We start from the raw sequence: 72,089 nt of genomic DNA on the forward strand, positions 1-72,089 counted from the left end.
ACTTCAGTAGACACACATGAACCAAGTAGATCACTTGAGATTGAAAAGAAAGGGTTTTAAATATGTATTCTCCTCTTCCGTTAAGTCCAAACACAAGACGGGTGTGGCTACACTTATCTCTGGTACACTTAACTATGAACATATCTAAGAACTCTGTGACGAGGAAGGCAGATTTGTTACAATAACAGAAAGGATAGAGGGGTCTGAAATCACAATTTTAAATGTTTATGCTCTCCCCGGGAGCGATTGGCTATTCTATAGGAATATGTTTGATTTAATGGTGGATTTTCAGGGGATAGTTGTCTTTGGGGGGGATTTTAACTTTAGACTTGACCCTAAACTAGACTCCTCCACCCCGACCAACTAGGTAACAGCACTTACTAGAAAAGTCAATTCCTATATGGTAGAGATGGGGATAATAGATGTATGGAGGGACCGCTAGGCATCTACCATAGATTTCACTCATTACTCTGGTTCATTTAAAGTGTATGCAAGGCTGGACTAGTTTTTCATGTTTAAAGTTTAAAGTAGGGTCAGGGACTGTGACATATTAACAAGAGATCTATCTGACCACAGTCTTATCTCTATCTTTGCAGGTGGCTAGGAAAAAACGTACCACATTGTGGAAATTTAACCTTAATGATCCTGCCATAGTTTCCAAATTAAAGGTAGACATTAAAGAATATCTAGATGTTAATGACACAGGGGAGGTATCTCCAACTATTCTTTGGGATACGCTCAAAGCGGTAATGAGAGGTAAATTAATTTCTATCGCCTCCCACTTAACCCTCTGGGGTCGCCGGGCGTGTCAAAATCCCATGACCAATTTAAGAGGACACAGCTACAAGATGCAGCGATTCAGAGTCTCTATTTCAACTTGGGTCGAAAGCAGTGTTGGGGAGTAACGGAATACATGTACCGCCGTTACGTATTTAAAATACAAAATATGAGTAACTGTATTCCGTTACAGTTACCGTTTAAAAAGGTGGTATTCAGAATACAGTTACTTTGTTGAAATAAATGGATTACACTGCGGTACTTTCCTGTTTCATATTGTCGCGGGTCAGGACTGTTTGGGTTTTGTTTGACAGCTACGTTCTGTTGTTCCAGGCAGCAGCGCTACGGTTGCCATGGTTACAGGGCGACGCTCTCTCTCTCTCTCTGCGACTGTGTGTTTCCTGGGTGAGAGAGCGCCTTTTCGTTGTTGTTGTTGTTGTTGTTGTTGTTGTGCTAAGCTAACAGGCAGAATGCTACAAGCATAGCTCTAAAGAATGAAGCATCATGTTCAGTGTAGTCCGTGTTGCAGAGAGAATGGACTGCCATACACGTTATGGGTCTGTGAGCGCGAGGAGGGAGAAAAAGGGGAGTGGAAAGGTACGAGTTGTCATCGAGGAAAAACGGGAGCTGGAAGCATGTAAATATAATAATAACCACTGCAGCCAAGAAGAGAGCCTGACGAGCCCAGTTGTAAGTAAGCTATTAAGACTCGACTGTACACCGTGTTCGTGTTTTCCTCCGAAAACAATAAGTTCTGTTGGAGCAGCCTTTCAACGCCTCTCTCTGTCTCTCGCAAGAAAAGTTGACCCACACAACAAAGTAAAGCTATTTTTCGGCTACGAGCCGACAGGGACCCCGCCGTATTAGTCAGAGGTCCCTTTACTACAGTTCGGAGTCGCGGACCTTCAGTAATAGTAATAAATCACACAGCAATAGTACATTCACGTTGTTGTAAAAAGCATGATGATATATTAAGTAATCCAAAGTATTCAGAATACGTTACTGTCATTGAGTAACGTAACGGAATACGTTACAGAATACATTTTGGGGCATGTATTCTGTATTCTGTAATGGAATACATTTTAAAAGTAACCTTCCCAACACTGGTCGAAAGTGTGGACTTCAAACTATATACCAGTTTTTGAATTGTGTCGATGGGCCACGTAAAACCAGAGTTAGGATAAAAACTACACACGATGTTTTTTTCTGAACAAAACAGTGGCGTTTACAGCGGGAAGTCTGTAGAAGTTTTCTACAGACTAGCAAACACTCTCCCTTTGCGAGTGAAAAAAGAAAGAGAAAAAAAAAACTTCCCTATTGGTGTTAGAGTTTACCATGTCAGCCAATCAAAAAAAATGATAAGGTAACATGTGACATTTGGTTGTTTAGGGAGAAGGGGAAGTTTTTAGGGGTGACACCCGCAACGGAAAGCGGGCGAGCGAAAGAGACATTAGTGATGTTTAGCGTGTTTGGAGGCTGTACTTAGTGTGTTGTGTAGGTATTGTTTTGTATTGTGTGTCAGTTATACTGCTGAATTCATATTTGCTCTAAAAAAGCCGTCAAAGGCAGATTCCAGTGTAAACGCTGTTCCCACATGGAAAACTGGACTGATTTCTGTATAAGGTTCTGGGGAAGTTTGGCTTTCAAGACAAGTTTATTAGAGTAATCCAAGGTCTGTATGCTCAACCCTCAGCCTGTATTAAGGTGAATGGTGATCTCTCCAAGCCCTTTGCTCTGGAACGTGGCTGTAGGCAGGGTTGTGCAATCTCGCCACTTCTCTTTGATTTATTCATAGAAACATTAGTCCAAGCGATTAGACAAAATCATAACATTAGGGGTATTGCATTGTCAGGAGTTGAACATAAAGTGGTAATGTTTGCCAATGATGTACCGGTCTACCTGCGGGAGCCGGAGAGGTCTTTTAGTGAGTTAATGTCTACTTTAAGTGATTTGGGGAAGTTATCTGGTTATAAGGTCAATATTTCAAAAACACAGGTGATGACTTTAAATTATACAGCTTCTGCAGCTTTACGTAGGAAATTTAAAGTAAATTGGGATAATTACAAAATTAAGTACCTGGGAATATATTTGACTGCGGACCTCTTGGGGCTCTTTCAGGCAAACTACGAGCCAATATCTGCAAGTATAAAAGCTGATTTGCACAGATGGAATCTGGTCCCCTTTTTGAGTCTCAGCTCCCAGGTAACCACAATCAAGATGAACACGCTCCCCAGACTGCTTTATCTTTTTAGAAACTTGCCAATAGAAGTGAACGATTACCAATTTATTGAGTGGGACAAATGGATCTCCAGATTTATCTGGCAGGGCCGAAAGCCAAGGATTAAATATGCTACCCTCCAGCTCTCCAAGGAAAAGGGAGGATTGGGTCTCCCCTGCTTCAGGAATTACTATTATGGCACTCAGTCCAGCCTGTTGGACCGATTCCCCCTACAAGCTGTAATGGCAGGTAAGGGTCTAATGTGCCGGCTGGAAAAGCTGGGGAACCCCTGGTTAACCCACACCCTACAAGTTTGGCAGAAGGTAATCAACATCTGTGGGATACACAAAATGCTAAAAATTTTCAGGTGGTTTGCTTTTGTAACGGAGCGAAGGTGATGTTTTTTTTCCACAGAGTTTTTAAAGGAGGGAAACCTTCCTCCAAACGGACAGAGCAGTGGAGCCGCCAAGGGAAAGCACACGAATTAAAAACTGTATAATTAAAATATAATTTATTATATTTAAATAGTTAAAAATGTAAAATGAATTAAAACAACCCTGGTCAGGGGACAACACAATAAAAATCAATAAAACACAACATTAAAAGTCCAGTGGCGTCCGCCACGGTATAAGAATTAAAAATCCAGTGAGGCGGTGCAGGAGGGAAACCCGGCGGCGTCCTCGCCTTCCTCTCCGCGTTCTGCGCCCTCGGTGCACTAAAGAAAGGGAGGCAGCGGGAGTCACTACTCTTTTAGGCAGCTTTCATTCACTAAAAGGGGACAAGTCAAAAGACTTACCCCGGGTGGGCAGAGCTCTTAACTCTGCCTGCCGCTTCTTCTTTTTTTTCTTTTTTTTTTTTTATTGAACTTTTAATTGCAAAGCAGGAAAACAGCAGTCACCAGCATATACATACACAGGACAAAGATGCATCTACATGTATAGCAGGACGTGGGAGGCAGAAAGAAAAAGCCAATAGTAATAAACAATGAAAAAGGTTAACAATCGTCCCTTTGTTGCCAGGCTAAATCCCGTAAGCCCAATTTCAACCTCTGAGCAGAGGGAGTGCCCAGATGGCCCAAAAAAGGGTCCCATATGCGATAGAAAAGGAAAGGTTTGTCCTTAAGTGCTGTAGAGAAGGCTTCCATTGGCACAATACATATCACAGACTGTAGCCACTGGTTGACAGATGGAGCCTTATCAGAAATCCACAGTACCATAATGCACTTTCGAGCGTAGTGTAGCAGTATGTGAAGGAGATCTTTGCTGCGAAAGCCGGCAGGTAGCTCATCATTTAGTCCTAACAAGCAAGTCCTTGGACCCAGATGCAGTCGGCAATTAAATATAGTACATAGCTTATCTATGAGTGATCTCCAAAACTGTAGAATAACAGGGCAGCTCCACAGACAATGAAAAAAGGAACCAACAGCAGACTGACATTTGTTACAGAGATTAGGCAAAGCTGGAAACATCATGTGTCTCTTCTCAGGTGTAATATAAAGCCTATTTATAAGTTTAAACTGCCTTTCCCAAATAGAATTAGATGCCAAGGCTTTAAAAGGACGACAACACAACTCATCCCAAGCTTCAGCATCTATAGCGCCTACGTCTGATTCCCATTGGCCCTTGATTTTGTTAGAATTATCCATTCTAAGATCAGACAGAATGTTATAAATCTTTTTAGTGATACATTTTACCTGGGTAGTTTTTACCATGAGTGATTCTATAGGAGAAAGACCAAACCCTCCATTAAAATCCTTCGATTTAGAAGTAATATAGTGCTTTACCTGAAAGCACTTCAAAAAATCCTTATTGGTCAGACCAAACTTGCTTTTCAGTTGATTAAAAGTAAGAAGAGAGTTCTCATGAACAAGATCACCCACTGTATTAATCCCTTTTTGAGACCAGTCCGCAAAACCAGCCCGAAGACCAGGTAAGAAGTCAGGGTTTTCATGAATAGGAGTAAGAAGGGAGAAACAATTATAATATCCTTCCAGGCGCCTGACTTTGCGCCAAATAACGAGCATATTCTTTAGCACCATATTATCTTGTGTTAGAACTGTGGCTTTATCTGAGGAAATATATAGCAGGTTCCGCAACGGATACCCTTTAAAGAAGTGGACTCAGCGCTGAGGTAAATGGAATCCGGATCGTCCATAAACCATTCTGTAAGAAATTTAAACTGTGCAGCCAAGAGGTATTGTGGGAAGGAGGGAGCGGCAAGACCACCTTTCTGAACAGGCAAACACAGAAAACTGTATCTCAGCCTACACTCAAAAAAATGAATGAGGTGGATTGTTCAGTGTATATTAATTATTTATTTTCATTTTACTTAAAATATATGTTTTTGTTAAGTTAACATATGTTTTTCTAATCAAGTCTACGTAATTGTGTCTATTATTCAACGTACATAATACTAATGTGTTACTTGATCGCATAACATTTAAGTTAAGTCAATTAGGATCGATATACCTTGTATATCCACAAGGTGGCAGTAATGCAAAAACAGTTGTAATGAAACCGCGCAGAACAAGAAGGTTTCACGGCTTGTGCCTGCTCATGCGCAAGACTTCAAATTTAACTGAAAAAGGCTGTTTTGGCGCCAAGCTACTGTTTCTTTGAGAGGTAAGACCACTTTTTTTCTTTGACTATGTTGTGTAGTATCTATATGTCCAGCATGGTTATATTTTGCGTTTGTCTTACAAGACATGTTATATCATTTGCGTGCGCTTGTTTTACATTAGTTTTACTGGGTCCTGGACATGCTTATTTTGTGGACTGTGTAAGAAACATTTTTATTGTTTTTTGTTTTATTAAGGGATTAGCTACAGGGGTTCATGGGGTTATTCTTTCAAGGGGTTATTTTTCCATTTGCTTTCTTGGGATTCCTTTTCTGTAATCCGAGAGTCGGAAATATCGAATAGGATAGCAAGGATAGCATAAAGTGACATTTAAAATCCAAAAAGTCAAGGGCGAAAGCCACTGTGACACCATTGTTCTGCTCTATCAGTAATCTGTATTATGTAAAAATGGTCTGTAAATACAGCATGTTTCCTAGCGGAGTTATACATATCAATGTAGTTATAAATTACAGTTTGTGAAAGTACACACTTAATTTTTTTAATAAAATTATTCAAGACATATGAGTGGACAGACAATGGAGGTCGACAGACCTGGTGATAATTGCTTCTATAGAAAGTTAGCACATGGCAGTGTCAATCTCTTGCTTTTCTTCTGAGTAGTATTTTATTTAGTTGTAATTCAAACAATAATTTGCTTCTTGAAATTAAGTAATGAATTTCTTGTTTTACTTTATAAATCTCAGATCCTGCCTTTACCTGCTCCCTCCTATACTGATGTGGTGTATGTGGTATTGCTGAGCTTGTATGTGGTATGTGAACTGTTATACTTTTAAAAACAAAACTGTTTTATAAGTTAAGTTTTCTTTTGTGACCCATCCCATGCCCCTGTTATTTCTTCTCCACATCTGAACCATGGTAAAGGTTGCAGTTCAAGGGCCTGAGGCATGAAATTCTTTTCAGATCAGCTGTGATCAATATTTTTTGGAACTTGATAAATAACAATAAAAGCTGTAATGGCTCCATTAGCATTTTGTGTAAATGTTTGTGTTAAAATTATAGCTTTAATGAGGTCTTACTACATTAGTTTTAGTTTGTATATGTGTACATATAGTATGTATATTTACAGTACAGTATGTTGTGTTTGTTGACATATTTTCAGGTGGAAGCAGAATATGTGAGGATTACTACTGCTGCACATGTTCCAAGGCTTTTTACACAACTTGACCAATACACTGACCAGCTCATAAAAGTCTTCAAGAAAAAAGGAGGCGTTGCAGGGAAGAAAATTAGACAAACTTTGGCCCCAGCCACACAGGTGCGTTATTCTGTTGGTAGCAAAATATTATGGCTAATAAGATCATTTTCAAATTTAAACAGCTAGTGTATGGTAGCTGCACAGTGCACTTACATTTATATTAAGCAAGACAAAGTTTGGTACTCAAAACGTTGGAAAATTTAAATTACCTAAACATATGTAAAATCTGATCCCTTGATTTAGGTTAAACCAGAAGTGAATGTTTTTATGTTATGTTTTGAATGCAAAAAAGATGATGTATTAGTTTGTCTTTACCTCCATTATGGACATATATAATGTGGTGGAAACCCTGCCCAACAGGTTAACTATTCATGTCCATGTGATGATTAGTTGGTCTTGTGTACATGTCTATCTGTGCAGTGGCTATGTCATTCATTTTGCGTATAATATGAGTTTCTGTCATCCTAAAGTATATCTGTTTTCTCTTCCTGTATCTCTGCCACTCTCTACAGAAGGAAAGTATTGAAAAGGGGAGGGAGTGTGTCCTCAGGGCACTACCTTTTTACCTGAATGAAGACCCAAGCATCCTCTTCAAAGAATAATTGGTTGGTAATTTTAGTTTAGTTTTTTATCTGTATTAAACCAAATTTTGAATAACTAATGTTGTTGCATGTTGTAATGTTGTTGTTGTTGTAATTTGCATGGAACCTGTTTAAATGTTTTGGGAAATCTTCTTGTATACCCAAACTATTTATATTTATCGTTGAATCTGTAGTCTGAAATAGTGGCACACTGGGGTGCATGTTCCTAATATTGTGTTTACGTCATTAAAGGGTAGCTTTGGCCCTTTTTCTTTCTTTTTTTAAAACTGGATGCCATTTTTCTATGTTTTTGTGTCTAAGCTACAGCTGTTCAGAGGGAGCTGGAACAAATTACCCTTGCTATCTTTACCATCGAAAGAGCTGATGCCAGCACTCCTCCAGCCGATGTGGGTATAACCATCTAGTGTGTCCTGCATGACCTGGAAGACCTGGCCTCTGCATGTGCACTCTTAATGGGTGGGATATATGCACTGAATCTCAGTTAACCTCAAGACTGAAAGCTTTCTTTGAAGTACTTCAGAAGCTCTTCCTTCATCTGTATGTCAGCAGACTCTTGACCAAGGTACAGTTGCTCAAGAATACACTGAATGAATAAGCCAACCTTTAATTTGGATGATGAATGTTCTGTCAGATGGACAGAAGTTTTTCGGAGGCTGAATGGGAATAAAATGGTAATTTGTAAATGACAGATAACGGGAAAATTACATTTAAGAGAAATTTAGAACATTTTGAAAAGTTTGTAAACTACTACAATTTGAGAGATTTTACTGTTGTGGGGGGCTAGTAAGAGACAATCAAAAGTATTGAGATTTAAAGGATTTAATTGAGAGATGATACTGCACCAGAAATGTTGAAGGGTGGTGTGTATATTAGCGTTCAAGGCATATTGTTATGAGGTGGAAATATGTTCATATTCAGTTTGTGTTACATTGTGTGCATTGTAAAGGTAATTGCAATACATACTAAAAATAAGGGTAAGTTAGGAGGTTGATCTGATATCCTCGTGTTGGTGTTGTTCCCAGATCATCATACTAAATGTTGTTCCAGGATCAACATTGCAAGTGACCAATCAGAATGTTGTGACGTCATACTTTTGCGACTTCGGGAAAAACCGGCGTAAAACAAAAAACTGTACTTAAGCTGCGTGAAACCGCCTCTGTCCGCCGATCAACTGACCCTAACCCTAACCGTAACCCTTTAATAAACAGTAAGCAGAATTGATATTGTCCTTGCAACATTGGAATTTCATAAATGCACGAATGGCTTGGCGCGCAAAAGAATAACGTCACAACAATGTGACAACATTTTCATGATGGTCTGGGAACAACACCAACACGAGGATATCAGATCATCCAAGTTGGGAATGCAGGATGAATGTATATTTTGTGGACTTTTAAAGACGAACAATTGTTTCCATGTTAAAATGTTTACATCTGAAGTTTTTTGCCCAAACACTAGTAAAATAAATGTTGACAGTGGCAAGTATTAAATGGTTACTGCTGTGCTGTTGCAAAAAAACTGAACGCTGACAAGCTGTTTTATTGTTAGACCATAATGTTGGCATGTTTTGTTAAAGTTTTATTTGGGATGGTGATGTAATTTTCTTTGATTGCTAATATCAGTGGACTATTTATTATTATTATTATTATTATTATTATTATTATTATTGTTATTGTTGTTGTTACATAAATTTTTTTTAAATTGTGGCTGTTGAGGTGGACACTTCACTTTGCATTGTTAAAGGCAAGCACTTCATTGGCATTGTGTTACTGGACTGACCCTAAGCAATCATTGCAAATAGCAACTTTGCTATCCATTTTAGACACTAAAAGAAAAAAACACTCACAGACCTTACTAGCATCACATGTGCATAACTCAAGTGTCATCTTATCAATGTGTTATGTGATCTTCAATGCGTTTTTTTTTCTTCTTCTATTTCTGGTAGATACAGACATTTAATTTAAAGTCTTGATGTTGCATCTGTCTACATACTGTTAATTACTAACCCTAATGAGCTGTTGTGTTTTATTTTGGACTGGGTTTACACAAATGCTCACTGAATGTGTTGGCAATAAAAGAAATTTTAAAAAATAAGTTGGATGTACTTAATTCATTTGTGTGGAACCTGTTGACAAAATAGATTTATGTAAAACTAATTAATAAAGCACAAGGTGGCTGAAAATATAATATTTGAATTAATCTAACTTAAATTTAACATTTTACTGCCACAAATAAGAAATGTGTTGAAGTAACTAATCTAAACTATCTAACCTGAAAATATATCATCTTTGTTCATACAACATAACTTGATTTAGTTAGTCTTAAATATGTCTTGTTAATCTTAAGTAGTTTTTTTAAATTAGATGAACTAAAGATTTTTGCTTTAAACTAACATAATTCAATTTCGTGGAACCTGTTGACAAAATAATTTTAATTAAAGTCAACGTTTCATTTTTTTGAGTGTAGGTCTTTTCTTACGCCATATAAAAGAAATAATTGAACCATTTAATTTTGACAAAACCTTTTTGACAGAGCAAGCGGTAACATCTGGAATAAATACAAGAGGCGAGGGAGGATATTCATCTTGACCAGATGAATACGACCTAAGAGAGACAGAGGGAGGCTGCACCACCTACCCAAATCGCGATTGATGGTCTGAATTAAAGGGGTGTAGTTCAGACTATACATTTCTTTTAGATTCGGTGAAATCTTTACCCCTAAATAAGTGAAACCGGAGGGAGACCAAGGAAAAGGCTGAGAAATGTTTGGATCAACCTCATTTAGAACAGAGAGGGGCATAGCCTCACTTTTAGAAAAATTGATCTTGTAGCCTGAGAAGGAGCCGTATTGGGAAATTAACGCAACTAATCTAGTAATTGAGTGAGCAGGAGAATTTAGAAAAATTAAGACGTCATCTGCATAAAGTGAAATCTTATGTTGAGAATTGTTCAAACAGAGTCCTTCAATAGCAGCATCCGTCCTAATGGCTGTGGCAAGGGGTTCCATAGCCAGGGAGAATAACAAAGGGCTCAGCGGACAGCCCTGCCGACTGCCACGTTCGATACTGAAATTGTCCGACCTATAACCATTGGTAATCACTGCCGAAAGAGGGGAAGTGAAGGAAACTGTTTCCAGGGCCTACTCCGTGGATCGGCTTCCTCCGAGGCGTGGACGTCTATCAGCAGAGAATGTACCTTCACCTATCAGCAGAGAATGTCCCTTAGTCTGTAACACAGTCAAATATATTCTCAAGTAATATTCAAGCATGCCATTCAGCGTGTTAGTACGAGCAGCTCGGGAGCAGCTTGGGAGAACAAGAAAACAGAGACTGCTTTAGATTGTCTTCCCAAAGTGACTCAACTTTATTCACAAGTACAACAGTTTATATAGAGGGTAAAATTCATGAGACAGCAGATTATCAGTTTAAACCAGTACAGACCAAGATAAGGCAGCGTCTTCCTGCCCTTGGGTGAAGAAGCATCCTTTGTGTAGTTTATTAGTTCAGCTACAATTGTGATTATCTCAGCGACATATTTTCAAGGCACAAAACGAAGAGTTCTTACATTAGTGAAATCTGAAACAAACCATTTGGCCTTCAACAGGCGTCTAAAAGATTAAGAAACTAATGTAGCTGAGGGAGTGATCTCTGTGGTATTTCAACCTTGTACCAGCCTGTGATTCTCACACATCAATTCTTGGGTCAAAGAGAAAAATAACTAAAACAAAGGGGCCTTATTGAATGACAGAGTTTTCCTGCATAATGTCACTATAAAACAATATCCAGTAAATGCTACCATGGTACTAAAATACCTAACAGGAAGTATAAAGGATCTGGATCCATTTAACGAAGTTGTCACCTAAACCAAATTCTTGAAGTGTGAAAAGAAGAAACGGCCATTCCAGACGGTCAAAGGCCTTTTCAGCGTCAAGTGAGATGACTAGAGCTTCAGGGTTAAACAAAGACGAGTGCTGAATAATGTTAAGTAGGCGCCTGATGCTATGTGTGGAATACCGCCCCCGTATAAAACCAGTTGGATCATTCTCAACGATCGAAGGTAGTATTGGCTCAAGGCGTACAGCCAGGACTTTAGCAAGTATCTTCAAATCGAGATTTAAAACAGATATAGGCCTATAGGAGGCGCATTCTTCAGGAGGTTTCCCCTTCTTCAAAATTAGCGAAATATTAGCCTCCATTAAGGAGGGGGGAGAGTGCCTGCCTCAAAAGAGGGCAGAAGCATCTTATACAGTGGGGAAGTCAGAATCGTACTAAATTTCTTAAAAAATTCCCCCGTGAACCCGTCTGGACCCGGGGCTTTGTTATTTGTAAGCATCTGAATAACTTTCAAAATTTCACTTTGCGTTATAGGTTTACATAAATCATCCCTTTGGATTTCAGTAACTTTAGGTAAATTTAGTCCTAAGAAGAAGTGATGCATACCTTGTTCCAATGTTGATTTAAACTGGGAGGTATATAACTGCTTATAAAAAGTTTTAAAAGTATCATTAATAATTAAATATTTAGGTAAACCAGATGAGTCTCTAACACATGGGATATTACAACCAGCACCCTTATTATGAAGAAGATTGGCCAGATAGCGGTTAGGTTTATTAGCAAACTCATAACCTCTGCCTCATGAAGAAAAGAGATTTCTCAGCCTTTCTTGTCAATAGTGCCTCCAAAGCTGTTTTAACCACCTGAATTTCATTCCTTAATTGCTCTGAAGGTGATTCATTATGTTTATCTTGCAGTTCGTGCAATTCCATTTCTAATTTCCGTTGTTCCATCTGATTTTTCTGTTTCAGGCCTGCTGAATATGATATAATCAGTCCACGGGTGTAAGCCTTCAGGGTGTCCCAAAGCAGGCCTGGAGAAACTTCAGGGGTTGCATTAATCTTTAAAAAAATGTTCAAGCTGATCATTTAAAAATATTTCTTTTTTTTTTTTCTTCTTTTTTTTGGCCTGTCCCGTTTGGCTCTTTTGCCATCAGAATTGTTGTCTAAAGGCAAACAAAGATGCCCAACAGATTTACTTTACCAAATTGACCATCCCAGCCTTGCCGTAATGGTCCATTTGATTCACCTTTTATTGTTTATTTTATTTTCACTTGCTGAATACGGGACAGACTTGACTGGGGGAAAGAAGGGGAGAAAGAAAGAGGGAAAGAGAAACAGCTGAGAAGAGGGACGGGGGAGAAGGGCAAAAAACAAAAACCAACAGAACGGGCAGAGAAAAAAAAATGCATATATCAATCACCTGGATCACCTGCTGAGAAAGAAAAAAGAAAACAAGCAGAAGAGAACAAGAGTAATAGTTTTACTGCCTTACTTTCAGTTAATGTATTTTGTTTTGCACTATGCATATTTTATATGCCATTAGGTCATTTATTGTGAAAATTCTCATGTAGGAACTATTGTACTGCATTTTGGTTCCACTGGTGCACCTGAGGGAGATGCACGCCCATGTTGATGTGTGAGCATGGCAAGTTGAAGCAAGAGAAGCCAATTTAATTCAGAGAAAGTTGTTTCTTAAAAGTATCTGTAAAGTGCTCATTTCTGCCTCAAAGCATGGGTCAGCCAGCGAGGTATGTTTGTATGTTATATAGATCATTTTATGTCTTTACTTCACTCGTCTTACTATCTCATTGGATTTTATGTTATGTTTTAGTTCGACGGTGGCGTAGTTTGTGATCAAGGTGAAGCTGTGACAACCCCAAGATCTTACAACTAACATTAAAGCCAACTTCATGCCATCAGTAAAAGAACTCTTTATTGACTTTAAGAAGAGGTAGAAGTGATAGTCGAACTCGGACCTGCATGATTCCCGGCCCCCTGGTGGCAACATCGTGCCAGTGCACCAAGGACCAAGCTGCTGCAAATGTTAATGGACACACAAGTTCACAGTTGCTTCTTCATAAAGATGTCCAGAAGCCAGACATTAAAGTTTATGTTTGGAAAGATGACACAAGGAAGGAGAAACAATAAGGAACTGTGTTAAGCCTGACAACAACAGCATCACAAGTTAGCAAGAAGGGAATTAATGCACCCAAGTTCACAATTCATTACTCAAGTCAAGTTAAAGGGAGATTTTGCATCAACAAATAAGTGCATTACAAGAAAAACAAAATGTCAGACACAAATGAGACAGAAATTGAAGCTCCCAGTGCAGAACAAGCTGCAAGGCAAGTGGATGAAACCTCTTTAGAGCAAACAGTGCAAATAGAGCAACGTAGAAGTGAAAGGTCTCGCATGCTCACAGAAAAAGGAAAAGAATTCCATAATCAAAGGTTACAAGGGTTGCAACGTCGCTTTGACAGTATTTATGACAGATGGAAAGCATTAATCAAGGTGGCAAAAAAATCTGTTATAAAAGGAGATCCACCTGACATTCTTGAAGGTCACATGAACGTTGTACAAAGAGAAGCAGCCGAGCTTAATGATATTTATGATGAATACAGAGCAATGGATGGACCACCTCATGATATGCGTTCCAAGCTAGACAAATGCACATCAGTGACTACAGTAGTTTTGCAAAAGATCAAATGTCACATTAAAGGAGAAACTCAAGAGGAGATTGTATGGCCTGATGCAGGCTCTATATTTACATCCTCTAGCTCTGTTAGTGTCTCAGTTCATAGTCCATTTAAAGCCAATACAGTTCTTTCTAATGGTTCCTCCTCCAAAAGACAAGAAGCTGCAGCAGAGTATGAAGCCACAAAGGCTGTGCTTCAGATAATGACAGAACAAGAGAAGTACAGAGAAAGAATGCAAATGCTTGAAGAAGAAGACAAACGCATATCCGCAGAGCAAGCAGCTGCTGCAATGTCACAACGTCTCCTGGAGGAAAAGGAGGAAACTGAGCGCAAGTTACAAAGAGAAAGGGAGAAAGTGGCTGTGATAAAGAGACAACAAGAGGAAAGTGCTGCAAGGAGAAAGTCAGTTGAGGACTTAAGAAGAGAAATTGAAAGATTGGAAAATCTGAAAGGACTCAAGGCAGCACAGGCAAAACTACAAGTTTATGAGGAAGACTACGTTTCAGTAAAGCAAGAAAGAGTCAAAGTCAAAGTCAAAGTCAACTTTATTTGTCGATTCTGCCACATGTACAGGACATACGGAGAATAGAAATTGCGTTACTCTTCAATCCCTAGATAAATAGCAAATGAACATTTAAATATATTTAAATATAAAAGTGATTAAAAATGCAAGTAAAATAATTAAAAAGTAAAAATTTAAATAAATACAATTTTACATATAACAAGAAAGCTGTATAATATACAATATAATGGGTAAGTGACATTGAGTGTAAACCAGGCAGAGTAGTGCAAATAGGCAAATAGTGCAAATGGAGATTTAGTAGTGTACGGTAAGAGAAAGTGTAACAACAAAGTCTTATGAGGTAATGGCAGTCCAATGCTCCACAAAGTGACTGGTAACTGGTGCAGGCCAGTGAGTGAGTCAGAGAGTGTGCGTGTTTGTGTGTGTGTGACAGAGTTCAGTGAGACCGTGGAGGAGAGAGGGGAGAGGGGGCAGAATCGGGAGGGAGTTAAGCTTCCTGACAGCCTGATGGATGAAGCTGTCCTTCAGCCTGCTGGTCCTGGCCTGGAGACTCCGCAGTCTCCTCCCCGACGGCAGCAGCTTGAAGAAGCTTTGCATTGGGTGTGTGGGATCAGCCGCTATGCAAAGGGCTTTTTTAGTGAGACGGGTGCTGTAAATGTCCTGGAGGGAGGGGAGAGAGACACCAATGATCCTCTCTGCAGCTCTCACTATGCGTTGGAGGGTTCTATGACAGGACGCATTGCAGGCTCCAAACCACACAGTGATGCAGCTCGACAGGATGCTCTCGATGGTGCCTCTGTAGAAAGTGTACATGATGGGGGCTGGTGCTCCTGCTCTTCTTAGTTTGCGGAGAAAGAAGAGACGCTGCTGTGATTTCTTGGCCAGTGCTGTGGTGTTGTACGTCCAGGAGAGATCCTCTGTGATGTGCACACCCAAGAACTTGGTGCTGCTCACTCTCTCCACAGACGCTCCGTCAATGGTCAGAGGAGCATGTTGGGTGTGCATTCTCCTGAAGTCCACAACAATCTCCTTCGTCTTCTCCACGTTCAGAGAGAGATTGTTGTCAGCACACCACGTGGCCAGGCGTCTCACCTCACTTCTGTAGTCGGTCTCATCCCTGTTGCTAATGAGACCCACCACCGTTGTGTCGTCCGCAAACTTGATGAAGAGGTTGGAGCTGTATGATGGAGTGCAGTCATGGGTCAGCAGAGTGAAGAGGAGGGGGCTCAGCACACATCCCTGCGGGGCCCCCGTGTTTAAAATGATGGTGCTGGATGTATTACTGCCAACCCGTACTGCTTGAGGTCTTCCGGTGAGGAAATCCAACAGCCAGTTGCACAGTGAGGTGTTGAGCCCCAGCTGGACCAGTTTTTGAATGAGCTGTTGGGGGATTATGGTGTTGAATGCTGAACTGAAATCTATGAACAGCATTCGAACATATGAGTCATTTTTGTCCAGGTGTGTGAGTGCCGAGTGGAGTGCAGTGGAGATGGCATCATCGGTTGAGCGGTTGGGCCGATAGGCAAACTGGAAGGGATCCAGGGAGGGGGGCAGGACAGTCTTGATGTGTTGCATGACTAGTCGTTCGAAGCACTTCATCAGGATGGGAGTAAGTGCAACAGGACGGTAGTCATTAAAGCAGGAGGGAGATGACTTTTTTGGAACCGGAATGATTGTGGTGGCTTTAAAACATGTGGGGACGACAGCCTGGATGAGTGATATGTTGAAGATGTCTGTGAAGACATCAGTGAGTTCCACTGCACAGTCTCTCAGTACACGACCAGGAATGTTGTCAGGACCCGGAGCTTTACGTGCATTGATCCTGCTGAGGGATCTCCTCACGCTGTCCGGTGACAGAGTCATCACCTGGTCACCAGGAGGGGGTGGGGTCTTCTGTGCAGTGGTGCTGTTTTGGACTTCAAAGCGAGCAAAGAAAGTGTTCAGCTCGTTCAGCAGGGGGATAGTGCTATCACAGGTCTGTGGTGGGGGCTTGTAATCTGTGATGGTCTGAATGCCCCGCCACAGGCTCCGTGAGTCTCTGCTGTCTTTGAAGTGATGAGATATTTTCCTGGAGTACTGTCTCTTAGCCTCTCTGATGCCACGGGAAAGGTTGGCCCTAGCTGTCCTCAGGCTTGCCTCGTCTCCAACTCTGAAGGCAACATTCCGAGCTTTCAGCAGCCTGTAGACCTCTCCTGTCATCCATGGTTTTTGATTGGCCCGGACAGTTATGGTTTTCGTGACTGTTACATCCTCAATACACTTGTTGATGTAGGCAGTAACAGTCTCTGCGTACTCCTGGAGGTCAGTGGTGTTGTTGTAGGTGGCAGCCTGCTTAAACATGTTCCAGTCTGTAGTATTAAAGCAGTCCTGTAGAGCCTCTGAAGACCCCTCTGGCCACACTTGTATCCGCTTACGAACCGGTTTGGTCACTTTAACGAGCGGTCTGTAAGCAGGCATTAGCATGACAGTGATATGGTCTGAGGCGCCGAGGTGGGGGAGGGGAAAAGCTTTGTAAGCTCCTCTCTGGGTGGTGTAAACAAAGTCCAGTGTGTTATTTCCCCTTGTTGGAAAGTCTATGTGTTGTTGTATTTTTGGAAACACGCACTTTAAGTCTGCATGATTGAAATCCCCAGCCAGGATGAGAAAAGCATCAGGATGGGCTGTCTGCTGCTCACTGATGTGCTGGTACAGTTCATTCAGTGCCTCACTCCTGTTGTTGACATTGGAGGAGGGAGGGATGTACACAGCGCACAGGAGTATGGCTGTATATTCCCTCGGTAGATAGAATGGCCGGCACTTAATAACCATTAACTCCAGCACTGGTGAACAGTGTTTGCAGACCGCAACAGCATCGCGACACCAGGCATCATTGATGTAAACACAAAGTCCTCCCCCGCGGGTCTTACCTCCCGCGACGATGACTCTGTCAGCACGGTAGCATGTTAGCTGGTCGAGCTGAATGGCGCGGTCCGGGACACTGTCGCTGAGCCATGTTTCCGTGAACACAAAAGCACAGCAGTCCTTTACATTCCTTTGAGATGAACGTAGCAGTCGGATGTCGTCCAGTTTATTTTCTAGCGAGCGTACGTTGGCCAGAACGATAGAGGGGATGGCGGGTTTGTGTGGGCTAGCCGCTAGCCTAGCTCGGATGCCACCGCGCTTACCCCTCTTCTGCTTCCTCTCACACCGCTTGAGGCGCATCCATTGTGGGCGAAGTGCGGGAGTGGGGGTCGGTGATTGAGTAGGCCTTCGGAGCAGACCCAGATCTTTCAGCTTCTCGGTGTCCACAGAGTTTAACTTAAAAAGTTTGTTTCTGCCGATGTCGAGAAGAAGTGTTCGGGCATATCCTCGCTTGCACACAGATAGACGCGACAAAGACTTACAAAAACACTGCAACTTACAGGACGAAAAACACGAAAAAGTAGTTTGTTCGGGAGAGAGAGAAGCCGCTGCGTGTGCACGCGCCGCCATGTTGGATAATTCACATCTAAAGAGTCACTCTAAACCCTGCAAACTTACAGGTAACAGAGTCCAAGAATACTGCTAATCAACCCTTACAACCACGAAGAGAGTTAAATGTCACTTATGAGAGCACAGGTGAGCTTGTAAAGGTTTTGGCAGAAGCTATGTCAGCTAATAGACTGCCTATTCCAGAGCCCTCGGTATTTAGTGGGGATCCACTTAAGTTTAAGCATTGGAAGGCGTCCTTTCAGACTCTAATAGAGAGAAAGAACATTCCCACTGCCGAAAAGATATTTTTTCTACAGAAGTATGTTGGTGGCTGTGTTAAGGAAGCCTTAGATGGCTATTTTCTGATTGGCTCTGAAGACTCATATGAGGCAGCATGGAATATGCTCAATGAACGTTATGGAGAGCCTTTTGTCATTGCTAAGGCCGTTGGAGACAAGTTACACACCTGGCCAAAGGTCACAGGAAAGGATAGTGCAGAGCTAAGAAAGTTTGTGGACTTTTTACAAAGCTGCCAATCTGCAATGACTAATAATGAGAATCTGAACATTCTCAATGATGGCATTGAGAATCAAAGACTTGCTGCTAAACTACCAGATTGGTTAAGTAACAGGTGGAACCGAAAGGCTACAGAGTACCAGCTGGAGCACAAAGGATTCCCACGTTTCAGTTACTTTGTAACATTCCTGTCAATGGAGGCAAGTATCGCATGTAATCCCATTACATCATACCAAGCCATAAGACAAAGTGACTTTGACCAACCAAAGACAAAACCTCAACCTACACCCATTCCTAAGAGACAAGATACAGTGAAAATCTTCACAACTAACTCTACTGAAAGAAGCATGGTCTCTTGTGTGTTTTGTAAAAGAGCAGGACACGGCTTACACAAGTGTCATAAGTTCACTGAGAAACCTGTCGCTGAGAGAGTCAAATTCATTCAAGGTGAAAAATTATGTTTTGGCTGTTTAAATAGTGGCCATCTCTCCAAGAACTGCAGCAACAAGATGACATGCAACACATGCTCAAAACGGCATCCTACATGCCTGCATGAAGAAAGACAAAGACAAGAGGCAAAGAAAGAACCACCTAAAGAGCAACAAGTAAGTGAACTGAAGGAAACCCAGCATCAGGTAACACAGTCACAAGACATAGTCAATGAGACCACATCTAATAGAGTGACTCATGAAAGTAAAAACACACAGACATCCGCAATAGTCCCAGTCTACGTATCCACACAAAATGAGCCAAGTAAAGAAGTACTGATCTACGCTCTGCTGGACACACAGAGTGATTCTTCATTTATTCTTAATGAAGTAGCAAATAACTTGGACACAACCAAAACTCAAGTTAAGCTCAATCTATCTACAATGTCATCCAAGAAAACTACTGTACCATGCACAAAACTTGAAGCTCTGCAAATAAGAGGACTGTTTTCCAAGAAGAAACTCACTGTACCAGTTGTTTACACACGGGACTTTATACCCGCTAATCGTAGTCATATTCCTACTCCAGACACTGCAAGGGCATGGTCACATTTGGAGCATCTCACTGAACATATTGCACCCCCTTTGGACTGTGAAATAGGACTCCTTTTAGGGTATAACTGCACACAAGCCTTAATGCCCAGAGAGGTCGTATGTGGTGAAGAAAACCAGCCATACGCTCAGAGAACAGATTTGGGTTGGAGCATCATCAGCTACTGTGATTCATGTGATACGGGTAATGATGTAATTGGAGTAAGTCACCGCATCATTGTAAAACAAGTTATACCAGAGACTGAGTCACCCACAAAACTAAAGAATAAGGTTCATTACATCTGCAAGACACAAGTAAAGGAAGTAACATTTCCAGATGTAATCAAAGCACTTGAATCAGACTTTACAGAGAGAGCAGTGGAAGAGACAAGCATTTTGCAAGAAGATGTCCGCTTTATTACAAAGCTACAAGAAGGAATAAAGCAAAAGCTAGATGGACACTATGAAATGCCACTGCCTTTCAAGGGTGACAGGCCAGATCTTCCCAATAACATGCCAAGTGCAATGCAATGTTTAAGTAGTCTCGAACGCAGATTCAAAAGGGACCAAAGGTACTACACAGACTATGCAAATTTTATGGCGAACATGATAGCATGTGGTGACGCAGAGAAAGTGCCGGAGAAAGAACTGTAATACACCTGTTTGGTATATCCCCCACCATGGGGTATACCACCCTCAGAAGCCCGGCAAGATACGTGTAGTCTTTGACTGCTCTGCACAATATCAAGACACTTCGCTGAACATGCACCTGCTTACAGGGCCTGACCTCACAAACACTTTGGTGGGAGTGCTCTGTAGGTTCAGGAAGGGCTCCATTGCTGTAATGTGTGACATGGAACGCATGTTTCACCAGTTTCATGTAACACCTCAAGACCAGGACTACTTACGCTTCCTGTGGTGGGAGCATGGTGACCTAAGCGTTCCACCCTCAGTCTTTCGAATGAAGGTTCATCTCTTTGGCGCTGCTTCTTCTCCTGGCTGTGCCAACTTTGGGTTAAAACATCTAGCCACGCAAGGTGAGGGAAAGTTCACTCCAAACACTGTAAGGTTCATTCAAAGGAACTTTTATGTAGATGATGGACTTGTTAGTGTTATGTCAGAGTCAGAAGCCATAAAACTAGTCCAAGAGGCAAGAGAACTGTGTAGCACAGGTAAACTAAGATTACACAAGTTCATATCAAACAGTGAAAATGTGATAAAGTCATTGCCGAGAGAAGAGTGTGCAGAAAGTATTAAGGATGTAGATTTGGCACTTGGAGAGCCATTAATGGAAAGGGCTCTTGGTGTTCAGTGGTGCGTTTCTGCTGATGAATTTCAGTTCAGAATAACTGTAAAAGAGCACCCAATGACAAGAAGAGGAATTCTGCGCACAATAGCATCAGTGTATGACCCACTGGGATTTGTGGCACCGTTCATCCTAAGAGGAAAGCAAATCCTGCAACAGTTATGTCAAGAGAAAGTTGGATGGGACGAGCCACTCTCAAATGATCTCAGCACACAGTGGGAATCCTGGCTCCTAGATCTTCAAAACCTGTCAAAGGTGAAAGTTCAAAGACATGTCTTACCTGCAAACACAGACATTGCACAGTGTGAATTACACCATTTTTCAGACGCTAGTGTGACAGGCTACGGAGAGTGTAGTTATTTAAGAACAGTAACATCAAAGGGTGATGTTCATTGTGCCCTAGTCCTGGGAAAGGCACGTGTAGCCCCAACCAAGGTCACTACTGTCCCTAGACTTGAATTAACGGCTGCAGTAGTTGCTGCAAGAACAAGTGCAATGTTAAGAAATGAACTGGAGATAAGTGATCTTGAAGAACACTTCTGGACAGATTCCAAGGTAGTGTTGGGATACGTGAATAATGATGCAAAGAGATTTCACGTGTTTGTGGCAAATAGGATTCAAAGGATACGGTCACTCACAGACCCACGGCAGTGGCATCATGTACCATCTGAAAGTAATCCTGCAGACCAGATCATACAATATTTCAAATAAGCATGGAACCACGCTCAGGTGACCAAAGCATAGCTGATATGTAGGGCTCCCAAACACTGCTCTACAACACCAGTGGCAAGTAAAATACACATAGAAAAACAAACGTCCTGCTTTGGTAACAATTAACAAAAAACTATTTACAAGAAACAGAACTGTCAAGAAACCAGAGAGTATGGAGGTCAGACAAAGGTCTCCAACGCCCAGCGGGGGGCGCAAGCAAACTTTCCAACTTGGACATAGAAAGATGCTGGACCAGAGTATGAGTCTTTTCTTAATCAGTAACGTGAAATAGCTGCCCGCCCGCAGCTAAAACAAGGATTCGGATTATAAATGGCTAAATAAAATAGTCTATATGTATACAGTTATTATCTCCCGAAAAAAAAAAAAAGAAAACAAACAGAAAAAATAACAATAATAATAAACAGGGAAAAAAAAAGTAAAAAGAAAGGAGGAGACGAGGGATTGGCGAGGATGAGCACGGTCCCGCCCCTTGAGGCACGTTATCCAGGTAAGCTGAGACTGCTTCTGGAGTTCTAAAAGATTTCTCCTGGCCATTGATCTTGATCCTAAGGACAGCCGGGTACATCATGGCGAAGGGGACACCCATTAGCCTGAGGCGTTGTTTGACGTGGTAGAATCCCTGGCATTTCTTCAGAACAGCGGCGGAGAAGTCCTCGAATATCATAATAGGAATGCTGTTATGAAATAAGGACGGCTTCCTCCTAGCCGCTTGCATGATCTGTGCTTTATCCTGGAAGTTGTGGAGCTTTATGATGACTGCGCGGGGCCGCTGGGCACTGGAAGGGAGGCGTGCAAGCACCCGGTGGCAGCGATCAATTTTAACAGCGCCACCCTTGAAACTCACAGCCACCAACTCCGGTAACCACGTTTTGAAAAAAGACACAGGGTTGGTACCTTCACTGCCTTCGGGTAGCCCAATAACACGTATGTTACACCGTCGGCTCCTGTTCTCCAAGTCATCAATCTTATCCAAAGCGGCCTCCAGCTTAAGCTCCACTTCAGAAATCTTGGCGCCATGTCCTGCTGTAACATCTTCCGGCGTTGATATACGCGCCTCTGCCTCCTTCATTTTAACATCCAATGCGGAGATGTTAGCTGCGCATGTTTCCAGTCTTTTCAGAACTGGGTCAATCTTCTTCTCAAAGGAGGCCTCCACAGCCTTCAGCACCTCCGCCGATATCCTCTCCACCAATTTGTCGGCGTCCATTTGGCCGAGAAGTGGGGACGACTGGGCCTCCGCCATTACCGCTGCAGCATGATCGCTGAGCGGAGGGTGATTTTCTCTGGATTTGCCCGGTTTTGACCCGAGGTTGAGCTTCTTCTGGGTACTTGGCATCGTACGAAGTTTAAAAGTCGAAATAAACAGAGACTTCAACCAAATAAGACATATATGAAGGCCTAAACAAATGCCAAGCTGCGGGAGCGGGCGAGAAACACAGCTACTCCGCCATTGACATCACGTGACCCCCTGCCCGCCACTTCTTTGTAACCGCCAATCGGCACCGGCCTGCCTCGCCACCTCTAATTTCCCGCAGACGCGTAATCTGGCCTCCTGTTGCTGCAGCAGTCGGACCGCTCGCTCCGCGTCCCTGGTCACTAGCGCTGTATCTTCCTCCCTCTAACGCCAAGCTCCACCAGTGTTATGTGTCACTGATTCTCTGATTGAAACGTTCTACACTACCATTCCCTGCAGGGTGGTAAGGTGTCGTGCGGCTTTTAGTTATACCATAGGTATCACAGAGTTGTTTCATTAATGCAGATTCGAAATTAGACCCACGGTCGGAGTGGAGTCAGCCTGGGCAACCGAACGGCTGTATCACATACTTCCACAAAGCCTTTACTGTAGTCTCTGCTGTTTGGTTTATTGTAGGGATAGCCCAAGCGAACCGTGTAAACAGATCAGTCACCACAAGTATGTTTTGATAAGTGTCAGTGGGCCGGCCTAAAGACAGAAAATCCATGCCTACAACCTCCAAAGGGTATGAGACTGAAATAGGGTGTAGTGGAGCCCTAGGTTCTACTCTCTCCTTCTGTAAACTACAGGGGACACAACCCAGATGAAACTGACGTACCTGCCCTTCCATGTTAACCCAGTAGAACCGCTGCCGTATTCGAGAGACGGTTCGATCTACCCCCGCATGGGCAGCAGCCTCATGGATCTTCCGCCACACCTCATGGCATCTGGAACTAGGACACACAACATGATAACAAGTCTCCTGGGTATATTTGTCCAACACTTTACGGCACAGTATTCCGTCTTTAATAAAAAGTCTTTTTTGTTGCTGCAGGATTCGTCGCACACCATGTGACAATGTCTGACGTTCTAACTTTGTGGGTGCGACCTGGGCTTCCAGAAGTTGCTTTACCATTTGAATATCCGGATCACGAGCATGTGCTTCTGCCCAGTCACTCCCCTCTACCTCACAGGTCAATTCAATGGCTGCTGAAGTGACTCCACGCTCTGATCCAGCCCCCTCCAGGTGCTCTGCTGGGACAGTGGGAAATCGAGAAAGGGCATCAGCATTAATATTGCTCTTACCCGAACGATACTTGATCTCGTAGTCGAAAGAGGCCAGCTGGGCAACCCAACGTTGTTCTACTGTGCCCAAGCGAGCAGTCTGTAAATGGGTCACAGGGTTATTATCAGTATACACAACGAATTGTGCACCAGTCAGATAGTCTTTAAACTTTTCGGTAACTGCCCTCTTAAGGGCTAACAGCGCCAACTTGAAGGAACTATAGTTGGCGTCATTCCGTTCCGTGTGGTGTAAGCTTCTGCTGGCGTACGCTATTACCCTTTCTTGGCCTTCTTGAACCTGGGCCAAAACAGCTCCCAGCCCACGACCACTGGCGTCAGTATACACAATAAAGGGAAGAGAGTAATCTGCGTATGCTAAAACAGGTGCTTGCGTTAAAGCTGCTTTGAGTGCCTCAAATGCTGTTTGACATTCTGGGGACCACTGCACTTTGCGACGGTCTGTTTTCTTGTTCACAGGGACCCCTGTCAATATTGCATTTAAAGGGCGTGCAAAGCCGGACACAAAATGTCTGTAGTAGCCAGCCAGGCCCAAAAAGGATCTGGCTTGTCTGATGGTTTCAGGGACCGGCCAATCCATCACTGCAGAAATCTTATCAGGGTCTGGTCTTACACCACACTTATCCACTACATGCCCCAGAAATTTCACCTCCTGTTGCAGGAACTTGCACTTGTTCGGCTGTAACTTCAACCCATGACGCCACAGCCTCTGAAACACTTCATCTAGATGCTGTAAATGAGACGAAAAGTCAGGTGAATAAATGATAATGTCATCTAAGTACACCAATAAAGACTCTGCAATCTGTCCACTCAAACAGTGCTGCATCAGCCGTTGAAATGTAGCAGGTGCATTGCACAGACCAAACGGCATCCGCTCGAACTGAAACAACCCGACTGGGGTAGTAAAAGCAGTCTTTTCTCTGTCCGTCGGGTCCATTTGGACCTGCCAGTATCCACTGGCTAAGTCCAGGGTGGAAAACCACTGCGCTCGAGTAAGGCTTGTCAATGTCTCTTCTATTCGTGGCAGGGGGAAAGCATCTTTATGCGTCACCGCATTCAATTTTCTGTAGTCCACACAGAACCTCCAGGTGCCATCTTTTTTTCTCACCAAAACAATGGGTGAAGCCCACGGGCTACAGCTTTCCCGGATAACTCCCTTTTCCATCATATCTGCCAAGAGACTCCTCATTTCTTTACACATTGCAGGGGGCAAAGGACGATACCTCTCTCTAATGGGAGCTGGATCACCTGTGGGGATACAATGATGCCCCGGGTCAGTCCTCCCAAAATCTTTGTCATCTTTAGAGAACACCTTCTCCCATTTAAGCAATAAAGCACGTAGCTCGCCCTGTTGCAGTTCAGACAGATCAGGTCTTTCAATCAGTTTACTCATCTCCTCAGGTAATCTCTCCTCCTCCGTGGGGGCGCCACTGTCGACCAGAGCCACCTCCACCACACCATCCGTCCCAAGGGACAGGCTCAGGTCCTGTGAGCCATGTACGTTGGCCTCATCCACGCTGGATAGCTTTCCCAGTTTCTGTTAGCGACCTATAAAAAGAGGATAGGGGTGCGGGTTACAAATCCTCACTGGCACTCTCCCGGCCCTTACCATGACAAGGGTTCTCGCCACCCCCACATCAGGGGTTTCAGGCAGTGCCTCCACCAGGGCACAATAATCCGTTCCTTGCGGACCCGTCTGAGCCCGGCCCCACACCATTATTTCACTCCTTGGGGGAACTTTAATTTTGCCTCGGCCAGCTAACCGTACATACCCCACCATTCCGTCCTCCACTGTACTTGCTTCTATCCGTCTGCATGTTGCGAAGGCAGTCCTCCAGGCCTGTTGATTCGTTAATTGCTGTGGGACAGGAGCAGTCTTTTCCGGCCACTTAAATACATTCCAACAGGCAGTCACAACATTCATACCAACAATCAGTGGGTGCGTGCAATGGTCATCTTTTACCACCACAGCCCCGCGTCCAGGAGCCTTAACACCTTCTATTTCCATGTCCAGGACAGCATAGGTGGTATAGGGAATTCCCAGACCATTGGCGGCTCTCAGCTTAAAGGCGGTTGGAGTTTTCTCAAGCCTAGCCTGGGAAAAATGCTCATTAAACAAACTCTCCTGTATCAAAGTCACTTGTGATCCTGTATCTAACAAGCCTTGAAGCTCCACCCCCTCGATCACTATCTTCACTGTTGGACACTGCCCAAGAAATGTTTCTGTGGCCCTTAATTCCTTAGGTGAACCAAAAGCCCCCGCCCCTTGGACCTCAGCAGCAGGGTCATCTAGTTTAAACTTGGCTGAGAAGACATGGAGGTCTGGCAAAACCTAGGTATATGTCCTGCTAGTTTACAACTCCGACAGATAGGCCGACCTTGTGCATCCCAGCTAGCATTTGATTGTCGCGATCTTCTCCTAAACTGAGGTGCAGGCGGAAGAGTAGCTACAGCTGGCTGAGTGGAGCCTCTAATTTCTCTTACTAGCTCTTGTGCCAATCCCTTCATTTGTGCCTTGACATCCTCCAGTATCTCCTGCTTTAACACCTGTCTCCAATCTTCTTTCTGTTCAACCTTAAAAGGAGCATGAGACTTATTTACAGACAGGCAGGTTACCTCAGACTGGGGCTGTACATGTTCTGAGTCTAGGAGCAGTGCCTCCTGGCGTATGGCAGCAAAATCTTGATCTGGGTTACGCCGCACATAGGCCTTCAGTGCCTGACTTACAGGGCCCTCCCGCAATCCTAGCAACAATTGATATCGCAGGGCTGCATCAGAGGGGACATTATCTGGATCATGCTTTTGCAACCTACAGTATAATTCTCTCAACCGCAAAATAAATGAAGATACGGTTTCACTTGGGTTCTGAGTGCAACTAAAAAACTGTGACCTAAGAACTGGGGTGGGGACACGATCACCATATAAAGAGTCTAAAAAAGAAAAGTTTTTTGTACTTGGTCTCTTTCACTGGTTTCAAGAACACTGACCTGACGTTTAGCCTCACCTGCTAGCACTCCCAACACAATAGCAACTTTACTCACTTCAGGCAAATCCTGCGATCCCAGCAGCCCCCACATCTGCTCCTTCCACTCCTGATATTGCACATTCTGATCAGGTCCTTTAAATTTTGGCAGCCACGGGGCTCCGGGATATACATCATCTTTGCTATTCCCCTGACTAACCCAACTGCTCTTGACTCCGTATCCTATGTCAACAACGCCAATTATGTAACGGAGCGAAGGTGATGTTTTTTTTTCACAGTTAGATTCACATTGCATTTCTCCTGGACAAGAAAACTGTCAAGGTTTTGAACTAGATGTCCCTTTTGAGGACTGGGTTAAATTTATTCCTGAAAAGGTTGAATACAATGACAAGTTTTCTCCTACCCAAAAACGGGAATACACAATTTTGAAGCCTGGCACTTGGACTCATATCATCAACGATCTTATATGGAAGAAGATCAAAAATTCAGTTCAGTTCAGTTCATTTTTATTTCAAACATTTCAAACATGTGCCTTCACAATCATTACAAAATATCATTCCATTATTTGTTTGAAAAGGAGTAGGCTGAAGTATTTACTTATTTGTCCCTACCCCCTCAAGTTTTACCTCTCATTCATTTAATTTTTTTTTGTCTTAAATTAAACAAACAACATATGAAACATATGAAACATATGAAACATATGAAGTAAAACAAAACATAACATACATAAATCAAAACAAGAAATTAGCAAGCCCCACCACAGTATAGTTTCTTTCATATGAAAAATACAGAATGTGTATATTTGCAGATAGACAAGTTATGGAAAAACAAACAAACAAACAAAAACAAAAAACAAAAAACAAAAACAAAAAAAACAAAAAAGAACCGCAACACCATTACCAGCAACATTACCGTCCTGGGTTAACCCCGTTTTCTTCATTCTTATACTTATTTAAAATTAGGTTTTTATATTTTACTTTAAACTGTTTTATGTTTTGACTGTCTTTTATTTCTTCTGTTAGACTGTTCCATAATTTAACTCCTGCAATTGAGATAGACATAGTTCTTAAAGTTGTTCTAGCACTTTGTATTTTTAAATTCCATCTCCCTCTTAAGTTATACCCACCTTCTCTTTCTATGAACAATTTACAGATTTCTTTGGGAAGCAGTTTATTTCTTACTTTATACATTATCTGCGCTGTTTTAAGCTTCACCAAGTCTTGGAATTTGATAGCTTGCATTTTGACAAAGAGTGCATTTGTATGGTCCCTGTACCCTACATTATTTATTAATCTAATGGCCCTTTTCTGTATTATAGTTATTGTTTGTGTGTTACTTTTGTATGTGTTTCCCCAGACCTCTACACAGTAGCTCATATATGGCAGTAGTAAAGCACAGTATAAAATGTGCAGTGCTTTCTGATCCAACATATGCTTTGCTTTCCCCAGGACGGCAATGCCCCGTGCCAATTTCCCCCGAACATAAGTAATGTGTGGCTTCCAACAGAGCTTGTGGTCAATGATCACCCCAAGAAATTTTATTTCATTTACTCTTTCTAAATATACATTGTCAACACATATTTCTACTTCGATGTTTTTCTTTGGGTTTCCAAACAACATAAATTTGGTTTTATCTAGATTCAATGATAATTTATTCATATCAAACCACTTCTTTAATATCGTTAATTCCTGTGTGATCATTTCCAAAACCTGTGGCAACTCCACACCTGAACACAGTATATTTGTGTCATCTGCAAATATTACAAACTTTAAAATCTCCGATACTCTGCAGATATCATTTAAGTACATAATAAACATTTTTGGACCCAATACTGAACCTTGAGGTACTCCACAAGCTATATCCATCAAATTAGATTTATATTCATTTATTTGTACATATTGTTGCCTATTCCCTACATAGCTTTTTAACCATTCCAAAACCAAAAATGCATGTACACTTGTGTTCCGAAGAGCAAAGTTCCATCCAGCTGTCACCAATAATTATCTGGACATTAGAGGCGACTGTAAGGAGTGTCATGGCCAGTTAGAAATGTCATGTGACAGACAGCCAGCAATTAATAGTCCAATGGTGCTCCAGTGTTTCATGAGAAATACAGATCTCTCCCTGCTGGCTACTCCAAGCGGTTCATGTCTGGAAACCTGCGTGAACAGATCGCTGAAGAGCTGTGTGAGGGCAGAATGGAACCAGCTGTATGGAGGTCAGCGAGGGCAGCAGATCTGATGGATGTTGGAGATCCTGAGCCAAGCCACCTTACAAATTTGGCCACTTTGCGAAAACCCAAATAAGACAAAAGACTTGGAATTAGGAGATAAAGACCCCATTGCATCTCTGCAATTGTTAAAATATAGTGTTCCTCACAGTGGTAGCATCCGAGATATTGGACTGGACAGGTTTTTCTGTCACTACTGGAGTCAAACTCAGATGCATGTTTACAAGACATTGTCAAAAAAATCTCCCCCAACTGTGTTTTGATGCAACCGTTGTGAAAAGACTGCTGAGACCAAATGGCAAATCTGGCCATATCTTCCAGATTTGGCATTCTAACAGAAAACAATTGCCCCAGTGTCCCAGTGGTGCAAATGCTGTCAGAGAAACATGATGTTAATGCCATCGCAAACTGGTTGACAGAATGGATTTGTGCAGGTGCACCTGTGCCAAAGGAAGCTGTGAGTGACTTTTCTCTGGCAATTCTGGGAGCTCTGGTCAAGGCTTTCACTCCTCATCCTGATCTGAAGTCATACCTTAATGAATGCTTTCATGTCCTTCTTGGAACCCAGTCTGCCAAACTCCCCCCTTGTTTTATCAGGGTTGATGTTGCGCACTGCATCAAGATGATATGCCAGTGGGACTGCCTGAAGAAGAAAACACATCGTGTTAAAGATTTCTTTGTCAGGTCATTAGCAAAACTTCTTCAGCCTCAATGCTTGGACCATGCAAAACAGCTCCTACATGCTATCACTGTTGTGGCCCTCAGTGAGGCAGAAGGTGATGACAGTTCTGGAGCCCCTCTTCCTTCAGAAAGGTGCAAGAAATACTTGAAAGCCCAAATTGCTCAAGACTCCATCATCATTCCAGATGAACAGACAGAGGAAAGTGAGAGAGTGGATTCAGTTGATGAGATCCAGACTGACCTACGACAGTGGGTAACAGAAATATGTGAGGAGAGCAGGTCACCTGCTGCAGCAAACAGGGATAGAGATAATATTCACTTTCTCCCTGAGATCATTCCTCATATAATAAGACTGGCAAGTTACTTGCCACTCTGGACAGGAATAATGGTCCCTCTCTTCCAAAGCACCAGCATCACAGCAAGTTCAGCCACTGTTGAAGCTGAGTTCAAAAACATAAAACATGGCCTTTTCAAACATGAAAACTTGCCTGTTTGAGTCGATCGCTTCATTGCTCGTCATCTTTCTTTCATTGAGGGAAATATGCAGATTTGTTCTGTAAAAGAAAAGGTCAAAGATGAGGCAACAGTGGGATCACTGAAAGTCACAGATGCCAATTCAGGATCCATGACGACTCATAGTGCAGAAGACAAAATAAGAATGGATGCTCATCCGTTTGTGGGATCTGATGCTGCCACAAACATTCCCCAGGCTGATGAAGATGCAGTTGAGAACTGGAGGGGCCTAGCTGTTCCACCCAAAAAAAGGAAGAGGACTTCTTACCTCTCTTCATGTGCCGAATTGCTCCATGCAGATGAATCTTTTGGGGCCAAAAGAGTGAAGGTTATTATTAAAACCTAAAAATGGAAACCTTCATCAGCCTATTAGATTAGGGGAATCAATAATCTCTGTGCTCAATACCTGTGCATTTGATGCATTTCTCCTGCCATCTCTGTCCTCAAAGAGTCTGGTATGGCTCATCTTGGCACTGCTGTGGAAGCAGGACGTGGCCTACCTGAGTCTACCTGCCTCAGGCCACTCTCCAATCCATCTCTGTGTCCATCAGAAGTCCAAACAGAAGACATCAACACAGGAAATGAGCTCAAATTCAAATTCAAATTTTATTTGTCACACACACAACCATACACAGTATGACATGAGGTGAAATGCTTGTAGCTGTGCAATGCCCGACCATTAAATGACAGTAGTTTTACAGTACTTACAATTTACAGGTTATACAAAATTTACAGATTTAACTTAGAAATTTACAGTAAAAAAATGTGCAAATAGCAGAAAGATTATAAATTATAGGAAGTGTGCATGAAGAAAAACCAGAGTGCGTGTGGTGATGTAATGTGTGTGGGAGAGTCCAGTCTTATAGTGACGTGTGTGGGAGAGTCCAGTCCTACACCTGGTTCAGGGCTCGAATAGCCTGGGGGAAGAAGCTCCTCCTCATTCTCTCTGTTTTGGGCTTAAGGGAGCGGAAGCGCTTCCCAGACCTCAACAGTGAGAAGAGTCCATTGTTGGGATGGGAGAGGTCCATCATAATCTTCCTACCTTTGGTTTTGCACCGCTTGGTGTAGATGGACAGCAGGTCAGGGAGCTTTGATTGAATGATGCGTTCTGCCGAGCGCACCACCCTTTGCAGATCTCGTCTGTCCTGCTTGGTGCTGTTCCCAAACCAGGTGCAGATGTTTGCCGTCAGGACGCTCTCGATGGTGCAGGAGTAGAAGTTCTTGAGCACCTTCAGTGGCAGATGGAAGTCTCTAAGTCTTCTGAGGAAGAAGAGACGCTGACGGGCTTTCTTAACCAGGGTGTTGATGTGGCAGGACCATGACAGGTCCTGAGTGATGTGGACACCCAGGTATCGGAAACTGTCCACTCTCTCCACTGGCGTGCCACTGATGATGAGGGGTTTGTAATTCCTCGCCTGCTTTGTAGTGAAGTCCACGATCAGCTCCTTAGTCTTGCTGATGTTTAGGAGGAGGTTATTTTCCTGGCACCAGGTCTCCAGGTTCCTAATCTCCTCCAGGTAGGCCGTCTCGATGTTGTCGGAGATCAGGCCCACAACAGCAGTGTCGTCAGCAAACTTGACAATGGAGGTGGTGTCTGATGTGGCCACACAGTCATAAGTGTACAGTGAGTACAGCAGGGGGCTTAAAACACAGCCCTGAGGCACTCCAGTGCTGAGTGAGATGGAGGGGGAGACTTGTTTTCCCACCCTCACTGATTGGGGTCTGTCTGTGATGAAGTTGAGGATCCACTGACACAGTGATGAGCTGAGTCCTAGATCCTTCAACTTGGTGCTTAGAGGGAATTATTGTGTTGAATGCTGAACTGTAGTCCACGAACAGCATCCTAACATAATTCCCTCTGCCAGTGTCCAGGTGACTCAGGGATGTGTGGAGCAGGTGAGATATGGCATCGTCTGTGGAACGATTAGTCCGGTAAGCAAACTGAAGTGAGTCGATGGTAGCAGGAAGTGAAGAAGTGATGTGATCTCTCATCAGCCTTTCAAAACACTTCATCACAATTGAAGTCAGTGCTACTGGACGGTAGTCATTGTGGCAAGCAGGCTGTTGTTTCTTTGGAACAGGGACAATAATGGACCGTTTGAAGCACGTGGGAACCACAGCTTGGGCCAGGGAGAGGTTGAAGATCTCCGTGAACACCGGTGCTAGTTGATCAGCGCAGGCTCTAAGGACCCGGCCAGGGATTGCATCTGGTCCTGCTGCCTTCCTGGTGTTCACCCTCCTGAAGGTGTTCCTCACGGCATGCTCTGTGATGATGAATGCATTGTCTTCACTGGTGCACTCAGAGCACGTGCAGCGCCGTTTGTTGTTTTAATTGCTGCGGCGTCGAAGCGAGCGTAAAACTTGTTCAGCTCATCATCCAGTGAAGAGTCGGGATTCATCATTGAAGAAGCTGGTCGTTTATAGTCCGTTATTGTCCGCAGTCCTTTCGACAGGCTCCTGGAGTCGCACTATGAGCTGTGACTCTAGTTTTCCCCGTATCTCCACTTGGCCTTTCTGACCGCGCTGCGCACGTTGTAAGACGCAGCCTTGTATAGGTCCATATTACCGGAAACGAGCCCTTCATTGTAGGCAGCGGTGCGTGATCTCAGAGCGTCGCGGATGTTTTTATCCACCCACGGCTTCTGGTTGGGAAACGTTCGGATGATAGTTCTTTCTGCTGTGTCGTCCGCTAGTTTCCCGATAAATCCCACAACCGCTTCCGTAAACATGTTGATGTCATCAGAGCTGCGCCGAAACATGTCACAGTCTGCGTCATCCAGTGCGTCCTGCAGCGCGGCCACCGATTGGTCCGTCCAGCGAGCGACCTCCCTCCTGATTGGTGGTTGCTGCTTTAGCCTTTGTTTGTAAGCAGGCATGAGGAGGATGGCGGCATGGTCCTATTTTCCAAATGCCGGCAGGGGCTGAGCCTTGTAACAGTTCTTGAACGGGGTGTAGCAGTGGTCTAATGTCCTCGTGCCCCGGGTGGGGCAGTTGATGTGCTGGTGAAGGTTGTGAAATGTCCGTTTGAGATTCACTCTGTTAAAATCTTCCATAACAATGAGTGCGGCAGCTTGGTGAAGTGTTTGTTGATGTGTGAGAGCCTCATGTAGCTCACATAAGGCAGTGTCCGAGTCCGCGTGGGGCGGAATGTAAACAGTGCAGGCAACGACCGCAGTGAATTCCCGAGGGAGATAGAAAGGGCGACACTTAACGATCAAAAGTTCCAGATTGGGCGAGCAAGAGCGTGTGAGTGGGGAGATGTTTGTGCTGTTGCACCATCTGTTGTTCACCATCAAACACACTCCACCACCTCTTTTCTTCCCCGACTCCATTGTCCTGTCCATGCGGTAAACCGAAAAGAACCCCGCCGGCTGCACGGCGTGGTCTGGTATCGCTGGGCTCAGCCAAGTCTCGGTGAAGCAGAGGAGGTTGCAGTCCCGAATGTCTCTCTGGAACTTACACTCAACAAAAATATAAACGCAACACCTTTGTTACTGCTCCCATTCCCCATGGGATGGACGTAGAGACCTAAAATTCATTCCAGATACACAATATAACCATCCCTCCCAAACAGTGGTCACAAATCAGTCCAAATGTGTGGTAGTGGGCACATCTGCTATATTGAGATAATCCATCCCACCTCATCAGGATGCTGATCTGACATCATGAGTAGTGCACAGGTGTACCTCAGACTGCCCACAACAAAAGGCCACCCTGGAATGTGCAGTTTTTTGCGCTATTGGGGGTCTGGGGACCCAGAACCGGTCAGTATCTGGTGTGACCACCATTTGCCTCATGCAGTGCAACACATCGTCGCATGGAGTCTATCAGATTGTCAGTTGTGGCCTGTGGAATGTTGGTCCACTCCACTTCAATGGCTGTGCGAGGTTGTTGGATATTCGTGGGAACTGGTACACGCTGTCGTATACGCCGGTCAAGCACATCCCGAACATGCTCAATGGGTGACATGTCCGGTGAGTATGCTGGCCATGCAAGAACTGGGACATTCTCAGCTGCCATCTGCCCTGAACAATGTGAACCATGATTCATCCGTGAAGCGCACACCTCTCCAACGTGCCAGACGCCATCGAATGTGAGCATTTGCCCACACAAGTCTGTTACGGCGACGAGCTGGAGTCAGGTCAAGACCCCGATGAGGACGACGGGCATGCAGTTGAGCGTCCCTGAGACGGTTTCTGACAGTTTTTGCAGAAATTGTTTGGTTGTGCAAACCAATTGTTCCAGCAGCTGTCTGGGTGGCTGGTCTCAGACGATCTTGGAGGTGAACCTGCTGGATGTGGAGGTCCTGGGCTGGTGTGGTTACACGAGGTCTGCGGTTGTGAGGCCGGTTGGATGTGCTGCCATATTCTCTGAAACGCCTGTGGAGACGGCTTATGATTGAGAAATGAACATTCAATGCACGGGCGACAGATCTGGTTGACATTCCTGCTGTCAGCATGCCAATTGCACGCTCCCTCATTGCTTGTGGCATCTGTGGCATTTTGCTGTGAACCAAAACTGCACATTCCAGGGTGGCCTTTTGTTGTGGGCAGTCTGAGGTACACCTGTGCATGTGACAAAGTGGCTAGGACAGAATTCATTTGCCATTTGTCACTTGCGTATATTGTTATTCTGTGTTCTGTTATTTTACAGTCAGCCATAATGCTTTAATTTAGACAGTGCTGGTGTAACTTCTCTTAACACACAATATCCCGGGTTTTGTTTGTGGTAGCAGTAGTTACATTCTTTACATCCATGCATGTGTTTTAAAGCAAACACTACTAACCATCAGATCATCTGAATTTTCTTCTGTTTACAGGCACATGTCTAGTAAATTATGTTTCTTTATGTTGCTTTGGTTATACTTACCATGGTGTCCATGTTGTGCATTCAGGTCCTGTATGTGAGACGGGTGTATGGGAAGGGCCGCCCACTACTTCCTGTTTATATAGGGTCATGAGGTCAATGATTGGATCACTGGGTGTAACCAAATGGAGGGTTTTCATTTTGTATAGTATTGTTTGTTTTCTTTAAAGTAGCCTTTTGAGTTATATTGTATGCAGTGTTTTACTTTACAAACCATTTAGTTGAGTAAATGAGTTTGTCAGTTTCATGCATGACTTTATTCCTGTTCTTTGTTTAGAATTGTATTATTTGGTTTGACCTATTTTGTTCAATGGTAGGGACTAACGAGGTCAGGTGTGGGCAAAGTCTTGTATAAAGCCAGTGGGATTTTTGCATGCCTGATTGATTGTTTTATGGTAAAAGGGAGATGCTAGCAATAAAGTATGCTTAAAAAGAACTTCAATTGTCTGCTAATGCTATTTACTTATCACCTTCCTTGCTGCTTAAGTTATGCTACATCACAGTGCACTACTCATGATGTCAGATCAGCATCCTGATGTGGCACACCTGTGAGGTGGGATGGATTATCTCAATATGGCAGATGTGCCCACTACCACACATTTGGACTGATTTGTGACCACTGTTTGGGAGGGATGGTTATATTGTGTATCTGGAATGAATTTTAGGTCTCTACGTCCATCCCATGGGGAATGGGAGCAGTAACAAAGGTGTTGCGTTTATATTTTTGTTGAGTGTAGTAAGGTATCCTTGTCAAATAGGTCTGCAACTTTACACAGGCCTCTGTCGGCCCACATTTTAAAGCCCAAATCTTTCCAACCGGGTTTAAAGGCCCTATTGCCCCAGATAGATGAGAATTGGGATAGTGCTGGCATTTCATTTTTAAATTTGAGTGCGTCGAACCACACACGAATGGTATTTTTAACAAAGAGGTTTGATGTATCTTTCATCAGATCTTTATACTTTGCAGAGTACAAGTACATGCTGAGTGGTAAGGGGGTAAATTTACCCAGGGTAGGGTTGTTGTTGAAAACCAGCATGAGGCCGCGGAGAGCTGGGCAGCCCAGTAGTACCATTTGAGGTTTGGAACACAAAGACCTCCCCTATCATACGGAAGATATAGTAACGAAAGACGCAGTCTGGCTCGTCTGTTATTCCAAATGAATTTAATGAATATTGTTTTTGCCTTTGTGAAGAAGTCATCTGGAGGGCTGAGAGGAATGACTTGGAAGAGATATAGAAATTTTGGAAGGACGTTCATTTTGAGAATATTTACTTGTCCAATCAATGAGATTGGCAACATAGACCATCGATTGATTAAGTCAACAACAGAGTTGATAATAGGAGAGTAATTTGCTTGTACCAAATCGTTAATTTTTGGAGTGATTTTTATACCTAGATAGGTAAGACTGTCTCTGGCAATTTGGAACATTGTTTGAATAGGTGGTTTAGTTCTTTCAGAATGATTAAAGAAGAGGATGGCCGATTTGGATTCATTAATTTTATAACCGAAGATCTTGCCAAAGGAGTTAATTGTTTTAAGTAGCTGGGGAATTGAGCTCTTTAGCTTAGATAGCATTAAGATAATATCATCCGCGAATAATCCAATTTTTGACTCAATATTATTTGTTCTAATACCAGAGATATTTTGATTGTTCCTTATCACAATAGCCAATGGTTCTATTGCTAGGACGAAGAGCAGAGGCGAAAGGGGACAGCCTTGACGTGTACCTCTACCTAGATAGAATGGTCTAGATATGATGTTGTTAGTTCTAACTGAGGCTATAGGTTTATTATATAATATTTTGACCCAGGTCATGAAGTAACTGCCAAAGCCGAATTGAGACAGTGCCTTATAGAGATAGTTATGTTCGATCCTATCAAAAGCTTTTTCTGCGTCTAAGGAAAGCAAAGCCATGTCTAGTTGTTCTGAGTTTGAGTATAGTACATTCAGTACTCTGCGGATACCATGCTGCGTTTGTCGGCCTTTTACAAAACCATTCTGGTCAGTATCAACGAGAAGATGAAGGTACCGTTCAAGTCTGTTTGCCAGTACTTTGCTTATTATCTTGGCATCAGAGTTTATTAATGAGATTGGTCTATAAGATTCACATTTTGTAGGCGGTTTCCCAGGCTTAGGGAATACCGTTATGAGTGCATTACGCAAGGAAGGGGAAAGCTCTTTTAGATCATAACTTTCCACCAGCATGTCGTACAAAGGGGATATTAATTTGTCTTTAAATATTTTGAAAAGGTCTAGTGGAATTCCATCTGGGCCGGGAGTTTTTCCCATTTTTAATTTATCAATTGCGATCGACAGTTCATTCATAGATAACTGAGAGTCTAATTCACATCGAGCTTCTTCAAGGAGTGAAGGGGTATTTATTGAGTCAAAGAAGGATTCTAGTGATTCTCGAGTCGTATCTCCTGTTGAGGTATATAGTTGTGAGTAATAGAGTTCAAAGAGTTCATTTATTCTATGAGGATCTGTGGTGTTTTCGTCTGCAGTTCTAATTTCATTTATTGTTTGTTCGTTTTTATGCACCATGCTAAAAGTTTTCCTGCCTTCTCCCCCTGATCATAGTAGGTCTGTCTCAGTCTAAATAGTCCTGCTGAGGCTTTCTCAGTAGTTAATTTATCATATTTTGCTTTTAATCTTAAAAGTTTTTGTTGGTTTTCTTTAGAGTCATTCAGGTTTATCTCAAGTTCCATTTCTTTTATTTGATCTTCGAGGTCCAACATCTCAGTATAATTTTTATTTGCTTTGCTTTTGGTGTAGCTTATCATCTGCCCACGAATAAACACCTTAAAGGCTTCCCATCTTACTGAGGCTGTGGTTTCGGATTTATTAAAGTAAAAATAGTCATCAATATTTTTACCTACATATTCCAAAAAATTTTGATTGTGCAGCCAGTGTGGTTTTAAACGCCAAATAGGGTTACGTCTAAAAGCTGTTGTAACTGAAAAGTTAAGCCTAGTTAATGAGTGGTCAGATATAAGCACACTTTTATATGAACAGCTGTTAATTCTGGAAATAAGAAAGTTTGAAATCAGAAAATAATCTATGCGACTGCGGCTATTATGACTGGCTGAGTAGCAAGAGTATTCTCTCCCTGTTGGATTTCTTAATCTCCATATATCTTTAAGATTCAATTCAGACATAAAGTATTGTATGGCTTGTCTAGATTTTGGGTGGGAGGAGTCTAAACCTGATGATCTATCAAGCCTAGGCTCTAGGGTACAATTAAAGTCCCCCCCAATAATTATCTCACCGTGGAGGGCTGCAATAGAGAGGAATAGATTATTATAAAAGCTGGGGTCGTCAATATTGGGGCCATATACATTAACTAATATTAAATCTTGGTTGAGTACGGAGCATTGTAGAATAATGAATCTCCCTGCAGGGTCCAAGATGGTTTTTTTAATACACATGGGCACTGATTTATGAATGAGTGTTGCCACTCCTCTAGCATATGTTGAGAAGTGGCTAGAGAAAACCTGACCTGGCCATCTCCTCCATATCCGGTCAGTTTCACTCGCGAGTAAGTGTGTTTCTTGAATAAAAACTATCTTTGGGTGATATTGTTTTATTCTATCCATTACTCTTTTCAGTTTAATATATTTCCTAAGGCCTCTTACATTCCAGGAAATTAGTTCAATATTTGAATAACTACTCATACAGTTTGTGCCCTTAGTGACCTGGGTTTGACTACATCTCGTCTCTCTTGTCGAAGCTCACAAATTCTTATTTCAAGAGCACTATACTTTAAAAACAATCTCTTATAAACAAAAAAACAACAGCAAAAAAAAGAAAAAACAACCCAGAGACCTCCCGTGGGTGTAGGTCTCAAAACTTTCCCCCCCAAAGTCATTGCGGCTTGGGTATGCATCAGATCCATGTAAAGGAGCTGATGAAGCGTCCTCATGATTGAAGCTTCAAACTTAGGTCCGACCTTATTAACTAAAGAAGTGGCCACACAATGTAAATGAATGAAAACATTTAAACATATGTGGCGAGACGAGGATGGGATATAAAGTAAATACTCTTTGCAGTTTTAAAAAGACAACGCCACCCTGGGAATTTCACCCAGAGAATACTGAAAGTAACACTAAATCACCAGAAAGGCACTTAGGTTCGCTATACTCAGTCCAGAGACGAGGTTCAATGATCAACAAATTCACAATTTATTAATAATTATTTAAAACACCATATAAAAGCACAATCATAAATATTCAAGTACAAATATGCTTAAAAAGGTATTCAGAGCTGAGGCTTACCAGTGGAGGGGCAGGGATGCCACACACAAACTAAAGAAAGAAAACACACCCAAAACACAAGTGCAGCACACTATCACACACACTCACACTAATAAACTAAACAAGGCAGGTGTGTACACTCAAGGGATCCCACCACCAAGGCACCCTAGTCTCCTCCACGTCGGCACTCCGCATCTGAATAAAAAGAAACAAAGAAAATGTTAATATATTACAACAAACTAATGTGTAGCACCGGGGGATAACCCAACTGCAGGACCACACTGGTGATCTACAGCTAGAAAAAGGGCCTCCCACCAGTGGTGTAACAAAAATCCAAACTACAAATCAAAAGCAATAAAGCAACATACAATCTGGATAAAACGCTAAAATCTGGAGCAAACGGAATCGCCGTACTGCTCCAACTTGCCGTCACACAACGACAAGTTAACAGTCAATCAATATGCAATGTAAAAGCTGACAGCAACAGGGAAAGAAATCTCACAACGGGAACAGACGATAAAAGCACAGCAAGGCAAAACAGCAGCACTTCAGTTCGTGTAGCTTGGCGCAAAACTACGGCCCACACTTCCTGCGAAACATAATAAATAATTACTATAAAAGAACAATAGAAGGCAGAGAGCGTGACAAAAGTTGATTACGTACCAAGTAAGCCGTGTCATAGAACGTAAGCAGAATAGCTCAGAGGAGGCTTCTATAGCTACGACCAGCCGCGATGGAGACTTCAGAGGAGTAACCCACAAACGATCTCTACCACACCGAGGAAGTCAGGTGACCAAAAAGGAGATCACAGGCAAGCGATGCAGAGACACTCAAATGGCCACTATTTATACCAGCGCCCCCTAATGGGCCAGGCTGAAAGTGGGTTGGACCGAGGGATAACATTCATCCTGCCACATTCTACCCCTCCTTCTTGCATCGTCGCCCCGACGATGAATTACAAAGACACCCAGATTAGTCCCAAGGCCTAAAAAATGCAGAGACAGCATGTACCCTAGGCTCAGAAATAGAGTTAGCAGCCCCTTGTGCCACCTCCCCTGTTGGTCTTGGGAGACGATGGATGTTTGAATGCTGGCCAGCTGTGGACCGGGTTGTTTTTCGCACCACCACATTTCTTGTATCAGAACTCGTAGAGGGAGCAGGAAGAGAGCTAGATGGAACTGGTGCTACACTCGGAGTAACCGTAGAAGTGGCTGGGACATCGAAAGTTCGGTCTTCTGGTGGGAGCAACAACTCAGGACTACTTTGAATCACTGCCACTGGGCTGTAAGATGGTGAAACATTTACTTGAGCTCCTATGCTCAGGAATAACAGGTCACTGTCACTTGATGAGTCATGTCCTGGTTCTGGGGAGGATCTTTCTGGGCCATGTGGGCTACTGCTTGGAGCAGGCCCTTCTGATGGTGTAGCTGCCGTTACCACAGCCTTCAACAAGGTACGATGAACATGCTTCACACTGCTGGGATCATCTGCAGGTGCAATGGTATATACTGGCCCACCTCCTTTAGGTGCCTTCAGGATTCTATATACCACGGGTTTCCATCGATCTTGGATTTTACATCTCCCTCTTCCACTCAAATCGCGCAGGAACACCAACTGGCCGTCGTTCAATGGTGCCTCTTTCACCTTTTTATCGTGGTGCCTCTTTCTGCGGTCGGCAGCCAATTGCAATCGTTCCTTGGCTCCTTCATGTACAACCTGTAGCCGGGCTTGATGCTCCTGAATCCACTCGTGCACATCTCCACTGATGGGGTCCGGTACTCTGCCCAACAGAAAGTCCACTGGCAACCTGGGTTCTTGCCCAAACATCAATAAGAATGGGGTTTCCCCAGTAGCCTGATGGGGAGTGGTATTATAACAGTAGAGTAACTGGGGCAAACATACATTCCAGTCTCTTTTTCTGGATACTGGCAGGGTCCGCAACAAATTGTGCAAAGTCCTATTAAAACGTTCACACTGACCATTTCCAGCCGGATGATAAGGAGTGGTGTGGGACTTCTCGATACCATAAAACCTGCAGAGCTGCTGGATCAGGGAGCTTTCAAAGTTACGACCCTGATCGGAATGGATACGCGCTGGTACACCAAACTTCGAAAACCACTCAGTCACGAGAACCTGGGCCACTGTAGCAGCACATTGGTCACGAGTGGGGACAGCCAATGTATACTTGCTGAAAACATCAGTCATCACCAAAACGTTCTCCAGCCCATTCCGGGAAGGTTCGAGCAAGGTGTAATCAATGGCCAAGATTTCATTTGGTCGAGAAGCCAACAGATGTCCCATGAAACTTTGAGCTGCTGGTTGGGTGTCTTTTGCAATTTGGCAACGTTCACATCTCTGACACCAACGAGCTACCTCAGCAAACATACCTGGCCAGTAGCACCGTGAGCGGAGAAGCGCTAGGGTCCTTTCCACCCCTTGATGGCCATGGTCCTGATGAACATGAGTCAACACCTGCTCAATCAGTGCACTAGGCAGCAAAAGCTGAAGTACCACCTCGGCACCGTCAGGGCGGTGAACCTGACGATACAGAACTCCTTCCCTTTCAATCAGACGATCCCATTGTCGTAGCAGCACCAGAGCAGGTGGAGCAAGCTGCTGCCGCTCCTCAAAGCTGGGTTGCTGCTTCCGTCTCCAGAACACCAAGATCTCTTTTATCACTGGGTCGACCTGTTGGAGGGTATGAAGATCAGGAGTAGTGAGATGGGGCAAAACTGTAATGGCAGCTTGTGATACCTCAGCTGGTCCCAGCCGCAAGGCTTGTTGAAGAGGTCCAGGCAAGGCTGTACCAGGGACCATGGCTTTAATCTCCTGAGGATCAGGTGGATGCTGGCGAGATAAAGCGTCTGCATTCTTATTACTCCTTCCTAGCCTGTACTTTAAGTCAAAGTCAAACGAAGCGAGCTGAGCTGCCCAGCGCTGTTCAGTAGCCCCAAGTTTAGCAGAAGGCAAGCGACTAAGAGGATTGTTGTCGGTGTAAACAATACACTTATGGCCCAACAAGTACTCTCTAAATTTCTCAGTCATGGCCCACTTAAGTGCCAAAAACTCCAGCTTCATTGAGCTATAATTTAGCATATTGCGCTCAGGGGGCCTCAAACCCCGACTGGCATAGGCTATTGGCCTCACCTTACCTCCCTGCTCCTGGGAAAGCACTGCCCCTAGGCCGGCATGGCTGGCATCCACTTCTAAAATAAAAGGCAAAGAGAAATCTGCATAAGCCAGCACTGGTGCTGTCGTCAGCTTAGTCTTTAATGCCTCAAAACTTTGAGCACACTCTGCAGTCCAGTTCTCCGCTACACCATGCTCTGACTTCTTCTTTGATTTTCTGCCTCCCCACTCTGCCACCAGTCTATGCAGAGGTGCCGCCAACTTGGCAAAACCCTCTACAAAACGGCGATAATAGCTGGCAAACCCAAGAAAGTAGCATAGTTCTGAGACAGTCTTAGGGGGCTGCCAGTTAGCCACCACTTCCACCTTGCTAGGGTCCGTGGAAACACCTTGATCGGAGATGACATGGCCTAAGTAGCGAACCTCCCGCTGGAAAAAGGCACATTTGGCAAGCTTTGCTTTTAAACCTTCCTGCTGAAGCCGACCTAGCACCACATCCAGCCGCTCCAGATGTTGCGATACTGTTGATGAAAAGATTACAATGTCATCAAGATAGAGAAGCAGAGACTGGCACTGTTGATCACCGAAAAGGCGTTGCATTAGTCTCTGGAAGGTGCTAGGGGCATTACAGAGCCCAAATGGCATTCGGTTCCACTCAAATAGGCCGAAAGGGGTACAAAAGGCAGTCTTAGGCCTATCCTCTTCTGTAACTGGGACTTGATTATAGCCACTTGCTAAATCCATGGTGGAAAACCAACGGGCACCAGTCAGCGCATCTAAAGATTCTTCAATGCGCGGCAGGGGGAATGCATCTTTCCTTGTCTTGTTGTTCAATTGCCGATAATCAACACACATGCGCGGGCTGCCATCCTTCTTCTTAACGAGCACAATGGGAGAAGCATAGGGGCTGCTACTCTCTCTAATCACCTTGGCCCCTAACAACTGGTTAATATGCTCTTTCACAACCTCGTACTCTGAAGGGGGGATGCGCCTGTAACGCTGCCGCACGGGGATATCGTCTAAGAGTGGAATGTCATGGGAGATCAAGTTAGTGCAACCCAAATCAGTATCATGAGCAGAAAAGACAGAGCTGTATTTCTTAAGGAGAGACATCACCTGTCCCTGTTCCTCTGCTGACAGTTTAGACAAATCAATCCCTTCCATCTGATCCTGCACAGTAGGGGTGGCGGTGTGAGATGCCATTGTGGCTACGTTAGGGGGTATTTCTGTCACACCAGCGGGCAAACTGACCACATGAACATCTTCCAGGGTCCCTATAACGGTCCTGGGGTGAAGCAAGACCGCCGTGGTCCCTACATTAACAACTGGTATGTATGCAGTACCTCTAACCACTCGAACCAATGCAGGGGATGCTAAAAGTCCAGCAGGCAAGTTAACATCATTAGGTTCAAATAACACGGTGGCACCTGAATATTGCTCCGAACAGGTGGCGGCCACTACTTTCATTACGCCACCCGGAATGCAACATGCTCGCTTACCCCTCACCCTCACATGGCCAGACAAATCCAGTGGGGCTCTTATACTAACGTCATGGCACTCTTGCAGCGCCTGCACAAGGGGTTTAGGGGCCTCTGTGACAAAGCCCAAACTAAACAATGCTTCACCGTGTTGCCCAAAAAGCTCGTGGTAACACTTCCGAATGACATTCATCCCCAATACACCCGGAACCGTGGAAGGTCCTGCACCTGGAGGATCTTTAACGATCAACACGCCACACTGTGGAAGAAACTTGTCACCGAGCTCTACACTTAGCTCGATATAGCCAAGGTAAGGAATGGACAACCCATTAGCCGCTTTAAGCTGCAACCAATGACAAGCTTGGAGACGCTCTTGACCCCAGGACTCAAAATGCTGGCGGAAAAAACTTTCAGTAATGGTGGAGACCATGGACCCCGTATCAACCAAACAAGGTACTTTTATACCGCCCATGTCCACATCTATATGAGGACAGGATGAAATTAATTTGGAGACTGCCTCTGGACCATTAGAAGCAACCCTTGAGCCAATAGACACCCCACCCGAACTGTGGCTCAGCAATACGGAGGGTGCTAGTTTTCCGAAGCCGTATTTAAAGGAGAGTGCCTGCGATTATGCAGAGGGGCCTGCGAAAGAGGCCGGGAACGAGGAACGCGTTCCCCATCACATTCCCGAGCAAAATGTCCAGGTTGCTGACAACGACGGCATATAATGGAATCGCCCCGTCCTGAGCGAGGCATTCGATGGGGGCCCTGCAATCGAGCAATGCTCTGAGTGAGCTGATTAAGTTGCTCCTGCTGGCACTTTAACAATTCCTTCATCTCGCTCATCTCAGACAAATGGGTAGACTGGGCTATTCCTGAAGGACCGCTATGGACCCCATACTGAATGCCATAAACAGAAGGGACAGAATTGATTCTATGCCTAACGCCACTAGGCAACCCTTCACGTTCCCACCTAATAGCTTCCCCTCTAATCTCCAGCAATGTCAGTGTTGGCTGCCTCCTTACTAGCTGCTTTAACTCCCGCCGCAAGGTACTATCTAAAACCTGTTCAACAAATTGATCTCTTAATAAAACATCAGCATTGGGCATGCCATTGGGGGCACTCGATTTAACTTTTTCCATAAGACCCAAGAGAGCGAGGGAAAACTCTTGCAGTGTCTCACTTTCCTGCTGTTTTCTGGAGAAGAAAGCTTCCTGCAATGCTACATAGGAGTCTGAACAGCCATAAAGTTCTTGCAATATAGTAATTATCTTAGCAGGATCAGTCCTCTCTGCACTAGAGCGATATTTGATCTCCTCACGTGCTTCTCCTTCTAGGTGGTCAAACAGGAAAAATGCTTTATCAGCCAAAGACAAATGACGTGCTCTAGCACAACCTTCTATTTCCTCCAACCATTCATTCAACCCTATACCTGATTTTCCTCTAAACATAGGGCATTTTCTGTCACGGGGCACAAAAACTAGTCTCTCTGCTACAGAGACACCAGCCGTTGGGGGGTTCACAGATGATGCAGTTGAAGTAGAAGGTGTAGCACTAGTACCTGACCCAACAGCCCTCTCCTGGCGCAGCCTCTCATTGTCTGCTTTCAGCTGCGCGATCAAGTCCCTGAGTTCCTGTAACTCTTCCTCCATCTCTGTAACACAGCTGTGAAACCCCACACCAAAGTAGCTGCTGCTTTGCCTTTATTCTGTACAAAATAAAATTAAAAAAACAGTTTACGTTACACCAGACAAAAAAAAAAAAAAGAACACACGTCTCTGTGTTAAAGAGTATATCCTGTCGACAACAACGCCAAGTTTGTGGCGAGACGAGGATGGGATATAAAGTAAATACTCTTTGCAGTTTTAAAAAGACAACGCCACCCTGGGAATTTCACCCAGAGAATACTGAAAGTAACACTAAATCACCAGAAAGGCACTTAGGTTCGCTATACTCAGTCCAGAGACGAGGTTCAATGATCAACAAATTCACAATTTATTAATAATTATTTAAAACACCATATAAAAGCACAATCATAAATATTCAAGTACAAATATGCTTAAAAAGGTATTCAGAGCTGAGGCTTACCAGTGGAGGGGCAGGGATGCCACACACAAACTAAAGAAAGAAAACACACCCAAAACACAAGTGCAACACACTATCACACACACTCACACTAATAAACTAGACAAGGCAGGTGTGTACACTCAAGGGATCCCACCACCAAGGCACCCTAGTCTCCTCCACGTCGGCACTCCGCATCTGAATAAAAAGAAACAAAGAAAATTTTAATATATTACAACAAACTAATGTGTAGCACCGGGGGATAACCCAACTGCAGGACCACACTGGTGATCTACAGCTAGAAAAAGGGCCTCCCACCAGTGGTGTAACAAAAATCCAAACTACAAATCAAAAGCAATAAAGCAACATACAATCTGGATAAAACGCTAAAATCTGGAGCAAACGGAATCGCCGTACTGCTCCAACTTGCCGTCACACAACGACAAGTTAACAGTCAATCAATATGCACGCCAGCTGACTCCGATAACCGGCATGCATATGGCCGTTGTCCATGCCGACGTCCACTGTAAAAGCTGACAGCAGCAGGGAAAGAAATCTCACAACGGGAACAGACGATAAAAGCACAGCAAGGCAAAACAGCAGCACTTCAGTTCGTGTAGCTTGGCGCAAAACTACGGCCCACACTTCCTGCGAAACATAATAAATAATTACTATAAAAGAACAATAGAAGGCAGAGAGCGTGACAAAAGTTGATTACGTACCAAGTAAGCCGGGTCACAGAACGTAAGCAGAATAGCTCAGAGGAGGCTTCTATAGCTACGACCAGCCACGATGGAGACTTCAGAGGAGTAACCCACAAACGATCTCTACCACACCGAGGAAGTCAGGTGACCAAAAAGGAGATCACAGGCAAGCGATGCAGAGACACTCAAATGGCCACTATTTATACCAGCGCCCCCTAATGGGCCAGGCTGAAAGTGGGTTGGACCGAGGGATAACATTCATCCTGCCACACATAGTATATCTAAGGCCATCTATATCATACCTGTACACCAGCAGCCATTGTATGCCCAATTTGGAATTGTTCATCAGAGTTACACGTGTTTGATATGGTAGCGTTTCTGAGTGGGCGTGAAGTTTATCCGTCGTTTTGTTGCCGGACTTTTCGTATGAAATCTTCCACCTCCGCTGGTGTGTGGAAAAGGAGCCTGTTGTCATGGTGGAAAATCCTCATTTTTGCTGGAAAGATCAGTCCGAAGTTTATGTGCATTTCACGGAGTTGTTGTTTTACCTGGTTGTATTGTTTTCGCTGTTTCTGTACCTCCGTTGACAGATCAGGGAAAAACATAACGTGATATCCGTTGTGCGTTATTTTTCCCTTCAGACGTGCCGCTCTCATCACCCTCATCTTGTCTTGATAATTCAAGAATTTCATGATGATCACACGAGGTGGGCCAGTTGGAGTGTTTCGGCCTTGTAGCCTGTGTGCTCGTTCAATGATAGGTGGGGATGGGAGCGCGTCCCGTCCCAAAACATCCATTAACCATGTTTGCAAGAATATTGTAATTTCTCCTTGTTCAGTATTCTCGGGTAGTCCGACGAGTCTCAGATTGGATCTTCGACTTCTATTTTCGAGGTCATCCACCTTTAGCTGGAGTTCCTGAAGTTTCTTATGAAGGGAAGCCTCTTTACTTGTGAGAGAAGAGACATCGTCTTCAATTTTACTGATGCGAGTTTCTGCTGAGGTAAGCCTCTCTGAAAACACTCCAATTGCGTCTTTTATTTCTTGGTTTGATGTTATAACTTCTTGCAGTTGGGCAGTGAAGTGAATTTTCAGCGACTGAATTGCGGCCAAAACACTCGCCTCGGTCTGTTGGGAGCTAGCACTAGCTCCTTCCATTTTCTCGGTTTCAGGTTCGTTGCTAGGATCGTCGTCTGATCCATCCTTTCCGGCTGTTTTAGGCTTGGACCTATATTTAGTCGGCATCCTGGCTGTTTAGATCAAAGCAGAAGCTTAGGTCGGTGAGGCAGCCGCTAAGAGGTTGGCTTTTAACCGCTGTTTAGGCGTACTTAAAGGACGATGAGGTCGGAGCTTGAAGTCTCGCTACCGTTCAGGTGGACGCCATAACCCTGCTGACAGAAAGAGGGTTTTTTTCCCCGAAAGGTCAAGGCCCGCCGCTCGCGCACTCTGTCTGCGCATGCGCATCCCAATGACTGACCCCCTCCGTCCGCTCCCGGGAGGTTATAGTATGACGTGTTCTGACGTCACTCTCTCTCTCCCTGTCATGTATTTGGCTCGAAACACATATTAACAAATTGCTCAGTTATGAACAACTACTCAGATCATTTACCTAAGCAGTGCGCTTTGTCAAAACGAAGTGTGTGTTCATTACACTGACATTCTGTTCTGCAATTGTTATTTACTTGTATCTTGTAATTTGACTTTACATACTGCTGGGTGGTTTGTAAAGTTTACAATAACTAGTATTATCATTATGCTATATTTTCAAAAATACATAATAATCTCTTTTTTTTCTTTTTTTTTTTCTTCTTTTTTCCTTGATTACAGCTATGAAGATAATACTAAAGGGACACTCTAATGTGTACTGTAATGTGATGTTATATATTGGGAAATACAGAAGGTATACTAATGATATTCAGACACATCTCACTTTCCCTTTCTCTAAAAACACATTATCTTTTGAAAGTTCTGTTTCTATTACCAGATAGGAAATTGTCACCAAATCTTCTTAAATGGAATGTGCCCCTGAATAAATGCCCTGATAAAGATTCATGCTGGTTTTTTTGTTTTTGTTTTGTTTTTTTCTCGCCTGTCCCATTTGGTTCTTTAGTCATCAGAATTGTTATCTGAAGACCAACAAGGATACCCAATAGATTTACTTTGCCAAATGGATCATCGTGGCATTACCGTATTGGTCCATTTGGTCGATCTTTGTTTTTATTATTTATTATATTTTATTTTCAGATGTTACGAGACGGCCTACCTGAAGGAGATTAGGAATCTGGAGAACTGGTGCCAGAGGAACAACCTCCTTCTAAACGTCAGTAAGACAAAGGAGCTGATAGTGGACTTCAGCACTAAGCAGGAGAGGAACTACCAGACCCCCGTCATCAACGAGTGCCCAGTGGAGAGAGTGGACAGCTTCAAATACCTCGGAGTTCACATCACGCAGGACCTGTCATGGTCCTGTCACATCAACACCGTGGTGAAAAAGGCCCGACAGCGTCTCTACCACCTCAGACGCTTGAGAGACTTCCAACTGCCCTCCAAGGTGCTCAGGAACTTTTACTCGTGCACCATAGAGAGCATCCTGGCGGGAAACATCTTAACCTGGTTCGGGAACAGCACCATGCAGGACAGACGAGCTCTACAGAGGGTTGTGCGGTCAGCTGAGCGCACCATCCGCTCCGAGCTCACTGACCTGCACTCAATCTACAGCAGGCGGTGCTGGACCAAGGCCAGGAAGATCGTGAAGGACCTCAGCCATCCCAACAACAGACTGTTCTCTCTGCTGAGGTCAGGAAAGCGATTCCGCTCCCTGAAGACCAACACAGAGAGACTGAGGAGGAGCTTCTTCCCGCAGGCGATACGGTCTCTCAATCACACCACCACACAGTACTGACCCACACATATGGTTCTTACACACACACTGGACTTTCTGGACTTTGGTTTTGCACAACACTGGTCACTATATTCTTCATTTCCGGTTAATACTTGTACAGCTGCTGTTATTGTGTATATATTTATTTATATTTAGATTTCTTCATACATTCTTATATAGTTCTATATTGTGTATTTTGTTGTACAGTTATTTTATTTTCAACTTTAATTTATATATTTTATCTTATTCCTTCCCAGTTAAATTTACCCTTCATTCTAATTTGTGTTATACAGTTATTTCATTTTTAACCTTAATTTATATTTTATTCCTTCTTAGTTAAATTTACCCTTTTTAATTTTTCATATTTATTTCCTATCTTATTCATAGCCTTTTCCTTTTTTGTTTTCTTTAGGTCACGAGCAGTTGTCCAAGCATTTCACTACATATCGTACTGTGTATGACTGTGTACGTGACAAATAAAATTTGAATTTGAATTTGAATTTGAATTTGAATTTTGAATTTTACAGACGGGACAGACATGAGTGAGAGATAGGAAAGGGAGAAAGAAAGAGGAAGGAAAGGAAAAACAGAAGGGACAGTGAGAAAGGGGGGGAGAAAAAAAATAAAAAATCTCCTGGATCACCTGTTGAGAGAAGAATAGAAAACAAGCAAAAAAAGACAAAAAAAAAAGAAACAAAGCAACATACTAAACACAACACCATCGCATTAATCTAGCTAAGTGTAAACAGCAGTAAATACTAAATATTCAATGTTGTTGTGCAGCACGCAGGACAGATGTGCTTCAAAGTAGCAGCCAAGAAAGGTGTAATTTGGGTCTACGAGCAGTGAACACCCGTGTGCATACCTGTGTGGATCAGCGCGCTTGTATTCCAAAGGTTTCTCCATGTAACGATCTGCTAGGGAGTGTGGGGGGGCCACAGCCCCGTCCTCCAGGGTGTGAAGCAGGTATGGAGGAGATCAAAACTCCAGACATCCAGAGGCCCCCAGAACACAAGAGACCATGGAAAACCAACAGAGGGGCAGCCGCGCCACTGTTCCAGTAAGAGCTGAGGAGAGTCCCAGATGAGGGTTCACTCAGCAGCCGCGGAGCAGAAGCCAGGGGGAGTTGCAGTGACGCGCCCGTGAGCTCCGCCGGCCGCCAGCTGTGCCTGAGTGACCGAGCCCCAGGCCGAGAGGCCGGGGGCACCCCACCCCCGAAGGGGCCCGAGCGAGCCCCAGGCTCCAGGCCCAGATAAGCGGCCGCCAAGGAGTGAGCCGGTGTGTACCTGGACGCCCACCCCCAGACACAAAGAACCACCAACGCACCGACACCTGAGGGAGTCCGCCACCGGCAGGGGAAGTGGTGGTAGGTGGAGATAGGCCTCCAAACCTTGGAGGGCCTGAGGTGTCCCCAGAGAGGTGGCGTCTGATACCCAGCCTGACATATAGACACAGACATACAGGCACACACAGACACAAACATCCATTCCCACCCTCATGCTCTCATATGCACTCACTCCACACTCAACCAACGTGGAGACAGACATAAAGAGACGCTGTACACACGATCACACTCCCCAAGCGTACTCTACAAACCGGGTCTAGGTACCCTTGCCCCTGGAGGGGGAACTGCACCCAGACCCAGGTGGTGTTACCCTTTTCCCTGCGGTGGGGAGAGGCAGACCACCCGACTCCGGGGTGGTCTGCCTAATAATCTCAAAAGTAATGCCTTGGAGTAGAAAATAGTAATGCTTTATTAAAATGTAAAACTAAAGTACGGTATTTGAATGTGTGTATTGTGTCTACTGTTTGTTAACTCACCATATTCATAATGGGTTTGCAGGGATGAAGAACCTTTTGTTCTTTAAAGAACCCTTTGTAATAGCTGAAGAACCATCCACAAAATCAAAAGGTTCTTTGACGTATGATGGTTCTTTAAAGAACCATGAAGACATCTGAAGAACCATTTAAGAATCATAATTTTTCTGAGTGTATACCATCAAAACAGTGAACATCACTGTCACAACAGTGTTTATTTTCATTCAAAGGCTTTATGATTTTTCCTATAATGGTGGGCCGGTCTCTAGTCAAAATGCCCGGGACGATTGTCTGTCCCAGTCCAGCCCTGTATGCAGCTCATCTGCAGTCTGGTGTTACCTACATCTTCCTATTCAGAAGGCAGAATTTCCGAGTTCTGAGTACAATCGAAAGCACCACGACTGCAGTTTTTGTATTGGATGTAAAAGGCGCGCATGATGCTGTGACGTAGGCTAGAATCATGGCACCAGTCAATGACGGTCCAGGCGTGGGATTTCTCTCGTGGAAATGTGCACATTATCTTTTCCTTTCTATTGGTAGGTGGCACAGTGCACTGTGGCAAGTAAGCAAGCTAGAAGACTGGCAAAGTTATGGAAGCAACACATTAACAAGAGAATTCTGAGTAAAACCAAAGTTACTTTCCCTAGCAACTAGTTACTTTGAAAGTAACGAGTAACTTGAAGTAACTGAGTTACTTTTGAGAGAACTAGTAATGTAACTAAGTTACTGATGGGTTTAGATTTTATTATTGTCATTTGTATTAGGAAACATTTAACCATATATGCTTAGAGGTGTATAATCAATTGTGTAGTGATAGGATGTGTGATCTTTCGCAGGCTACAGAGGCTTGGTGTGTATTCCACACTGGAATGCACACCTACATCCTAGGAGCACGAGAGAGGTCGTACCTTGTTTTATTGTTTTATGGTAGGATTAACGTAGCTACGTCTGTTCTAGTCTAAGTGCTTTTTGTTTAGATGAACTGCTGGACTTCTTCACCATGTTATCTAGGGTGAACCATCTAGGGTGAGGGGGAGGCTACCCTCTTCCTGACCAAGGATGTTTGCTTTTGTGCTTTCATGTTATATGACCCTTTTGATCAGCAGTACCACACACACACACACACACACACACACACACACACACACACACACACACACACACACACACACACACACAGTATTCTTTGTTCACATATATACCTATGTAAGATGCTATATGTTAATGACCCTATGCATATTCATGTAACCACAATAAAAGGAGTGCTATGGGGAACCTGGCTGAGAATCTGACAGAGGTCAAGTGGTGGAACGACGCTTGGCTCCAGCCAGGTCTCCCTCATGCATGAGTAAACCATAGAACTTTGGTGCCTTGTGTCTTGCTTTTTGCTGCGTAGCAAATTGTCCTTAACGTTCCAGCGAATAGGTTTATGCTACAAACCTATCATTAATTGGTCCTTCGAGAGCCGGATCCCTGGAGTCGACATTCACCGAGGGGAAAAGAGACACGCCGACAGACTGACGTCAGCCAGGACTTATAGAGGTCCTGCAGCAAAGTCCCGAGGCGTGAGAATTCGTCATCGGGCCGGTGGATTAGCCGTCTGTTTTTTCTCCTCGATGGATGACGATTGACGGGATTCGGGACTGATGCTACTCGCAATAAGCAACACCAAGTAAGTTTAAAGAGCCCGACTCTATAACCGTGTGGTTGTGCAGTCTCCGCCACTTTGTGAGGCGTTGAGAAGTTCGCTACTTTGTGGAGCGATAAGTGAGTTTTTCGCTGCTTTGTGGAGCGACAACTGGGTTCCTCGCTGCTTTGTGGAGCGAGAGGTGAGTTCTCCGCCACTTTGTGAGGAATTGAGAAGTTCCGCGGGGTCCAGACTGTGCTGGACGATAGGCCTATTTTGTGTTGTTGTCGTTGTCGTTGTTGTCGTCGTTGTCGTCGTTGTTGTTGTTGTTGTGTGAGTGTGTGCGGAGCAGAACGCGTGGTCTGTGACGTCAGCAGCTGTTGTTGTTATTATGGGTTCCCAAGCAACCAAGAGTGTGTCAGAGGGTGATGAGAAGTTTATGGTGAAATTCGCTCCCGGTAGCGCAAAGTATTTAGGACATTGGCGCAAGAAATATGATTTTGAAGGTAAATTGGTTGTAGGACAATGTCAAATGTTAGTAGACCAGTTGACAGTAAAGGCAGCTTGTGCAAAAGGGAAATTGAAACAGGAGAGAGAGTTGCAACTGGCGTCCGCTAAATTGTGGTTAGAGCAGGCGCAGAAAAGACAGGAGGCAGTGAATGCGAAGACAGCAGCTTTGCAGGCATTAGCTGTGAAACCTGAAGATGAGACGGTGCGGTCTACTTCAGTGGTGCTGATGTTAAAAGACCAACAGCGTAGAGCAGCATTAGCGAGAGAGAGAGAGGTCAGAGAGGAGGTAGAAAAGCAGGAGCAGGAGAAGAGAGAGAGAGAGAGGAGGAGGATAGAGTACGGCAGGAGTTTGGGGATGCCGCAGCACGATATATAAGCCCTTATAACACTAGATCCAAAACTAAAAGGGATGAGGCGAGTGCAGCTGGTATGCCTGCCTACCCTTTCCATGATACCTTTCCCATGGTGGAGGTTGCAAATCCCCACTTTGGTGTTGAAGATGACCGAAGCCGTGTTATTTGTGTTTACAGGCCATGGACTGAATCTGAATGTGCAGAGGCATGTAAAGATTTAGGAAACCCGTTGACTAATGTTGATGAATTTATCGCCCGACACAAGCAACTCTGCTCCTCGTATCGTTTAAACGGTCAGGAAACAGAAGCCACCTTTAAGAAGTGTCTCACATATAACTGGGCTCGGGTGCGAGGCACCTACACAGGGAGGGATGGTAATACTGTCCTACCCTATGGCCATGCAAATTTAAGAGGCCAAGTTGATGGGGTTTATGAGCGTCTTAGAAATACTTTTAAAGCTTCTGTAGATTACAACAAAATTGCCCAATGCATTCAGAAGGCAGGAGAAGATGTTCATGAGTTCAGGGCAAGATTAGAGGAAGTTTTCAAAGAACATAGCTGCCTTGAAGAGAGTGCAGAGAAGGCCAGCCCATATCAGCAGCAGTTAAAACATGCTTTGATGAATGGCTTTCATTCACCCATTGCTGATTTCATCAGAAAACAAAATGTTAGTCATAACACTGACGGGTCCGTTGAATGCATGAACTAGGCCCGCCATGCACAGGAAGTCATTAAAAAAAAAAAAAAAAGAAGTTACAAAGCTCTGAGGCCGCTGCTTTTTTAGCAGGTGAAATTTTGTTTCAGGGACAGGCTGGAAGAGAGCAAAATAGAGGCAGGAATAGGAGAAATAGAGGCTCATGGCAATTTGGGAGGAACCGTGGTAAAAGAGATAATAGATGCTATGCATGTGGGGAAATGGGCCATCACGCAAGGGAGTGTCCTGATCGCATGCCTGAAGAGTATAAACGCCCTGATCCAAGAAACCCTTATTATAATAAATGACTAGCACCTGTTGACACTGCTAACACACATACATGTACAAATGATCCCTTACTTTGTCAGAATTTACAACAGCCTGTGTTTCAAACTCTAGATTTGACTGAAGTATTGTTAAATCTGTCAGGGAAAGAAGTAAAACCAGTTCGCACGTTAACTGTGCAAGGCAAAACTGTTCAATTTCTGTGTGATTCAGGGGCAGATAAAACTGTTTTAAAAGATCATGTGTCAGGAGTCGATCCTTCAAATGGCACAATTTATGTGAAGTCTGCAAATGGTCAGTTAAATCAGCATAGAATCTCTAAACCAGTGTGGATTAGAGATCCTACCACAGGAGAGGCAGCTCAGGGTTCAGTTGTAATGTGCCCAACTTGTCCGGTGAACCTCTTGGGAAGAGATATGATGATGAAACTTGGAATTTCAATAATTCCAACATCCATTGGGATGATAGCTGCAGGAAAAGGTGAAACTGCTGAGACAATGGTTCATCAGGACAGTGGGGATTTGCATTATTACTGGACACTCGACCTGTCGGCCTCCAGACCTGATCAAATAAACTGTAAACTGTTAGCTGCAGCTGAGGAAATGTTGACAACTAGCCATGACATACAGCCACCAGAAGACTTGCATGTCACACTGAGATTTAAGACCATGCCTGGGCCTGATGAGGCCTACACAGATAAAGTGCTGAAATTAGGGCCACAGAGAATCACCATAAAAGCAATATATACTGATGGTGAAAGAGCGTAAATATAAGAAATCTGGTTTAACTGTTGATTCAGAAATCTATAAATACCATGTACTTCAGTATAAAGACTCCATTAACAAGGCCAAACAAAGCTTCTACTCTGGTATTATCAGTTCTTATGAGGGTAATGCTAGGACTCTGTTTTCAGTTTTCAACAAACTAATTCAACCCCCCAACGCTTTACCACCGCACTTCTATTCCTCTGAAACATGCAACTCCTTGATGCTGTTCTGGACTATGAAAATCGATAACATCCACCAGCAACTCAGATCGAATGTTGTGTCTACGCCCTCTCCAGAACCTCTTCTCCTTTTTGAGCCGTTTTCCACTTTTCATCTTCCTGATTTATCTGATATTTCCGAGTTAATATGTAAATCAAAGCCTGCCACATGTCATCTTGACCCCATGCCCACGGGGCTTGTGAAATCCTGCCTCTCTTCTTTACTCCCACTCATCTGTGCTATCATTCACTCTTCTCTCACCACCGGTATCGTTCCCTCCTTATTGAAGACTGCTCTAGTCACTCCTATACTGAAAAAACCTTCTTTAGATCCTAACAACTTTAACAACCTCCGTCCGATTTCCAATCTACCCTTCATTTCTAAGATACTCGAAAAAGTGGTTGCAGCTCAACTTCATTTACACCTGGTTAATAATAACATCTATGAGAGATTTCAATCTGGTTTTCGCTCATGTCACAGTACCGAAACTGCTCTACTTAAAGTCACTAACGATCTCTTAATCGGAGCTGACTCTGGTCTTCTCACCATTCTCGTCCTTTTAGATCTGAGCTCTGCCTTTGACACCATTTCTCACTCTGTCCTTCTAAGCAGACTTTCCTCTCTGACACACCCCTCGCCTGGTTTCAATCATATCTCCTCGACCGCTCCCAGTTTATTCAACTAAGATCATTCCGCTCTCGTCTATTCCCCGTCACCTCTGGTGTACCGAAAGGCTCAGTTTTAGGCCCTCTTCTCTTTATAATATACATCCTCCCTCTAGGTACCATCTTCCGCAAATTTGATCTTCAGTTTCACTGTTTTGCTGATGACACCCAGTTATATCTCTCTTGCAAACCTGATTCCTCCCTCCCACCTTCTTCCCTTACAGAATGTCTATCCGAGTTAAAATCCTGGTTTACCTCTAATTTTCTAAAGCTCAATGAGGATAAAACTGAGATCCTCCTTATTGGCACCAAATCCAACCTTTTAAAGGCAAACCATTTCTCACTTACCATCGATAACTCCACAGTTTTCCCTTCTCCTCAGGTTAAGAGCCTTGGTGTCATCCTAGACAGTACACTTTCTTATAAATCACACATCAATAACCTCACCCGTTCTGCCTACTTCCATCTACGTAACATTAACAGATTGCTTCCTTCTCTTTCCACCCAGTCTACGTCCATTCTTGTACAGAGTCTTGTTACCTCCCGTATTGACTACTGCAATTCTCTTCTGCATGGTCTCCCCCAAAAATCCCTCCATAAGCTTCAACTGGTTCAGAACTCTGCTGCTCGCATTATCACCAGAATCCCCTCCTACCAGCACATCACCTGTTCTTCAGGAACTTCACTGGCTCCCTGTGAAATTCCGGATAATTTTCAAACTTCTTCTACTCACCTTCAAGGCCCTTCATAACCTCGCTCCTTCTTACCTTTCTGACCTGTTAACCACCACTTGTTCTGCCCGTTCACTTCGTTCTTCTTCTTCTGTCCAGCTTACTGTACCTTCCTTCCGCCTCACCACCATGGGAAGCAGAGCTTTCAGCTGCTCTGCTCCCAGGCTGTGGAATTCTCTGCCCCCTGAAATAAGAAATATTGGTTCTCTCCCCCAGTTTAAATCCCAACTCAAAACTCATCTGTTCAAATCTGCATATTCACTGTGAATCCACTGTTTGTTCATTTTATCTTGTGCTTTATTTTATTGTTCTTATTCTGCCATTGTTTTACTAAGTGTTTTATCCTATTGTAAAGTGTCCTTGGGTGACTTGAAAGGCGCTCATAAATAAAATTTATTATTATTATTATTATTATTAAACCATGGCTGGATGTAGTGTTATCCTTTCTAAAGCTGCACAACAACTTTTTACAGGGCAAACACCACATATTTCACTGACAAAGAGTGGCACAGCTGAGTGGACAGACTTAGCATCTTTGGTGAGACAGGGGGAGAGTGTTGGAATGTGGCAGCAAGCTGGAGGGGGTTGGGAGACAGACGTGCAGCACAACAACTTTCGTAAAAAGCTGGGATGGGTGATACATACTACACCACAAACACATTTACAGGGGAGTGAGAATGACACAGCAGAATGATATGTTGTAGATGTCAAAGATCACCCGGAGCTTAAACAGGTCCCAGAGAAGCTCTGGGTTACTGGGAAGACTGATGTGGGGTTAATAACAACAGCGAGTCCAGTAGTAATAAAGCCCAAAACGTCTTTTAGGCCAAGAGTGAAACAATATCCCTTGAAGCCTGATGCAGTAGAAGGTATTAAACCAGTAATAGAGGATATGATTAAAGCAGGGATACTAGTTGAAGCTCCACAAGCAGTATGTATCGCTAGCGGTAAGCGTAAAGGAGGTGGGCTTGCTGTTTTAGTTAACAACCGGTGGTGTAACCCTGCCAACATAACAATCAAAGAAAGGATTTGTTGCCCGGACACTGAACTGTGTGCTGTTGGACTCAGGCCGTATTATTTACCCAGGGAATTCTCTCACGTCATCTTGGTGGCTGTTTATGTTCCCCCCTCTGCTAACCCCACAGCTGCATGTGACACTATCCACTCTGCCATAGCTCGGCTACAGACTCAGCACCCGAGTGCCTTTATTGTGATCTCGGGTGACTTCAACCATGTATCACTGGACAATACACTACCAACATTCAAACAATATGTGGACTGTCCCACCAGGGGAGAGAAAACTTTAGACTTACTGTATGCTAACGTCAAGGATGCATACAGCTCCTCCTCCCTCCCCCCACTTGGTAGGTCAGATCATAACCTGATTCACCTCACCCCCCGCTATGTGCCAATTGTGAGGAGGGAACCTGTGACCACCAGGACTGTTAGGAGGTGGTCAGAGGAGGCAATAGCGGAACTACAGGGCTGTTTCGAGGTGACCGACTGGGAAACACTCTGTGAGCCTCACGCCGAGGACATCAATGGGCTTACTGAGTGTATCACAGACTACATAACTTTCTGCACCGACTCCATTGTTCCAGCTCAGACTGTTCATTGTTACCCAAATAACAAGCCGTGGGTGACTAAGGACATCAAAGCCCTCCTCAACAACAAGAAGAGGGCTTTCAGAGGGGGCAACAAAGAGGAGGTGAGGAAGGTCCAGGTGTTACTAAAGGACAAGATCAGAGAGGCTAAGGACAATTACAGGAGGAAGCTGGAGTGGAAACTCCAGCAGAACAGCATGAGAGAGGTGTGGAGGGGCATGAAGACCATCACTGGATTCAGGCCAACCAACAGCAGGGGAGCTGAGGGAGGTGAGAATAGAGCCGACGAGTTGAATCTGTTTTTCAATAGATTCGACACCACAGTGTCTGCTCCCACCCCCACAACCTCACCTGCAGTCAGCCTGGAATCCAGAGCCACACCACTGTGCCAGCCTCTCTCTTCACATGTTGCCTCCTGTGAGATTCCTGACACCCCTCCCCCACCCATCACCTTCACTCAATACCAGGTTGAGATGCAAATGAGGAGACTTCACTCAGGCAAGTCTGCTGGACCAGACGGAGTGAGTCCCCTTGTCCTCAAGGCCTGTGCCCCCCAGCTGTGTGGAGTCTTTCATAAACTGTTTATGCTGAGTCTGAGTCTGCAGAGGGTCCCGGTGATGTGGAAGACATCATGCCTCGTCCCTGTACCAAAGACGCCTCGTCCCAGTGGCCCCCAGGATTACAGGCCCGTGGCACTGACCTCCCACATCATGAAGACCCTGGAAAGGCTCATCCTGGACCAGCTGCGACCCATAGTAAGACCACATCTGGATCCCCTTCAGTTCGCTTATCAGCCTCGTCTCGGAACAGAGGACGCCATCATCTACCTGCTCAATCGTGTCTACACCCATCTGGACCAGCCGGCGAGCACTGTGAGGGTCATGTTTTTTGACTTTTCCAGTGCTTTCAACACCATCAGGCCAACCCTCCTGGGTGATAAGTTAACAGCGATGCAGGTGGATGCTTCTCTGGTGTCCTGGATTGTTGATTACCTGACAGGAAGACCACAATATGTACGTCTCCCACAGTGTGTGTCTGACAAGGTGATTAGCAACACAGGGGCACCACAGGGGACTGTCCTCTCCCCCTTCCTCTTCACCCTCTACACCACAGACTTCAGCCACTGCACAGAGACCTGCCATCTTCAGAAGTTTTCTGATGACTCTGCGGTGGTTGGATGCATCAGCAGGGATGATGAGACAGAGTACCGGGCTGTGGTCGACTCCTTTGTCACGTGGTGTGAGCAGAATCATCTGCAGCTCAACGTGGCAAAGACCAAGGAACTGATCGTGGACTTCAGGAAGACCAGGAAACACTTGACCCCTGTTTCAATCCAGGGGGTCAGTGTGGACATTGTGGAGGACTATAAATACCTTGGAGTACACATTGACAATAAACTGGACTGGGCTAAAAACACCACAGCACTTTACAGGAAGGGCCAGAGTCGTCTCTATTTTTTGAGGCGACTGAGGTCCTTCAACATCTGCCAGAAAATGCTGAGGATTTTCTATGAGTCTGTGGTGGCCAGTGCGATCCTCTATGCTGTTGCATGCTGGGGGAGCAGGCTGAGGGTCGCAGATGCCAACAGACTTAATAAACTGATCCGTAAGGCCAGCAATGTTGTGGGGATGGAGCTGGACTCCCTCAAGGTGGTGTCGGAGAGGCGGATGCTGTCCAAGATAAAGACAATGTTGGATAACACCTCCCACCCACTCCATGACATGTTGGTCAGTCACAGGAGCTCGTTCAGTGAGAGACTGAGATTACCGAAAAGCACCACTGAACGACACAGGAAATCATTCCTGCCTGTGGCCATCTCCCTGTACAACGCATCCACTTAACACACTGTTTGCTGCTACAACTACACGTTTCTTTTCCAAATATTTATTTATAAGTGACTTATGTATGTATGTATGTATATATATGTATATATTGTACTATTCTTAGTTAGCGTATTGTCTGTCTTGTCTTAATGTTGGTTTAAAATGGAGCACTGTAACAAAAAATAATTTCCCCCAGGGATCAATAAAGTATTCTGATTCTGATTCTGATTCTAACACACCCATCTTCCCAGTTAGAAAGGCTGATTCACAGTCGTGGCGCATGATTCAAGATTTAAGAGCTGTAAATCAGGCAGTGGAGAGTATAGCTCCATGCGTCCCCGACCCCCACACCTTGTTAAATCAGCTTAAGCCAGACATGACACATTTCACTGTGGTAGATTTAAGTAATGCTTTCTTTTCCATACCAGTACATGAGAATTCGCAAGGCTGGTTTGGTTTCACGTATCAAGGCAAAAAATACACATACACCAGATTGCCGCAAGGTTTTTGTGATAGTCCTACAATTTTCACACAGAATATTACAAATTGTCTGTCTGATTTTGTGATTCCACCACATTCACAGATGTTGGTATATGTCGATGACATTTTAATTGCATCCAATTCAGAGAGGAACTGCAAAGACATATCATTGGCATTGCTGACTCACTTAGCTGAGACAGGTAACAAGGCCTCACTTTCAAAGCTACAGTGGGTAAAGACAGAAGTGAAATTTTTAGGACATCTGCTTAGTGCAGCAGGGAAGAGCATACATCCAGAGAGGAAAACAGCTATCTTGGCAGCACCTAGGCCAGTGACAAAGAAACACATCAGAATCAGAATCAGAATCAGAATACTTTATTGATCCCTGGGGGAAATTATTTTTTGTTACAGTGCTCCATTTTAAACCAACATTAAGACAAGACAGACAATACGCTAACTAAGAATAGTACAATATATACATATATATACATACATACATACATAAGTCACTTATAAATGATGCATGATGCAATTCCTAGGGTTGCTAAATTTCTGTCGATCGTGGATGCCCCATTACTCTGAAATTGCGCAGCCATTATTAGATATGATGTACAGTAAACCTTTAGCTATGTCAGAAAGTTTAAGTTGGACCCCTGAGGGGGAGCAAGCTCTGTGCATGCTGAAACAGATGCTGACAGGAGCATCAGTCTTAGGACTTCCAGATTATAACAAGCCTTTTGTTCAAACTGTTGACTGTAAAGGGCATTTTATGACATCCATGTTAGCACAAAAATGTGGAGGTCGAATGAAGCCAGTAGCTTATTATTCTAAGAGGCTGGATCCAGTGGCTTGTGCCTTACCTCACTGCGTGCGATCTGTGTGTGCAGCCGCTGAAGCCGTAAAGTGTTCTGGTGAAATTGTTTTGTTTCACCCTTTGACTCTGCTAGTTCCACATGAGGTTGATGTTTTATTGCTGCAGACTAAAATGACATTTTTGTCACCTGCCAGACACTTGTCTTTAATGTCACTGTTGCTCTCCCAGCCACACATAACTATTAAGCGGTGTACAACTTTGAATCCCTCTACATTGTTGCCCACAGAGGAGGAGGGTACACCACATGCGTGTAGTGAGCATGTAGAAACACAGTGTAAACCTAGAAGTGATTTAAAGGAAGCAACCTCAGCAAGGACCAATTTTCATGAGCATTGCCCCCTATTGTGTTTTTTGAAGAATAAGTATGTGGTATGGCATGACGTTGATTTGTTTTGTCACCAAATTTGTATGGAAATTTCTGGATCAAGGTGTTAAGTTTGTCAACTGTGAAGTATTTTTTGGAGATTAATAAGCTAATACAACGTGCCAGTTCCGTGGGAACAATACCTTCAAAGATATCGTGGTCAATATCTGGGGGATATCCAGTGCTGACATGAAAATGTGAGAGATTCTCTGTCAACACACATTGTTTTTTTACACCACAGAGAGCAGTTGCATTTTCTTGAGCACAGTGGACATGAATTTCATGGACCTCTCTGGTTCGAAGTTGGAAAATCCCTGACATTACATCCTGATTCTAAAATTCTGATTTGTCTCCAGTACAAAACCTACAAATGGATCCACCAGAAAAACTCTCAACAAATCCACCAATACCATGAGCTGAAAGATTGTCCGCTATTACACATTGGACAGAGCCTTTTACAAATTTACCAAGCTGAGACACAAAGACACCATGCTTTTCTAAAATGGTCTTGAGTGAGAGGCTCCAATACTATAACGAAACCAAAAGCTTTTGTGTCATCTGACTTGCAAAGTACAGCTAAATAAATTGAACTTAGTGCTGAATGGGAACCTGGTGGTAAACTACCCAAAACCCAATAGACACCACAGAGTTTGTGCTTTTTACGAGATGTCCCAAGCGGGTTACATATCTCAAAATCTGCCAACATCGGCCAACATGGCCCAGGATCATGACATCACCCCCCCCCCCCCCCCCCCCCATCTAGGGCTGGCTCCCGACAGCCCAAAACTCGAGAACCAAAAGACTAGAAAACGGAAAACAACCCACCCAGGGCAGGAGGCGGGGGACCAGGACGGAGGGAACGAAACCAAACAAAAGACGAGGAGCATGAACCAAAACTGAGTTCACAAAGACACAAAAACAGTTCAAAACAGGGAGGCAAATGTCCAAAGAGGTTAGACGGTCAACCCGGAGGGGCGACAGCACAAAACTACACAGTTCAGCTGTTCCTCCTGGGAACAGGAACGGGTGCTAGGCCTGGCCGAACACCAGCCATCCCCACCCGAGGAACAGACACGAGTGCGGGGACGAGCTGGGCTCTGGCAGCCTTTACCCTGGGGGCCAGTGTAGGTGCAGGAGCAAGCTGGACCTCTGCCGCTCCCACCTGAGGAACTGAGACGGGTGCAGGAGTCGGCAGGGTCACGGCTGACCTCACCTGGGGAACCGGAACAGGAGCAGGCAAAGGCTGGGTGTCCATCAACCCCACCCGAGGAGCAGATACGGGTGCCGGGATGAACATCCCGGTTACATATCTCAGAATCATCAATATAAAGATTTACAGCAATTCTTAACTCTTCAGCACAGAAAAAACTGTTCTGCTTGTAGTACTCAACATCTCTAACTGTTCTGTATTCTTTAGAAGTCAATTGCATGTTTTGACCCTTCTGGGCTACAAGAAGTTCAAGAACATCTTACTGAGAAAGCAACTGCTGCAGAGATCGTAATAAAGGAATGTACTGATAGGTCCGATTCCTTTGAGCATCTAGTATGTACTCTATTGGCTCTATAATACCAAAATGTGAACAGTAATACTGTTTTCTTTTATATGCAGTAGCAAGAGGTGCCGTCACTTCCAATGGCTACGCAAACAGGACTAGATCTGCAAACAACAGAGGAAATCTAATCAATTAAAGACTCTTCAATTTGTAGCTGATTATTTTTGAAATACACCAGAAATAACTGTTTTTGTGGCATGTAAAGATGCTGTACTCAATAAGTAATCGAGTTCAGACAGCAGTTCATCAACAACTGTTGTTGGGACATGAATGACATTTTCTAACTTCAGTAAAAGGCAAGCAATTCTTTCTTCAAATTAATCTAAAGTAAGTAATTCTTTTTTTTTTTTTTGTGTCCCGTTTGGATCTTTAGACATCAGAATTGTTGTCTTAAGGCCAAGAAAGATGCCAAGCGGATTTATTTTACCAAGTGGATCATCATGGCCTTGCCATATTGGTCCATTTGATTGACCTTTATTATAATTATGAATTTCTTTTATTTTCAGTTGCTACAAACGGGACAGACATGACTGGGGGATAGGACAGGGGGAAAGAATGAAAGAAAGAGGGGGAGAGAAAGAAAACCAGAGGGGAGAAGAGACGGTGAGAAGGTGGGGAAGAAAGAAAAAAAAAGACCTGGATCACCTGTATGGAGAAAAAAAAACAGAAGAGAAAGCAAACAACAAAGAGCAACATAATAAATACAGCACCATCACTATAAACTAGCTAGCAGTAGATAACAGTAGATACTAAATATTAAACGATATTGTGCCGCACGCAAGATAGACAGCGCACAATGTGCTTTGAGGCAGCAGAAAGCTGTAGTCCGCGTCCGTGAATACCCGTGTGTACACCTGTGTGCATAACTGTGTGGATCAGCATGCTTGCATTCCAAAGGTTTCTCCACGTAACGATCTGCTAGGGAGTGTGGGGAGCGATAGCCCCGTCCACCAGGGTATGAAGCAGGTATGGAGGAGCTCCAGGCCCCAGACATCCAGAGGCCCCAGAGTACAAGGACCCAAGGAGGACCACCAAAAGGGGGCGAACCGTGCCGAGTAGAGCCCCAAACGAGAGGTCACTCCGCAGCTATGGAGCAAAGGCCAGAGGGGGTTGCAGTGGCGTGCCCGCGGGCTCTGCCGGCAGTCAGCTGTGCCAGAGAGGACCGAGCTTCAGGCCCTGAGGCCAGAGGGCACCCCACCCCCCGGAAGGAGCCCAGCCAGGCCACAGGCGCCCGGCCCTGCCAATCGGACACCAGGAGTGAGCCGGTACATACATGAGCGCCCAGCCCCAGACGACAAGGACCACCAACACACCAACGTCTGAAGTAAGTAATTCTACTGGTTCATGACAATCTACTTTTTCTTGAAGAGTATCTGTTGTCCCAGCCTTAAACAGATCATCTTCAGAACTCCCTGACTGAATCAACTGATTACGTATACAAATATTATCTCTAAAATCATTAAGGAAGGGAGTATTTGTTGTGTTTTCTGTATTTGTGTGTCTGAAATGTACTGTATATATTAGTTTCAAATTCACAATTTTTAAACAAACATTGGACAGTTTGGTGACGGCTGAGATGTGTATTTATGTGTTGGAAAAAATTTCTCTCTGAAATATATTCTCTGTGTGAGCAAATAGGACACTGAAAAATAGATTGTTCTGATTTGTTTTGTGTTGTTTGTTCTGAATGATTTTTGTACGTGTGATTTAACAATTTAGTCCATGTAGTAAAGCTACATGGACAATCTGAGTACGGACAGGGAAAGCGATTAACACCTCTTATATGCCCGTGAGCCTGTCTAAAATGTTTCAACAACAAATACCTGCTAGATAATTCTAAACTGCAGCTTTTACATGTCCACATCCAACTACCTGAAAGGAAAAAAAGACAATATCAGTGAAAAATAAGTTTATAGAATTCCAAAACTGTTTTACACAAGGGAAATGTGCTACTTACCAACACTTAAAAGTTGCCAGATAACTTGGTGAATTAGTGATGTAAAAATGATGATCACGCTTCAAGATAGATCACATGGATAAAACATTTTAATTGGTAAAAGAATAATTTCATGCTTTTTTTTTTTTACTTGTCCCTTACAATATTCCTGTCATGGTCTGACCAGCCCTGCTAGGCGACCTGATCATTTATGTTTGAGTTTATTTTGATGGAGCCGCACTTTCCCGGAGGCAGGTCCGCCGACCCGGAAGTAGCTCCATTCGGAGCTTCGGCACACCGCCGATTAATCAACATTCGCCAGCTGCCACGAATTATCCACCATCAGACCCTGATGTATTTAACGCGGTGACCAGGCTTCAGTCAGCGCTGGAGCATTAGACTAAGCTCATTAGTAGTGTCTTGATCATGCGCTCTTTCCAACTCGCTTTCGGATTGCTATTTACTCATTTTTTTGTCTTTCGCACCAGGAGGTGGAGAGGAGAACATGGGAGCTGGGTGAATGGACCACGGGGGCCACGGCCAAGGGATTTCAGTGGACTGTAATTGTTTCACTCTGTAAATAAATTCACTGTCTCATTGCAAGGAGATCTGCGCTCGAGTCCGCTTCTTCCACACACTACGACAGTTCCCATAATAACATTATGAATATTTCCCTAATATAGGCAATAAAGGGCGACCGTGGCTCAGGGGGTTGGGAAGTGTATCTGTAACTGGAAGGTCGCCGGTTCAATCTCCGGGCTCTCTGTCCTGGTCGTTGTGTCCTTGGGCAAGACACTTTACCCTACTGCCTACTGGTGTTGGCCAGAGGGGCCGATGGCTCAATATGGCAGCCTCGCTTCTGTCAGTCTGCCCCAGGGCAGCTGTGGCTACAACCGTAGCTGCCTCCACCAGTGTGTGAATGTGAGAGTGAATGAATAGTGGCATTGTAAAGCGCTTTGGGTGCCTTGAAAAGCGCTATATAAATCCAATCCATTATAATAATAAAAGCTCTGGACACAGATAGAAGTGGCAGAGGTTCAATACAGTCAGACAGAGTCAGACAGAGAAACATATGTATTTGAAAACAAATATATCTGCCTATGTTACTTTTTTCATAAAAGTTTACGTTTGGAATGCAACAATTTCAACAAAAAGGTGGGTAAAAAATGGTAAATGGCCTGTATTTATATAGCGCTTTACTAGTCCCTAACACTAGTCCCCAAAACACTTTACATATTCAGTCATCCACCCATTCACACACTGGTGATAGCAAGCTACATTGTAGCCCAAGCCACCCTGGGGCGCACTGACAGAGGCTGCAAAAAGGCAGCAATTATCCATGAAGAGTTATCAGTTAGATTTATTTTGAAGCGGTTTGGGCCGGTTCCACATTATGAGAGCGCATGCCGCAACATATGCGCGTTCACAAGGCTGTGTTTTTCTTCAATTGGCTATAAGTTAAGTTAGGGGCTGGAAACATTTCTGACCCAAAACACTCCTTCTCTCTGCATTTGTTAGGCGGCATGTCATCGTAGTTCTACACAGAGTCGTTCAATAATACCGGCCTGCATAGCCATCTGTTACGGCTGTGGCCATAAGAACACTGTGTGGGCTGTTTTGTTCTGTGTCTCTTTACTGTGTTTAAGACTCTTTACAGGTCCCTCCCCTAATGAAGAGTAGTGAGCAGCTGATTGGACCATGGAACAGGTGACCACGTTCAAAAAGCCGCTCTGACAGAGAGAGAGAGAGAGAGAGAGAGAGAGAGTGGGGCAAGCGAGCGAGTAGCTTGACAGCCGACGTGGTCCTGACTCTGGTTTTCCCAGCCTATACTTTTAATGTGTATTTGTGTGAGCGTGATCTGTGAGAGCCGCTCTTGGTGCATTAACTTAGTGCTTAGGCACTCTTAGGCTGAAGCGGAAGGGGTGAGCCGCCTTTTTCTTTGGAACAGTTTTCTCCTGTTTTCCGGGTTAGGGAGCGAGGGTTAGTATTGCATTTGTTTGTTCTGTTTCTTTCTTAGGGTTTAGTTAGTTTTCTCTGGTGGGACTTAGTTGGTTTTGTTTATTATTTTGGCCTCGGTTCACCCTGGAGCTATACTTCATTACCTTCAATAAAATCACCTTTTTTTACTCACAACTGGTTTTGGATGTCTGGCTTGGGAACCAGGGCTAGGGGCGTAACACCATCTTTTTGAGAACCAGTATAAGGAGCGGGGAAACCTCCGAGGGCAATCCGATATGGGCTCACTGTCCTGGGGAATAACTTTCCGCGATGGCCCGCCAAACTTCACTGGCTCTACAGTGCTCTCCCCTACTAACTCTAACCCTAATCCTCTCTCTTCCACAGCATGACTTTTATCCTGTCTTCCTTCTCTCACCCCAACCAATCACAACAGATGGCTCTGCCCCTCCCTGAGCCTGGTTCTGCCGGAGGTTTCTTCCTGTTAAAAGGGAGTTTTTCCTTCCCACTGTCACCAAAGTGCTTGCTCATAGGGGGTCATATTATTGTTGGGTTTTTCTCTGTATGTATTATTATAGGTTCTACCTTACAATATAAAGTCTTGAGGTGACTGTTGTTGTGATTTGCGCTGTATAAATCAAATTGAATCGAATCGAATAGAATAACGTACTTCAGACTGGGAGATTGGCAAAATGTATAAATAGGATGGAGATTAGGGGAATTGGAGACAGCTGCGTAACACAGCAGGGATACATTGGGAATAAGAAGACAGTGGAAATAAGACTCAATACAAGAAAGAGACAAGAGGCCACCAAAATAAAACCCAGACTTAGACACATGAGTTTGACACTGACAAAACCATAAACAGACATGAAGACAAGACTGGCTTTAACACTAGAGTGTTTTCACAAGCGTTCCATCCACTTGTGGAACATTGAAGAAGAACTACACTAAAAAGCAATATGGTACTGAAAACAAAACAATATGTAACCCAGTGTTAAAAACGGGATAAAAGCATAAATATTAATACTCTTTTGATTAAAATACTCATTTCACAATGGGAATAAATATTGATAAAAAGCAATTAAATATAATAAATACTAATTAAGAGCATGTAAACATAAGTTTAACTAATATGTGGATAAATGGTGTGGAGGCAGGACTTTGTCCTTTAGAGTGTGTTTGTTAGATCCACTGAGCAACCAATCATTGGCTGGTCTGACCCTCCCCCAATCTGTGTGCGCTGCTCAGACACCTGTGTGTGCCTTTGTCTACCAGATACGCCAGAGACAGAGACGGTGAAAGATCCGTTACGTGTGCGGTGAAGAAGCTAACTGGATAGTAAACGTCCTTTTTTGGTGAAAATAATAAGAGTGATAGTGTGTTCCAGAGGCTGTGAGCCAACGTGAGCACTGTTAAGTCCCATGTAGCATTTGTAGCTTGGTCAGGTTTTTTTTCTTTGCTTATTTGGATTGGATTGGTTTTGAGGATCCCTTTTCCAGTACTGGATGGCGAGCCCAGCCCAAAGATCCAGATGAACTGTTAGATTGTAACCCAACTGGTTACAAACACACTGAGTGACTATTGAACATTGAAAGACTGAAATTGACTTTAAAAAAAGGACACAAAAGACAATAAATCCTTGGGTTGACTATTTGCGGGGTTTATTTTATTTTGTTTTCAAGAAGCGCGCTCTACTTTTGTTAGATGTGCACAACCTGCTAAACTTTAATAATTGTCAATAAACGCAATTGTGTTTCCTACACCTACTGCGTACAAGTCCTCTGTTGTCAGAAACCCTTGGCTCCTACGAATCTAGAACCTGTCTGATCTGGCCCATATTTCCCTTCTGTCCTCGTATTGTGGTTAAAGGTAACTATACTGCCTGTACTACATGCAAAGAAGGCTGGAAGTAGCACTACCAGGTCTTACATGTCCACCACTATTGCACCACCAGTGCTACAAATACATAATGTAAACATATCATCAAATAATCCAGGACTCACAAACATTGATATGATGAACACAACTATAAAGAACAAAGCTGAGAAATGCTTGGTAAACTGACCAAGGACTATGTCATCATGTCATTTTTTTAATATCATAGTTAATGTGTCCTGATCAGTAGATAGTGCCATCTTACAAATACCAGGAAATCCAACTGGGTGATAAGCCAGAGTTGTCTGCCCACACACCCACTGACTACAAAAAGGGTCTAGACTCTTCAAGCTGGGATACAGGCATCAAAGAAAAAGATGTAAACAGACTGAAAGTCATCAGGAAGGCATAGTCTGTTGTTTATGTTATGCTTGCCACCCTAGCAATCAAGGACATTAACTCTCATCCCCTCCATAACACACTAGACAAAGTGAAGAGCATTTTCAGCAACATTCTTTCAACCCTGCTCTCTGAGGGAATGACACACTAGGATTTTCCTTCCTGCTGCTGTCAGACTTTTTAATTCATCCACTTGTGTCAGACACATATTGAACAGGAATAAACATGACTCACTGCACTCTCTCACTTTGTATGCCACAATGTTTGCTTGCACACCTGTTTCTTTATACTGTTTATTATATCCCAGAAACATTACCGTTAATACTTGTGTTCCTATGTCTATATTTAAGTTTATTTTCATATCTCTATATTAATCTATTTATAGCTCCATTCCCTCACTTCATTTTATACAATTGCTTTGTTCCTGAATGAGAGTTATTTAAAGTGGTTTCACACACAGTGCCTCCAGATGAATGCAGAGCAGCTTTGGACAGCAGAGGCTGGAGAGTGGTATTGCTCTCTGTGTAAAAAATAACTACTTATGTGAAATGAAGACGGATGTATGCTGTCAAGGCAAAAAAAATGTTTTTTCTATTAAACAGTACATTGCATAATGACTGAAACTGAATGTCCTGTTTATAAGATTGGGGAAACCTGCAGTCAGCTGAGACTGAAGAAGTCACCTGGATGAGTGACAAAACTTTTCTCTCGTTGAAAACGTTATGTCTAGATGAACAGAGTCAACCTTTGGGGATTTAATTACCTGGATGTTTGAGCATGCATCAAAACATTCTCCGTGTTGTTTTTAAATTCTTTGTCTCCTTATGAATAATGTGTCATGAATCGCTGTGCGGCAGGCAGGAGAAGGACCCAGGATGCAGACTCACAGACACGGGGATAAACTTAAAGAACACAGCTTTAATGCTGGCACGGCAGAATACAGGAAATACAGAACTAACTGGGAAAAAGTAAACTAACATTCGCAGGAAGGCACAGGAAGATCCACACAACATGAGGGACGACGTCACGCTGAACAGAGGGAGACGCAGACAGAAATACACAGAGGGTTAACGAGGAAAGTGGGAACACAGGTGACACTGATAATCATAACGAGACAGGGCGGGGTGAACTGAACATGACATGTACGGGCGTGAGAGTCACAAAGTAAACAGGAAGTGCACAGAGGTTCAGACAGGAGGAGAGAGAGCACGGGGAAAACACAGACATAACGGGCTGGGGAAACATGAAACAACCACAAAGGGAGACGAGGGCTCATAAATACATAGAGGGCACACAGGGGGAAGAGAGAGCACGGGGAGAACTTAGACATAATGGGCAGGGGAAACATGGAATAAAACATAAGGAGAGACGAGGGCTCACAGATACACAGAGGGGCACACAGGGGGTAAAAGCCATGAAGGGAAAACACTTAGGGAACAACACAACAGGGCAACTCAGAAAACATGGCCTAAGCAAGGAACAAAATACAAACATACAAGAAAACTAAGAACACTGGGCCAACATGGCCCAGGACCATGACAGTACCCCCCCCCCCCCTCAAGGGCTGGCTCCAGACAGCCCAAACACAGAAAAACAAAACCAAACAGAAAACAACCCAGGGCGGGCGGCGGGGGCCCAGGACGGAGGGCTCGGAACAGAAAACAAAAGAAGAGCACAGCAAACACCGGAGCCCAAGAAAACAACCCAAACACAGAGCAGTTCAGG

At 43.9% G+C, this 72,089-nt stretch overlaps 1 protein-coding gene and 5 long non-coding RNA genes across 8 annotated transcripts in view; 1 reads left to right on the forward strand and 5 right to left on the reverse strand.

Moving 5' to 3' along the window:
- The first annotated feature begins 5,267 nt into the window (after window positions 1-5,267).
- On the forward strand, window positions 5,268-9,524 carry LOC309707031. Of its 3 annotated transcripts, none has more exons than XR_014276876.1 (5): window positions 5,268-5,616; window positions 6,317-6,382; window positions 6,733-6,888; window positions 7,341-7,433; window positions 7,731-9,524. It is a non-coding gene; the product is annotated as an uncharacterized lncRNA (long non-coding RNA). The 3 variants fall into 3 exon arrangements; XR_014276878.1 differs by lacking the exon at window positions 5,268-5,616 and adding an exon at window positions 5,720-5,773; XR_014276877.1 differs by lacking the exon at window positions 5,268-5,616 and having other exon boundaries at window positions 5,706-6,382.
- Window positions 9,525-28,616: 19,092 nt separating this feature from the next.
- On the reverse strand, window positions 28,617-30,107 carry LOC309707042. Its single transcript, XR_014276889.1, has 3 exons — window positions 29,996-30,107; window positions 29,788-29,898; window positions 28,617-29,311 (listed from the first exon to the last, which is right to left on the reverse strand). It is a non-coding gene; the product is annotated as an uncharacterized lncRNA (long non-coding RNA).
- Window positions 30,108-30,731: 624 nt separating this feature from the next.
- Window positions 30,732-35,800, reverse strand: LOC309707043. Its single transcript, XR_014276890.1, has 3 exons — window positions 35,319-35,800; window positions 30,856-30,987; window positions 30,732-30,754 (listed from the first exon to the last, which is right to left on the reverse strand). It is a non-coding gene; the product is annotated as an uncharacterized lncRNA (long non-coding RNA).
- Window positions 35,801-39,473: 3,673 nt separating this feature from the next.
- On the reverse strand, window positions 39,474-40,742 carry LOC309707040. The gene is made up of 2 exons (XR_014276887.1): window positions 40,233-40,742; window positions 39,474-39,764 (listed from the first exon to the last, which is right to left on the reverse strand). It is a non-coding gene; the product is annotated as an uncharacterized lncRNA (long non-coding RNA).
- Window positions 40,743-46,151: 5,409 nt separating this feature from the next.
- On the reverse strand, window positions 46,152-47,221 carry LOC309707035. Its single transcript, XR_014276882.1, has 2 exons — window positions 46,967-47,221; window positions 46,152-46,442 (listed from the first exon to the last, which is right to left on the reverse strand). It is a non-coding gene; the product is annotated as an uncharacterized lncRNA (long non-coding RNA).
- Window positions 47,222-71,262: 24,041 nt separating this feature from the next.
- The window catches only part of LOC309707005 (uncharacterized protein), a 4,508-nt gene continuing 3,681 nt past the window's right edge, over window positions 71,263-72,089 (reverse strand). Inside the window, exon 2 of the mRNA XM_082534081.1 lies at window positions 71,263-72,089. This exon is cut by the window's right edge and continues 2,286 nt beyond it. Coding sequence (XP_082390207.1) covers window positions 71,922-72,089 — 168 coding nt within the window. The 3' untranslated portion in view covers window positions 71,263-71,921.

The sequence above is a fragment of the Aulonocara stuartgranti genome (assembly GCF_965226115.1).
Source record: "Aulonocara stuartgranti genome assembly, chromosome: 5".
Lineage (NCBI taxonomy): Eukaryota > Metazoa > Chordata > Actinopteri > Cichliformes > Cichlidae > Aulonocara > Aulonocara stuartgranti.